This window comes from Eublepharis macularius, chromosome 4 (assembly GCF_028583425.1).
Source record: "Eublepharis macularius isolate TG4126 chromosome 4, MPM_Emac_v1.0, whole genome shotgun sequence".
In the NCBI taxonomy this organism is placed as follows: Eukaryota; Metazoa; Chordata; class Lepidosauria; order Squamata; family Eublepharidae; genus Eublepharis; species Eublepharis macularius.
The window spans coordinates 178,437,660-178,506,956 of NC_072793.1; the positions used below are offsets into that span (position 1 = coordinate 178,437,660).

General features: G+C 42.9%; 1 protein-coding gene and 1 pseudogene across 1 annotated transcript; both read right to left on the minus strand.

Annotated features, from left to right (window-relative positions):
• Nucleotides 1–21,288: 21,288 nt before the first annotated feature.
• On the minus strand, nt 21,289–27,965 carry LOC129327948 (vomeronasal type-2 receptor 26-like; annotated as a pseudogene).
• A 25,445-nt stretch (nt 27,966–53,410) lies between these two features.
• On the minus strand, nt 53,411–60,368 carry LOC129327949 (vomeronasal type-2 receptor 26-like). The gene is made up of 4 exons (XM_054976696.1): nt 59,535–60,368; nt 57,130–57,357; nt 54,901–55,027; nt 53,411–54,309 (listed from the first exon to the last, which is right to left on the minus strand). The coding sequence occupies exons 1-4, from the start codon at nt 60,366–60,368 to the stop codon at nt 53,411–53,413; spliced, it is 2,088 nt and encodes a 695-aa protein (XP_054832671.1).
• Between the last annotated feature and the right edge of the window lie 8,929 nt (nt 60,369–69,297).

Consider the following 69,297-nt stretch of genomic DNA (forward strand, 5'->3'; position numbering starts at 1 on the left):
TCCGTGCTGGCCAACTAGAGGAGAATGTGCCCCCCTACAGGAAGCATCAACTGCCCAGCCTTGTTAAGTATTTTTGGAGATGGTTGGGCAGTGGCTTTTGGAGAAGTCTGCTGCTGTATGTTTTTTAAAATATTTATATGGTTTTATTGCTTTTAAAGCTATTTGTATTTTAAAGTATTATACCGGTTGTAATCTGCCCTGAGCCTGCTGATGCGGGGAGGGTGGAAGATTGATTGATTGATTGATTGATTGATTGATTGATTGATTGATTGATTGATTGATTGATTGATTGATTGATTGAGTGAGTGAGTGAGTGAGTGAGTGAGTGAGTGAGTGAGTGAGTGAGTGAGTGAGTGAGCGATTAAACAAACAAACCAACAAATACCTTTCCAGAATTTGTTGACATAGAACCACATGTTCTTCAACATCAACTTTCAATTATATGAATTAGCCTGATTTTTTAAATTCAACCAATACCCTAAACTTAAAAATAAAGATAATTTTTGAGAGAAAAAATGAATACCATTATAGGTAAACGTTGCATAAAATTTCTACGTCATAGACCTAACATCCAAATACAGAATCAGGTTCCACAATTTGACTTCCTGAACATGAATTTCCACCAGAATCATAGCCAAAAGATTCATCTGATGAAAACAGTATTCAGCTTGCTCTCTCATGCTCTTCATGCTTGACTGGAGCCCTCTTGGAGATAACCCCTCCATGTAAAAGCAAATCCAAGATATTCCTATGTTTGCCTTTTTTTCTCTCACACATCATTGTATCCACCTTTGCTTCTGCTCTGCACATGGAAAAACTTTCTAATAGAGTCTGAATCTCCAAAAGGGCATTTGAGTTCTTGCACACAAAGACATTCATAATGGATGGACAGTGACAAAAAGAACTGTGACTGACCTGCCACGGCTGAGCATAGAGAAGACCTCCTTCCCGCATCACTCTCTGCTGAGTTCTCGATGAATGCATGGCATGGAGTGCATGTGCCACAGCATGGACAGCATTGTAGATGCCATAGCTGTGACCAGACATTCCCATTTCAAACACAGTTTGTGGGATGCTGTTCAGCTTCTCTTCCCCAGTGCAGATTTTGTATTTTGTCGCATAAACATTATAGCGTGATAGTGAACAGTGAAATACTCTGAACCAGAACTGCCGGATTAAGTAAATCTTAGATTGATATGGATTTATGGTATCAATGAAGTCTTGAAATCCTGGCACCTTATTACTGTGCAGTACAAAGGACAAACTGCCATTGAGGGATTTTGCTGTGAATTTAGCCCGAGGGAAAATAGATGTGACATCCCACTGAGAAGTTATAATCCAAACTCGCTCTACTGGCAGTCCATATCTAAATTCATAAAATTCAAGAATTGTTCGTAAACTGTCCAGAGACTGTTCATCGCCGTAGACAAGAATGACATTGGGTTTGCTAAACCGGATCTTTAGTCCTATCCTATACAGGATTTTATAAACATTGTCAACATAATTTCTTTGTGTTGGAAGCATTTCTTTCAAAGCAATGCAAATATTACTCTGGAACAACCTTGGTATCAAATTTTGAAGGAATGTTTCTCCACTGTCATCTTCTGATGTGAGAAGTCCTATCCAATTCCATCCAAAATGCTTAAGGAGATGAACAATCCCAACACACTCAGGTGTTTCATTTGGAACCATCCGGAATAAATGAGGGAACTGAGTTTTATCATTCATTGCAGTATCAAAGGAATGATAACTGACCTAAGATGAAAAATCATGACTTAATGATACATGACAAAAATATTTATTTATTTTTGAAAATATGCTTCCTCCTCCAAATACATATTAATATCAATAAGTAAATTTCTTCCATTTGCTTTGCTAAGAAATGTTATACTGTGTAATGATCCTTATTATCTAAAAGTTCTAATTAGAGATGGACAAGAACTGGGAAAATTCCAAACCATGCGGTTCATGGTTCATCGTGTTTCATGAACCATGAACTTTCATGAATTTGCCCCGGTTGGCAAACCATTTATTCAGTTCATGAAAATGTCACTGCTGGGTCAGCAGAATGTCTGCGGAGAGCTCATCCCCCCCATTGTCTAGGAAAATGATTGATCACCACCAGACTGTCTGCAGTGACAAACCAAAATTGGAACCAAAAGAACCGGGCTAAAATTCATTGTGGTTCATGAGAAATGAGCTTCCAGTCTTTGGTTTGTAATACGGTTCATTCCCACCTCTAGTTCTAATCATGCTGCCAAGGCAGGGCAATGAAATACCCAAATTGTTCATGGCTCCTTCAGGCCTAGGGCAATGAATGGCTCTGGATAATATGAAGAAAGGGGAAAATATTGGCTTATCATTCCTGCATTCATGAGTTGGTCACAGGATCCAATACAGTGGCCTAAAACATGTATTCTAATCTTAGAGATCTAAGAGAAACAGCTTAATGGAGAGGATTTCTTTCCTATGTCCATATTTCTGCATGTCAATGAACAAACATACCTGGGGAATCTTGTATGTAGTTAAAATGGTGGCCATCTGGATGGAGGTTTGGGAGCTGAAGCCACCAATGATTGCCATTAGTTTCTTCTTCCTATCACATTCGTAATTGACATGTGTTGGCTGTTCTCTGAAGAGTAGATCCAGAATGCCTTGAGAGCTCCGCAGTGAATTGAAAGCATTTTCATAGATCTTTGATCCCAGTGTTGTGTTGGGTAAAAGTTTGGAATTCTTCTTGATTTCATTCAAGGCAAAAACAAAGGCTAGGATATGCTGGTATTGTTTAGTCATTAACCTGCAATCAGAGTTTTGTGTAGTATCATAAGAAAAAATTGGCTTCTTTCTTAAAATACTTGGTGCAGCAACAGCATGCTGTTCAAATACTTTTAGAGCTGCAATGCTTCCCCCCCCATCACCACCACCAAAGGAGAAATGTAACTTGTGCTACTCTCCCTAGCACAGGAATTGTGGGCCAAGCTACACATGACGAATGACACTTGAACGGCAAGTGGATTGAGTGAAGGGCAAGTGAACAGGGAGAAATACACTTGCTGTTCAAGTGTCATTCGTCATGTGTAGCTTGGCCCTCAGTCACTGAATGTAATTTTAGGTGGGTAGCCATGTTGGTCTGTTGTAGAACAGCAGGATTCCAATCCAGTTGCACTATAGGGACCAGCAAGGTTTTCAGATTGTACTTTTTGAGAGTCAGAGCTCACTTCTTTAAACACTGAATGAAAACTCTGTCTACAATAAATTTGACTTTTAGCAGTTGAGATACTACCTCAATCCCAGCAACATCTCTTCTTGACTCTCAGTACTCTGAATTTGATGACTAACTATTAATGGGAATGTGGATGAATCAATAAAAATAAGAAAATTTATTGATGCCAATTGAAGAAGAGGTATTAGTGAAGATCTTCTTCAAAGCGGTTTGCTATCTCATACAACTTCAAGCAGTCTGCTCCCACAGGCAAGAAAATGGGAGCCTTGTATGGTGGCATATGAAGAATTCTGCTTGATATGCATTCCCTGGCCTAATAAGCACATAAGCCTCACTGCAGTAGCTCTCCCAAATGGTGGGATATTGTCAGGTGATTGATTAGAAAGAGCCTCTAAGGGTTCTGCCACTTCCTTTCTGCACACAGGTTTCTGGCATCATGAGTTTAGCAGAGGCACTCTCCTCCACACACAGAAAAGCACAGCACTGGGACCCTGAAAACTGGGAATAATTGCATTTTCCACTGTACTCCAGTTTGTGATGTGCCAAGAAATTTCAGAGAGACTGTTGTTTCTTGAACTGAATTTTATGTGGAAAAACATCCACCCTAAACTAGGCAGTGGGTTGCGCTTATTACTTATGAGCTAGGGGTATTTATGATATTTTATCCATAAACTGTCCTCTTAGCATGAGGAAGGGGGCTGACTGCGAACGCTAAGAAACTTACTATTAGCGATGTGACTTCCGGTTTGGGATCCATGGAGGTCTAACGCAGCTCTAAGTGCTGAGCTGACCGGGCAGCCGTTTTAACGGCCGGCGAGGCAAATCAAGCTTGCGGCCAACTGTTCTCAGGCGGAGAACAGGCATAGAACGCTCAAGAACCTCAGGGCGCATTGATCTCGGGTGAGGGGGGGGTCCTGCGCAATGGACTCTCTCCCGTTCCTTGAGGTCCCACCCGAAGACAGGTCAGCTAAAATCTCTGCGGCAGTCCTGGAGCCAATGCGGTTGGCATAAGATCCCCATGCCCAAGCTTCAACAGGGGCAAGAAGAACTGATGGGATTTTGAGATTGAAACAGCGATTACAACCCGCGAAAAGTGCTGGGGAAGGTAAAGATCACTATCTCTTGAAACAGGACAAATTACTTAAAACAAGGAAGCATTAAAGTAGACTTTTAAACTGCAACAGACTGATTATAAGGAGGGGAGGATCCGGCAAGAACTATATTAGAAAAAGGACTAAATTAAAAGGAGATATAGAAGAAAATGGACTATTGTTTTGCATACCTGTGGTTGCAAGGAGATATCAGGCTATGAGAAAGCTTTAACATCGCGAGAACTGTTGGGGGAAGTCAGGAAACAGGAAGTTCGTAACAGTGATAGAGTTGCTGGAGAGAAGCAGCCCTTACCGGAAGACAGGAAGAAGGGAATCACCATCTTTGAAAGGGGAAGAGCTGCGGCTTCAGCGGAAGAGGAAGTAAGCCATATTGGATTACAAAAACCATAGAGGAACCATAGAGAAAAGACGCCCGACATTTTGGACTCTTTAAACGCTTTTTTCTGCAAAAAGACCGGGACATTTAAAATAAAAGGACACTAAGCCAAGCGCCACGGAGTTAAGGAAGCGGGGGGAATTCGTGGGAGCAAGGTAAAGCGAGCCCCACGATGTCGAAAAAAGAGTGGAAATCGGCCATAGAGAACTTGGATAAAAAGCTCTTAGAAGTGATTAAAGAACTCAGGGATATGAAACCTGAGCTGGTGAAAGAGGTTAAAGAGGTTAAAGAGACAGTAAAGAATGAACTGGCAGAAGTGAAGAAGGGAATGGAAACAATACAAAATGATATGCAGGCAGCGCAACAAAAAAATGTCGTGGAGAAGGCGGTGGAGAATCTTACAGAGACGCAACGAATGGATATGAGAGCGATGAGAGGAAGGATGGCAGTCGCGGAGAGCAAGTATATGGAGAAGCAGCTGAGGTTTCATGGTTTGCCGGAAGTGGAAGGAAAGACGGCCCAAGAACAGATTACCGAGGTGTTAGCTGAATACCTGGGAAAGGAGGAGGAGGAAACTGTGGCTATCCTAGATGTGGTGTATCGAATAAATTCAAGATTTGCGACCCAGAGGAAATTACCAAGAGATGTGATTGTGCAATTTACGACTAGAAACATAAGAGAAATGATTGTGAGTAAGCAATTTCAAGAACCATTGGAGGTTGATGGCAAGACGGGTATTATCATGAAGGAGGTACCCAGATCGGTGTTGCTAGATCGGAAAAAATACAAAGCTTTAATCCAGATCCTGAAGGACATGAAAATAAGGTATAGATGGGAACTACCGGAAGGAATATCCTTTGAATTTGGAGGAGTGAAAAAGCGCATCAGATCTGAATTAGAAATGGAAAAGTATTTGAAGGACAATGAAAAGGACTTACCAGCAACAAGGTTATGAATATGGAGTGTAAAGTTTTATCTTGGAATGTAAATGGACTTAATTCACCGAATAAGAGAAAAAGTATTTTCCACTGGCTATTAAAACAGAAATGTGATATTGTGTGTTTGCAAGAGACTCATATTAGAAACCAGGATGTAAAATATCTTAAATTGAATAAATTGGGCAATGACTATGTAGCGGCCTCAAAGAAGAAAAAAAGGGGAGTGGCATTGTATATAAAAGAGGAGCTACAGCCAAAATTAGTGATGAGAGATGCGGAAGCCAGATTTTTAGCAGTGGAATGTACATGGAATTTAAAGAGAGTGTTGGTGATTGGAATTTATGCACCTAATGGAGCAAAAGAAAGCTTCTTTGAGGACTTGAGGAAGCAATTAGATGAACTTTCTTATGACCAGATAATTCTTGCAGGAGACTTCAATGGAGTTACAAATGTGGAACTGGATAAAAAATCAGCAACTGCACAAAAGAAAAGAGGACTACTACCAAAGACTTTTTTCGCACTAATGCAACAGGAAACCTTGGAAGATGTATGGAGAAGACAGAATCCAAAGGGTAGACAATATACGTTTTTCTCCGTGAGACATTCTACGCTATCACGAATCGATATGATCTGGGCCTCAAAAGACTTAGCGCTTTGGACTAAGGATGTGGAAATAATGCCCATGGTAGGCTCAGATCATAACCCGATCATGTGGAAGTTTGGAAAAAGAACTAAAAGGAAAGGATGGAGAATAAATGAGGACTTGTTACAAGAGGGAGAAAATATGGAGAGGTTGAGAAAGGAAACTACGTTCTTCATACAACACAACATGAATAGAGAAGTACCAACCAATAAGGTTTGGGATACCTACAAAGCTGTAATTAGAGGCATATTAATGGACTTAAACGGAAGAGCCAGGAAAAAAAGAGAGGAGAAGAGACAGGAGATTATGGAGAAAATAAAAGCCAAAGAAATACAATTAAAGAAAAGACCAGGGAAAAAGAAAATATATCAGGATATTAAAATCCTTCAAGAACAGCTGACGGCAATGAATAATAAAGAACTGGAATGGAATCTTAAGAGAATGAACCAAAAGTCGTTTGAAGGTGCAAATAAACCTGGGAGATATTTGGCGTGGCAACTGAAGAAGAGAAAGGAGAAGAAGACAATAAATAAAATATGTGAAGACAACAAAGTACATCTGGAACAGACGGCTATTAGTAGAGCCTTTTATAAATTTTATGCTAAATTGTATAACAAAAAAGAAGTGAACAAAGACTTAATAGCGACATATCTGGGGAAAATGAAGCTCCCAATAATTTCGGAAGGATGGAGAGATAAACTGAATAGTGAAGTAACGGAGGAAGAGATAAAGAAAGCAATACAGTCAACAAATTTGGGAAAGGCGCCAGGACCTGATGGAATTACAGCCAAATTTTATAAGGTACTGGCCAATGAACTGGTGCCATTTTTAAAAGAAGTGATCAATGGTGTTTTGAATGATCAAAGGATTCCAGAGACTTGGAGTGAAGCCAATATATCATTGATCCCTAAAGAAGGACAGGATTTGACCAATGATAAAAACTACAGACCTATTTCGTTACTTAATAATGATTACAAAATCTTTGCGAAGATATTGGCGGAAAGAGTAAAGGGATGGCTTTCCGAAGTTATTGAGGAGGAACAAGCTGGTTTTTTACCAAATAGACAAATCAGAGATAATTTAAGGACAGTTATAAATGCTATTGAATATTATGACAAGCGTTGCGACAAGGAGGTTGGTTTCTTCTTTGTGGACGCTGAAAAGGCATTTGACAATTTGAACTGGGACATTATGTTTGCCACCATGGAACAGCTACAAATGGGGGAAAGATTCATAAGAGCAGTGAAAGAAATTTATAGAGACCAGAGTGCAGCAATTGTGGTGAATGACGAGGTGACTAAGAAATTGAATATAGGTAAAGGTACAAGACAAGGTTGCCCGTTGTCTCCACTGTTGTTTATTTTGGTTTTGGAAATATTGATGATACAGATTCGAGAAGACAATGCAATCCGTGGAATAAAAATAAAAGATTTTTCCTATAAGGTTAGAGCATTTGCGGATGACATAATGTTAATTGTGGAAGATCCAATTGAGAATATGCCAAAGGTAATAGAGAAAATTAAGGAATTTGGAGATTTGGCAGGATTCTACGTAAACAAGAAGAAGTCAAAGATATTATGTAAGAATATGACCAAACAAAAACAACAGTTATTAATGGAAATAACAGACTGTGAAGTAACAAGTAAGGTGAAATATCTGGGAATTGAACTGACTGCAAAGAATATAGATCTATTCAAGAATAACTATGAAAAACTGTGGACTCAGATAGAGCAAGACTTGATTAAATGGAATAGATTGAATTTGTCATGGTTGGGAAGAATTGCAGTAGTGAAGATGAATGTGTTGCCAAGAGTGATGTTTCTGTTACAAACAATACCAATTATCCGGGACTCTAAGCAGTTTGAAAAATGGCAGAGGAAAATATCGGACTTTGTCTGGGCAGGCAAGAAGCCTCGAGTAAAAATGAAAGTATTACAGGATGCAAAAGAGAGAGGTGGAATGCAACTGCCCAATCTAAGACTCTACTATGATGCAATCTGTTTGGTGTGGTTGAAAGACTGGATGACGCTGAAAAATCGCAAATTACTAGCCTTAGAAGGATATAAAAAAATATTTGGATGGCATGCATATCTGTGGTACGACAAAGTAAAAGCAGACTCTATGTTTTTACACCATTATATTCGGAGAAGCCTCTTCACAATTTGGAAGAAGTATAGAGATTACCTACAGGAAGGAATTCCCTCCTGGGTGGTTCCTTACGAAGTAATAGATCCGAGAACTGTCAATAATGAACAACAACGTTTAACGTACAAGGAGATAATACGAATAGAACTTTCTAAAGTAAGAATAAAGACGCAAGATGAGCTGTCTCCAAGTTACGATTGGTTTCAGTATAGACAGATCAGAGATCTTTACAATTCGGACTGTGCGAAGGGAGGGGTAAGAATGGAGAATTCGGAATTAGAGGAGGTAATTCTACAAGAGGACAAAAAGGAAATTTCTAAGATTTATAAAGTGCTGTTAAAATGGTACACAGAAGATGAGATAGTCAAAGTGCAAATGGTGAAGTGGGCTATAAATTTTAATAAAGAAATAACAATTGAGGCATGGGAATACTTGTGGAAAAACACATTGAAGATTATGACATGTACTAATATTAAAGAGAATGTCTACAAAATGATGTACCGTTGGTACTTGACAGCAAAGAAAATTGCGTTAGGGAATTTGAACATGTCTAATAAATGCTGGAAATGTAAAAAGCATGAAGGATCGTTGTATCACATGTGGTGGACTTGTGAGGTAGCTAGGCAGTACTGGGGGGAAATAATAAGAGTGATAAGTGAGATTTTACAATTTCAAGTTAATAAGAACCCAGAACTCCTGCTACTGAACTTGGGAATGGAGAATATTCCGGCACAATACAGGACATTGTTATTTTATATGACAGCAGCGGCCAGACTTTTGTATGCGCAAAAGTGGAAAGTACAAGAAGTGCCAATTATCGAGGACTGGATTTACAAATTGCTGTACATGGCGGAAATGGACAAAATGACAAGGAAACTGAGAGACCTTGATCCAGGACAGTTCAACATGGATTGGGAGAAGCTGAAACAATATTTGGTGAAAAAATGGGAGGTGGGAGGAGAACTGTGGCAGTTTGAAAATTACTGAAATATAACAAAAGAAGGGGGAAGTGACTTTACCGGGGGGAGGAAAGTTAAAGGAGAAATTCTAAGCAATTATATTATCTGACTATTAAATATAGTATTAAGCAACAGAGGTGTTATTATAATAATTATAAAGAATTATAAGGATAGAAATTAATTAGTTCTATTTCTGGCAGATAACTCTTTAATGGAGAAATTATATAATTAAACAGAATGAATATAAGAAAGGTGGAAAGAAATATACATTAAAACATACAGAATATGAGTTAAATTGTTTAACCTGTGCCGAATGTACATTGTGTTCATAGAGGTACTCAGAAATATGCAGTGTATGGGTCAAATTGATTGATTAAAATATAATGAACATAAGATAGGTAGAAGGAAGTAAAGAGTAACATATAGAGTATAGGTTAGATTGATTGACTTATGCTGAATGTATATTATGTTTATAGAAGTACTTAAAGTTATGTAGAATGGGAGACGAATTGTTTGTCCCATATTGATGAGACTAGAATGTATGAGATAAAATATAGAGTACAAAAAACAGATAAATGATTATTATTATTAAAGGGTATATGCCAGGAATGTAATGTTTAGCTGATAAGTTAAGTGGGATAGGGAACAGAGATAGCACGGTTTTATAATAGACAAGCTTAGAAGAGAGTGAAAGTATATGATTATTAGAATAAAATAAGTATGAAATGAGTAGGGGGAAAATGGATAAGGGGTTGGAAAACTGTTGGAAGTCAACAAAAGGGGGGGAAAGGGAGGGGGTTAGAACTTGAATATTTAAAGGAAATGGATTGTAATGAATATAATATTGATTGATTTCTAATCCAATAAAAATTTTTCAAAAAAAAAAAGAAAAAGAAACTTACTATTAGCATCTCTGACAAATATTCATCCAGCCTCTTCTTGAAAACTGCCCGGGAAGGGGTGCTCACCACCACCCTACACAGCTGATTCCACCGCTGAACTACTCTCACTGCGAACAAGTTTTTCCTAATATCCAGCCGGTACCTTTCTGTGTGTAATTTAAGCCCATTGCTTCGGGTCCTATTCTCTGCTGCCAACTGGAACAGCTCCTTGCCTTCCTCCAAATGATAGTCTTTCAAATATTTAAAGAGAGCAATCATGTCCCCCCCCCTCAATCTCCTCTTCTCCAAACTAAACATTCCCAAGGCCCTCAGCCTTTCCTCGTAGGGCTCAGTCTCCAGACCCCTGATCATCCTCGTCGCTCTCCTCTGCACCCTCTCAATTTTGTCCACATCCTTTTTGAGGTGAGGCCTCCAGAACTGCATGCAGTACTCCAGGTGCAGCCTGACCAAGGCAGTATAGAGAGGGACTATGACCTCCTGCGATTTGGATGCAATGGCCCTTTTGATACAACCTGTCAGGATGTCTGTTTGCCTGTCAGTCTCTAGCCTGAGTTACGCCATGTTTACTGACTGTAACTGCTTGAGTGTAGTCTTCTCTCCTTCCCAGGGCCAGATGTAGTTGTGGCTGCCTGTTTCCATGGGAGACATTTCATTCCGTCCAAGGACCTTGACGTTCAAATCTTCCCAGGCCCAGGTCCTCTCAGCAGACAGGACTGGGGGGGGGGGGTGTTTGATGTATTGCTACTTTCACTTTAGGTACCACTCTCAACAATTTTAGATGCTTTTCTATTTGATAATTGTATTGCATTACTCATTACTCAATATTTCTATTGAACGGTTTGCTAGTCTTAGACCATAACAATAAATCTATTATTGTGGTTGGTTTTCGGAAGACTTAGGCCTGCCACAGACATATGGAAGTAAATATGAATGGGTGGCCATACAGATTGATGGGTGGATGGTTCTTTATGTTACTACAGGTGACTGTTCATGGAATTTGTAAAGAGACCCCATGGAAAATAAAAGAAAATTGTCGGAGACAATAGTTCTAATTGTGGTGTTAGATATATGATGTTCCTTTCACAGCTGGAAATCATCATTTTCTGAACATGAATGTTTGAAACAGCCCTTCACAGTCTCAGTCTCCTCTGCTCTGCATTGTCATATTTTAATTACAGCAGAATGGCTTTAAAATGTAGATCTCATTAACATTAAAGAACTACTTACCATCCTCTTGAGTCAATCTTTGGACGTACTGTAAAGCTGAGTAAAACCATTTTAAGGTGTATAGTGGATACAAATTCTCCAAAGATAATTTCCTCTCCTAAGCTCTGCAAATGCTGTGGATCTCCTGGCTGCCAACTGCTTGTGGATTCTGAACTGTTGCTGAAAGTAGAAGGCAGCAGCGGCAGGAGGAATAACAGTACAAACATAGATCTGAGTGCCAGCCAAATATTGGTCCACTTCCACCTGTAGACCTTCATATTCTCAGAAACAGCTACTGGCAGGTCTGAAAAAAGAACGATCCAGCTCTCTGCCTTGTAACTTTTATTCTCTGTTCCTGAGCCGATTTTGCTTCTCCAGTTCAATTTATAGTTTTGTTTTGAAAACACAGGCTGTACACTTTCAATACAACATATACTGTTTTTATAGGTTATGGTTTCTGGCTTGAATGTGCTAACTATACAATGTGATTTATATATACTCTAAATCCCCACGTATAACGTTTATAGGTAGGAAGAAACGAAAGCTTATGCTACAATAAAACTGGTTAGTCTTAAAGGTGCTACTGGACTCTTTTTGATTTTTCTACCACAGACTAACACAGCTAACTCCTCTGCATCTACGAAATTAAAGAATCAGAAGTTTCATTCACACAAAGTAAGACAAAAATTGTAAATGTTTTTAAAAGCAGCAACGAGAAGGAATTGAAAAAGAAAATCAGTAGGCAGCCAACAGCCCAATACCAGCAGACAACCGTCAGCTCAGAGAGAGAAAGTTTTTGCCCCATGTCATTTCCGAGCCAGACAAAAAGGGTAAAGTAGGAGAGGCACATCAAGACGCAGAGTTAAGAAAAGATGGTGGCGGAGATGTAGCGTTCCTCAGTGGCTCTCCTACGTTCTCTCAAACTCTGCTTTTTATCAAAGCGGCAGAGATTGTTTTTGGATCTTTTTTCTTCTTCCCCTCTGGAGCTGACAGGAGTTTTATCTATTACCTCGAACGATAACAGGAACTCTTTTTCCCCACTGCTACTCCCCTCAGCTGCTGAAGACAGAGCCAGCTGTAAATACTGCTCATCACCTTCCCTCCCTGCAAAGGAAGAGACTACCCGGTAAGCTGTGGCAAATTTTGCAACGGGGAAAGGCAAAGGGCAAATGAGGAAAGGTAAAAGGGAGCGCGAGGTAGAAGATGGCACCCTATCACCAGCTGGAGCAAGCTGGATGATTTCTTTATCCCCAAAGACAATATTCTGTCTGAGATTCCAACCTCATCCCGATTTGCCCTATTGGCTGAGCAGGTGCTAGAAGAAAATATTGTTGAACAACACAGAGAAGAGGTAAAGTAGGAAAGCTTCCTATGACAGATCCTGCCTGATGCTTGTTCATCTCCCAGATCTCTGAGCTACAGATTGCTTTTATCGACTGAATGGAGCAAAGCCCAAGCTCTTGAGCTCAATTTGCCTCTTGATTTTCAAAGTCATCGTTCACTCACTGTGCGCCCCCCCCCCCCAAAAGGGAGTTTAATTATAGTCTTTTTATTAATTACAGGGCAAAGTTCCTTCTTTCCCAAAGCCTCAAGGTATCCCATGCCACCGTGTCCTTTATCTTTCTCAAAAATTGTTAATGATGTTTATGAGACTGCAACTTAGCCACTGCTTTCTTTCAGGCCTCTGATGTAGCTCAGTTAGCCGTGTGGATTTCAGAATGCATTCAATTGCATAACCTCAATTTTAATTAAAATTTAATTTAAATTATCACATTTCTAAACCACCCTCCCTACAAATGGGCTAAGGGTGGGTAATAACATTATTAGACTACAATAACAATAAATACACTGTAAAATTAATAATACAATAAAATTACTAACAAAGTTTTAAACCAAAATACCATATCCAATAGTAGCAAAAATACTAAAACTATATACCTCTGCAGCAATTGGAGGGTTAGGGCAAGCAGGTCATAGATGTTTCAGACAAACAGCAGACCAAGGCCACAGCAGAGAAGCAGACCTGGTAGCCCACCCAGACTGCAACCACTGACACAGGCCTAGCAAAACACGTCTTGCTGACAGGCCCAGCAGAACTGTAACAAGTCCCACAGGGCCCCGGCCTCGACGGAGGGAGAGTTCCACCAGGCTGTTACCGGGGCCAAAAAGGTCCTGGCCCTAGTTGACATCAGGCCAACGTCCTTGGGGCCAGGGACCACCAGAAGCTGAACAAACAGCCCTCCAGGGAACATATGGAGAGAGGCAGTCCCAGTCAGTTTAGGGCTTTGAACAGCATAGTCAATACTTTGGTCTTGACCCGGAACTCAAATGGAAGCCAGTGCAGCTGGCACAAGATAGGTCTAATGCGTATCCTAACTGGAGTCCCAGTGAGGATATGCGCTGCTGCATTCTGGACCAGCCTCTAGGGCAGCCCTGCATAGAGCGAGTTACAGTAGTCCAGTTTGGATCACTGTTGCCAGGTCACTAGTCGAGAGGTAAGGAATAAGCTGCCTGATCTGACCGAGGTAATAAAATGCAAATCTGGCAACCGACGTGACCTGGGCCTCCATCGACAGAGAAGCATCCAGGACCACACCCAGGCTCCTCACTGTCAGCATAGGTGTCAACAGTGCCCCGTCTGGGGCTGTGAGCCCCATTCCTAAATCTGTCAACTCGTGATCCAGATACAGCACCCCCATTGTCAGTTTATGGAATTCAAGTTACTCTGATTTCATCTCCCACCCCTTGCTGCAAGAAATCCAAGGTCTTGAGTAAAGAGGGTCTTTATTGAAAGATTATATTCAAAGTACAGGTGTCCATAATTAATCCAAAGGCATAAAAGCTTCCGGCTGACCATGAAGCTTTGTTGAGAATGATGTGTTAGTTACAAACAGCAATATATCAAAACCTCCCTCTAACTTCCCCCCATTGCCTGGCTACAGTTGCAACCTGTGAAGGAGAGAGCTGATCCTCCAAGGTCAATGTCTAGTCTAGTCGCAGTAAATAAAGCTTTCCTGTCGTCCTGGGGAAGCAGCTGTGAACCTGTGAACAAAAACACTGGAAAGCTACTGCATGAGAAAAGCATTTCAAAAACAACATGGGCCGATTCCATACGGCCCTCCCCGTCCTGAAACGTCATGCGTCGTTGCGTGGAAAATGTGAAATACCGCATTTTCTCGCGCGAGTTTTGCGCGACGTCGTACAAAACTTGCACGAGAAAATGCGATATTTCGCGTTTTCTGCGCAACAACGGGCGACGTTTCGGGATGGGGAGGGCCGTCTGGAATCAGCCATGGAGTCACTGTGGATAGGAGGCCTGACACCCATTTTCACAGGATTCAACTTTAGTCAACTCTGCTTCAACCACCCAATCACAGCTTCTAAATTCCCAGCCAGGTTATCTGGCATGGAGTCCGGTCAACCATCTAACAGTAGATATAATTGGGTGTCATCTACATATTGATGATATCCTAAATGAAAACTGTGAGCCAGCTGGGTAAAGGGATGCATATAAATGTTAAAGAACATTAGGGAGAGTATTGCTCGCATGGTGACTAGGCCTGCATTTTATTCCCCTATCCTTTGATATCAAGTACACCTGGGTCAAGATGATATAAAAATCTTGGGACAGGATGGAACAAGTGGCAGTGATGGAGCGATGCTCATATCGGTATGCATATGTTTCCCCCCATATGAGAGCCAGTTTGGTGTAGTGGTTAAGAGCACAGGACTCTAATCTGGAGAGCCGGGTTTGATTCCCCACTCCTCCACAAAGCCATCTGGGTGACCTTGGGTGAGTCACAGTTCTCTGGAGCTCTCTCTGCCCCACCCACCTCACAGGGTGATTGTTGTGGGGTAATAATAACACTTTGTAAACCGCTCTGAGTGGGCATTAAGTTGTCCTGAAGGACGGTATATAAATCGAATGTTATTAATGTTATTATAGACAAAGAACAGTTCCATCTGGTCATTTTAGGTGGGGAAATGGTGAGAGGCTAGATTGAATCTTCCTTCTGCTTCTGTCATTGCCCTGATCTGAACTGGACCCCTGAGCCAATTCCGTCCCTTCCTTAACCTTTCTCTCTCGCTCTCTTTTTGACACTGGAATTTATCCAAATTTATCCAAAGCTTCTTAGCTTTCTTGCAAGTCCACCATGAATAATCAAATGTCCCCTCCTGTTCTTCACATTTCCAGCCTCTATTCGAACATTCTAACACATTTTGCTAATTTCTTTGAATGTGAGATGTGCCTATGTCCTGAAAATGCCTCATGAGCTGCTGATGTTCATTTGCATGTGTTCTTCCCTCAAACAGAAAATAAAAATTGTAAAGACAGTGGACCACCCAAGATGTGCCTGACCTCTCTTTGACTGCCCAGTCAGGGCAAATACTCAATTGCTCAGAAGAGGTACTCAGTATTGAACACCCCATCATTAAGACTCTGTCCACATAACAGAAAGTGGACTTAATGGCACACTTGCCCAATAAGCAGGGCCGGATCTAGAGGGGGGGCAGGGGGGTAGTCTGCCCCCAGCGCTGCCAGGGAGGGGGCGCCGGAAGCAGCTCCCAGAGCATGCAGGCGGCAACATGGGCAGCCGCGCTGCCTTTTGCTTGCCCCACAGGACAGGGGGCGGCTGGCTTGCCGCGCACCCCCTGTCCGGCAGGGCAGGAAAAGGGCAGCGCGGCCGCCCATACCATTCACTTGCCCTGCAGGAGTGGGGGCAGCTGGCCGCCCCCTGTCCCACGGGGCAGGTGCATGGCGCAGGCAGCCTCACAGGCTCCCATGCTGCCTTTTGCTTGCCCCACAGGACAGGGGGTGGCTGGCTTGCAGTGCACCCCCTGTCCTGCAGGGCAGGCAAAGGGCAGCGTGGCCGCCCATGCCACTAGCTTGCCCCGCAGGTGAGGGGGCACCCGGCCGCCCCCTGTCCCACGGGGCAGGCACTTGGCACGGGCAGCCTCACAGCCCCCCGCACTGCCTTTTGCTTGCTCCACAGGACAGAGGGCGCACGGCAAGCTGGTCACCCCCTGTCCCATGGGGCAGGAGAAAGACAGCATGGGGGGGATGCAAAGCCAACCATGCCATTCGCTTCTGAAGCGAATGGCACAGGCAGCTTCTCAGCCCCCCGCGCTGCCTCTGGCGTGCAGCGTGATGACGTAGAATCATAGAATCATAGAATCATAGAGTTGGAAGGGGCCATACAGACCATCTAGTCCAACCCCCTGCCCAGTGCAGGATCAGCCTAAAGCATCTCTGACAAGTATTCATCCAGCCTCTTCTTGAAAACTGCCAGTGAGGGGAAGCTCACCACCTCCCTAGGCAGCTGATTCCACTTTTGAACTACTCTGACGGTGAAAAAGTTTTTCCTAATAGCCAGTCGGTACCTTTGTGCATGTAGTTTTAGACCATTGCTTCGCATCCTACCCTCTGCTGCCAACTGGAACAGCTCTTTGCCCTCCTCCAAATGACAGCCTTTCAAATATTTAAAGAGAGCAATCATGTCCCCCCTCAACCTCCTCTTCTCCAAACTAAACATTCCCAAGGCACTCAGTCTTTTCTCGTAGGGCTCAGTCTCCAGACCCCTGATCATCCTCATCGCTCTCCTCTGCACCCTCTCGATTTTGTCCACATCCTTTTTGAAGTGAGGCCTCCAGAACTGCACACAATACTCCAGGTATGGCCTGACCAAGGCAGTATAGAGAGGGGCTATGACCTCTTGCATTTTCAATGCTATGGCCCCTTTGATACAACCCAGGATTGAATTGATGTCATCAAAATGACGTCATCACACCGCGTCAGGAGCGTGCGCACGCTCTGCGCATGCGCGAGGGCTGGCAAGCATTACCCAGGGTGCCGGGAGTGCTAGATCCGGCCCTGCCAATAAGGCCCACTAGCCACAGTCCTGCAGCATCTTAATTACTCTGTGAAAGAAGCATACTCTCTGTCCTTGGCAGGTAGATCCCCAAGTCCATCAGATCAAGCACTCATGTGCATTGGTTGAAGTAACTTTTATTAGAGAGCCATAGAGTCCAAGGTATCCATACAAAGGTTATTGGCAGAAGTGGCTATTCAAAAATGAGCAGTGCTAATTATAGAGGAATTTCCTGCCCTTAGTAATCAACATTCTGGCACGAAAACCCCAAAGAATTCCATGGGAACTGATTAATTTAGACTAGACATAGTACAGAATGAAATCATTCTAGTCTCTGAGATAAGATACATTGCGCAGCTTGCAGTCAAGTAAAAACCTTCAGCAGATAGCAGTAGTTGAAGCTTTCATTAATTGGTTAAACAACCTAGATCCCAATATCAAGTTCACTGTGCAGGGCAATGAGAGTAGTGTTCCATTCTTAGATGTTATTGTGTATAAGACAGCAGCAAATGAGTTGAATGTTATGCCCTACCGTAAGCCCATGGATCGGTCGGCATATTTGAACTATAGTTCATATCATAGAACGCAGTTAAAGCGTGCCATTCCCTATGGCCAATTACTGCTCCTTAAGCGCAATTCTTCCCAACTTTGAGAGGGAAGCAGATAGGTTGAGTGCAGCATTCCTCGCTCGGGGTTATCCGAGCTGCGTTGTTGGGAATGCCAGGAGCAGAGCCAATGGGGTTCCCCGGGAGTCACTTTTGAAATTGACTACGGAAAGGGACACTAATGAATCGGGAATTACGTGGGCTCTCGACTACTCGCAACATTCAGGAAAGATAGTGAATATTATTTAAAAAAACTGGCACCTTTTGAGAGAGGTACCAGGCTGTGATAGACCCTTAAAAATAGGTTATAGACATACAAGCAATTTTACAGAAGAAAGAAAACGCAGCAATGTTTACCGAAAGGACACTTTGCTTGCGGTCACTGCAGCATTTGTGACGTGTGTGTGCCTATAACATCATTCGTCCACCCTGTAACCAAACGACCTCTGTATCCGGGCAATTATTCCACATGCTCATCTGCAAATGTGGTCTATATTATAAGATGTACTTGTGCCTTAAACTATGTAGGGAGCACCTCTTGGCCAATTCGTAAACGTATACAAGAACATCTTTCAAAAATCCAGACTAGAAGTATGACAGCTCCATTGGCCGAGCATTTTCATAACGCCCACGCAAGTGAACGTGAGTTAAGTTATTCTGTCTTCGAAGTTATGAAATCGCACAACAGCAACAAAGTGGACTTGTTAAGGGCTGAGGCTAGGTGGATATACAGGATGGATAGCCTATCTCTGAATGGTCTCAATAGTGAAATTAATTGGGCAGCGTTCCTTTAAGGCTCAAACATAGTTAACCTCGTTAAACTAACGCCTGCAGTATTTAATCTATATGGCTCCAACAGTGAGTACCCTTGCTAAACAGCAATAGCACTTGCAATGGGCAGGTGCTAGCTTGGACATGGATCAGTAAAAGTGAGTAGATATATTGTATGAAAGTGGTTTTGCATTGTAATATGAAACGTGAATGTACAGTGGCTTTTCGGATTTGTATTTAATGCAGTGAATATTTTGGCTGGACTAAATACAGGCTGTGAAGAAGAGGTGCCGAAACGAGCATATTAAGAAGCTGCCAGGCTCGTTGCCAATCTCCCAGCCAACCTGTTGGCCGATTGCGGGGTGAGTTTCAGCCGGAGGCATCACTGCGCATTGGATTAACACGCAGTCAGGAGGAAGCAACACATTGGCCTTCTGTTTGAGTGCCACAGTAGCCATTGAGCCTTAAAATTTTTTGTTGACGGCTTGAATATAGTTCTCACAGGTTACTGGACCGTGTAGGAATGGGACTGTATAAACCAATGGACTGAAGATATAAATGGACTGACAATTTACATTGTTGATGAAATATATTTATTGCATGTATTGTACACATTTATTGAATGGAATATAGAGATACTATTTTGTACACCTTGTAGTGTGTTTTGTTCGGGTTCTGGGATTTCTCTCGTTTGGGTTGGCTTGGATTGAACCCCTCCGCTCCGCTGTTGTTTGAAATATTTGACACATACCCAACTTAGGCCAGTTCTTCAGGGATACCATCACTGATCGCTCCATCCCTCAGAAACGATAAGCCTGGAGCCTTAGTGTTGTAGACAGAAATGATGTATTAAAGTCACTGAAGACACCTCCCCCTCCCCCATGATTCAGCCCAGGCCCACCACTGGTTGCAAGGCTCATCCTGATAAGCCTAGTTAACCCCCTATCCCCAGTAGCAGGATGGAACCCAGTAGCTGCAAACATGTGAAATGTGACTCATGAGAAGAAGGAAAGGAAGGAGAACTGCAACCTCACTGGTGTGAGTCGTGAGACCATGAGCAGTAGACCAATTAGTCAAAGAGAGGAGATAATGAATGTGGTGAGGAACTAGTTAGCACAGGAAAGATCAAAGACCCCTAAAGTGTTCTCTTTCTCTCTCTCTCTCTCACACACACGCGCGTGCGCGTGCACACGCGCGCACGCGTGCATGCACATACACACACACCACTTGTCTGTCTGCCCATCTGCCCACCTGCCCACCTTTCTGGCTATCTAATTTCTCAACTTCCCATTTGCGAACATGCTACTAGGTATCGCCTGTAGAGAGACTCAATGGGAGGTGGGCCTGGCTGGGAGAGTTTGGCTAGCCCAAAGTCAACCACCAACTTAACGTAGGATCGTGGGGACAGCACTATGGATCTCAATGATTCGAGTCTGTCATTCTAACCACTATATCAGACAGGCTTAATATGAGTGTAACATAGATTTTATACTACTGTTTTTCAGCATTTATCTCAATGGGGTTGGTAACTAGTTCTCTTTAAGCTAGAGGCCTCTGCTAGTGCAGACATGTAATCTTGTGGTAGCTATGTGACTAGTAGCAGAAAGAAAGCATCTCAAAAGTGTTGCTGATGTCAATTAAAGGGTTTATTGGAAGGCAGCAAACATAAAATCCCATAAAAGCAAGATGACTAAAATCAGGTACATGATACAATAATATATGGCTTAAGGAGTGGATATAATACATAAGAAGAAGTTGTACATAGCTAGAGAAAATAACATGGAATAAATATGCATTGCGTATTTCACTAAAGCAAATAATTTGGAATACATAGGAAGTAAATAAGCAAAAAACCACAGGGATTTGCAGGATCTTTCTCTACAAGTCCTCAGTAGGGGACAAACTGGGTAATGGAGAGCTAAATCACAGACGACTAAGCTGTATGAATATATCTGGAAAAGGTTACCAGAAGATGAGAGCAAGCACTGTGCACGCTGGCCATTCTCAAGACTTATAAATATTACCATTTCCTTCCCTTCCCTACCTGCCTCCTGTCCTTCTGCTACCCATTCAAGGATCCAGGAAGATCTCAAAGACTGGTCCTGTATACATTTGGGAGCCTGTCAGTCTCTTTATGACTTACAATGGCTCAAGTGAAAGCAAGAGAGCATCCTCAAGGCAGGTGGAGCCCAAACAGAAGGCGGGTTTCCCAGTGTTCCCGCCTCCTGAACTTTCCTGCATTTTCCCTCCAAGGGTCCAAAACTAGGCTTGCATTACACTGATCAAAGGCAAGAGCAGAAGTGAGAACACAACTCCCCCTCATTGCTGTTTGCTTTGCCACGCTGGAGCAAAAGCCTATACCCATAAATTCTTCCACTATACCCCAAAATATGCAACCTAAAACTTCTGGGGTGGGGGGATATTATGATAGTTGAAGGTACATTGTTTAATGACCAAATTTTGGTTCCCAACTCATTAAGAAGGAGATAGAATAAAGAGAAGGAATTGACTAAACACATCTTAAGAATTAAGTACCACTCATTTTTTCCTTCCTAGCTGCTCTCTGGTGTTCAGGCAAGACCTGAATATAATAATGTAGCATTTGGGCAAGAAGATACAAGCCAATAAGCCTCCACTAGAGGCCAAGATGGAGAAGATCTCCACAGCCACCATGTCTTTCCCTTTGGTGCTCAGATAGTGGGGACAAAGGAGATCCAAACACTGCAGAAGACCAGCATGCTGAAGGTGATCAGCTTGGCTTCATTGAAAGAATCAGGCAATGTCCTTGCTAGGAAGGCCACCATGAAACTGATGGTGGCCAGAAGACCCATGTAACCCAGTACAATGTAGAACATGATGTCTGAGCCTTCATTGCATTGTATGATGATAAGACCCATTTGGGAGTGCGTGTCAAACTCTGGGAAGGGAGGCGAAGTTGCCAACCACAGCACACAGGTGCAAGTTTGAATTAAAGAACAGGGAATGATGACTGACATGGCCAGTCTCTTCCCCACCCACTTCCTCATCCTGTTCCCTGGCTTGGTGGCCATGAAAGCAACCACCACAGTGACAGTTTTGGCCAATATGCAAGACACAGCAACGGAGAAGATGATGCCGAACAGTGTTTGCCGGAGAAGGCAGGTCACCATCCCAGGCCGGCCAATGAATAGAAAGGCACACGGAAAGCCAAGCAGCAGAGAGGTGAGCAGGACACAGGTGATGCTTTGATTGTTGGCTTTGACAATGGGTGTGTTCCAGTGTGCGCCGAAGATCCCCATCACTATAACTGTGGCCACAAAACATAAAGCAGCAATAGAAGCCAAGCCTGTTCCCATAGGGTCCTCGTAGGATAAGTAGGTTTTGAGTTTGGGAATACACTGGTCCCTCTTCTGGTTTGGATATTCCTCTTCTGGGCATTTCTCACATTCGTCTGCATCTGAAATTCATAATTGTTCATTATAGTAGTTGCCTGTTTTAATCATTCCTAATTGTGCCAGTTGCTCCTCAGAAGGGTTCTTATGAGAAATTCTCTTCATTAGTCCTTAAGGGCAGAGACCCTCACATTGCAATCCTATGCAGAGTTACACCAGTTTACGCCCATTGAAGCCAATGGCCTTAGACTGGAGTAACTCTCCATAGGACTGCACTGTCTGTCTTGCCTCAGGGCATGTTTCACAGTGTATCTCACTGCCCTGCAATGTGTTCGTGTATATATGTGTGTGTTCCGGACCTTCCATACAACCTCTGACAGCATGTTTGAGCCCTTTCTCCCTCTCCTTGCCGTGAACTAAAGCTGCTCTCCCGCGGACGCCCTCTATTCCCATTCTGGAATTGGTAACTATAAGCTCCGCTCTGCAACTCTCCCCAGTTTTCCTCCCTGTTTTTCTGGTTAGCTCTGCATTTTGTCATATTTTAAATAAAAAATCCTTTTTGCTTGAACATTTGCTTGCTTATTGCTGTGGAGGAAGCAATCTTCATACACGGGAGATCCCACTTACCCCCACCCCCCACTCCCTTCTCCTTACTGCTAATTCCCCCCAACTGTAGCACTTAGGACTCAGACAAAAAAAGAGACATTTTAAAATTGGCAAAGTGCTTCAGGTAATCACAAAGCCAGACCTAAAGGGGTTTGGTCCACAGGATCCATAGAGAACCCAACCCCTCCTTTTTGATGTGGAAGCGACAGTTTTCTATGGCATGCATAATGCACTTAAAATGAATGCTAGGATCCTGACAATAGGCCACTGGCTTCTGTATACCGAGGAGAGGGGCAGTCATGGAAGGAATGGCTTTAGATTTATACTGTTGGCTTTAGATTTTCTCTTTTAACTTGATATCCTCTTACTTACCCATCTGGACTGCAACTTTCCCTTCTGGGCATTGAACACAATCGTAGCAACAAACTTGCTTCCCCTCTTGAACAATCCTGCTGTGTCCAGTGGGACAACTCTCAACACATCTGCTGTGCGGGACACTCTAAAGATAACCACAAGGAAGGGGTAAGAGACGGACATATGATCCTTACAAAAATCTTTATTCCTGCTCTGAGGAAATACCACTTAGGAATATTTCCTCTTTCTAGAGACAAAAATGTCTGCAAGCAAGAAAAATAGCAGATCAGGAAGAAAGTTGTTGCATAACCTTCTCCATACTGTGCTGGATTTTTGTTGTTGTTTTTTAATTTTAGAGAATTTTCATCTAGGCTAACATTTGAGATTGTCAAAAAGAGTCCAGTAGCACCTTTAAGACTAACCAACTTGATTGTAGCAAAATGCTACAATCAAGTTGGTTAGTCTTAAAGGTGCTACTGGACTCTTTTTGATTTTGCTACTACAGGCTAACACAGCTAACTCCTCTGCATCATTTGAGAATGTGAATCTCCGTCTGTACTGGTAAAGTGCAATCATTCCCACCTGATTCCAATCTCTTTTTGATGGCTTGTATAGCCCAGTACCCCGCCCCGCCCCACCCCACCCCAAAAAGAATAATGTGGTCTTGGGATTCTTGCAACAATGGATTCACCTCTATTCTAAGTAGTATTTAAAATTATTATCCATACCTGCTGAAATTTGGGATTCCATATCAGCAAATTTCTATTAATTGTGAACTCTTCTTCACCTGCAGTTACCATAAATTTCATTCGACCAACTTCGACTTTTCGGAAAGAATGATTTGGGAATGTGACCAAGTTCACGATATCATAGCCAGCTGCCAGGTCCCCATTTTCATCAAAAAAGATTTCATCTCCAGCACTATTGTTAAAGCGAACATTTCTCAGAAATGGCCAAAGCTAGGTGGGAGGAGAAACAGTTTCCATATGAAAAACTGTAATGGGAAATAAATAAATAGACCTCGCACCTGACTGTACACCAAAGCCTCCCCATGGGAGAAAAACCATAACAAGCAATGTACAGAGGCAAGATGGCAGCAAAGACTACAGTGGCTTGTCTCCTTTCTCCATGATCAGGAACAGAGGGTGGCGCTAGGGGAGAACTTTTCATCCCGCTTCCACTAGTGTGTGGAGTGCCACAGGGGGCAATACTCTCCCGTTATTGTTTAACATCTACATGCACGCCCTCGCCCAGCTGGTGCGAAGTTTCAGGCTTGGGTGTCATCCGTACGCTAATGACATTGAGCTATATCTGTTGATGGGCACCTGGCCTAGATCGACCCCGGATGTCCTGAAGCATATTTTTGAAGCCATGGCCAGATGGTTGAGGCAGAGTCAGCTGAAGTGAACCCCTCGAAGACAAAAATCCTGAACTGAAATGGCAGCGCCTCACCTTCCAACACTCAATGGGGCAGTGCTTACACTGACTCTGGAGGTTAGGAGCCTAGGGGTGATCATGGATGCCTCCTTGAAAATGGAGACCCAAGTCACGGCAGTTGCCAGGTCATCATTCTTCCATCTCTGACAGACCAGACAGCTCACCCTTGATCATTCGACCCATGACTTAATTACAGTGGTCCAGGCAATGGTCACCTCTAGGCTAGGCTACTGTAACGTGCTCTATGCAGGATTCCCCTTGAACTTGATCCACCAGTCTCAACTGGCCCAAAATGTGGCAGCGTGTGTCATCACCAGAGTGCTTTCTAATACACACATAACACTGGTACTGCACCAGCTGCGCTGGTTACTGGTGGAGTATCAGATCAGGTTCAAGGTCTTGGTACTAACCTACAAAGCCCTGTGCATACCGGGACCAGCCTCTGGCCCCAAGGAGGCCCACCTAGCATCCACCAGAGCCATAGGCTTTTCTGTCCCAGCTCCAACCCAGTGGAACACTCTGTCTAAAGAGACCAGGACACAGCCTGATTTGCTATCCTTCCGCGAGGCCTACAAGACAGAGCTGTTCTGGCAGTCATAAGGTTGACGCTGGCTGGGCCTCCGTGCTGGCCAACTAGAGGAGAATGTGCCCCCCTACAGGAAGCATCAACTGCCCAGCCTTGTTAAGTATTTTTGGAGATGGTTGGGCAGTGGCTTTTGGAGAAGTCTGCTGCTGTATGTTTTTTAAAATATTTATATGGTTTTATTGCTTTTAAAGCTATTTGTATTTTAAAGTATTATACCGGTTGTAATCTGCCCTGAGCCTGCTGATGCGGGGAGGGTGGAAGATTGATTGATTGATTGATTGATTGATTGATTGATTGATTGATTGATTGATTGATTGATTGATTGATTGATTGATTGATTGATTGAGTGAGTGAGTGAGTGAGTGAGTGAGTGAGCGATTAAACAAACAAACCAACAAATACCTTTCCGGAATTTGTTGACATAGAACCACATGTTCTTCAACATCGACTTTCAATTATATGAATTAGCCTGATTTTTTAAATTCAATCAATACCCTAAACTTAAAAACAAAGATAATTTTTGAGAGAAAAAAGTGAATACCTTTACAGTAAGCATTGCACAGAATTTTTAGAACGAGCCCCCTCATAGGCCTCACACTCAAATACAGAATCGGGATCCACAATTTGACTCCCTGAACATGAATTTCCACCAGAATCATAGCCAAAGGATTCATCTGATGAAAAGGAGCATTCAGGTTGCTCTCTCATGCTCTTCATGCATGACTGGAGCCCTCTTGGAGATAAGCCCTCCTTATAAAAGTAAATCCGAGATATTCCCATGTTTGCCTTTTTTTCTCTCACACATCATTGTATCCACCTTTGCTTCCGCTCTGCACATGGAAAAACTTTCTAATAGAGTCTGAATCTCCAAAATGGCATTTGAGTTCTTGCACACAAAGACATTCATAATGGATGGACTGTGACAAAAAGAACTGTGACTGACCTGCCATGGCTGAGCATTGAGAAGACCCCCATCTCCCATCACTCTCTGTTGAGTTCTTGATGAATGCATGGCATGGAGAGCATGTGCCACAGCATGGACAGCATTGTAGATGCCGTAGCTCTGACCAGACATTCCTGTTTCAAACATAGTGCCAGGGACGCTGTCCAACTTCTCTTCCCCTGTGCAGATTTTGTGTTTTGACACGTGAACTTTATAGAATGGTAGAGAACAGAAAAATAGACTGAACCAGAACTGCCGGATTAAGTAAATCTTAGATTGATATGGATTTATGGTATCAATGAAGTCTTGAAATCTTGGCACCTTATTAGTGTGCAGTGCAAAGGACAAGCTGCCATTGAGGGATTTGGGTGTGAATTTATTCCCAGGGAAAATAGATGTGACATCCCATTGAGAAGTTATAATCCAAATTCGCTCTATTGGAAGTCCATACCTAAATTCATAAAATTCAAGAATGGTTCGTAAACTGTCCATAGACTGTTCATCACCGTACACAAGAATGACATTGGGTTTGCTAAACCGGATCTTTAGACCTATCCTATACAGGATTTTATAAACATTGTCAACGTAATTTTTTTGTGTTGGAAGCATTTCTTTCAACGCAATGCAAATATTACTCTGGAACAACCTTGGTATCAAATTTTGAAGGAATGTTTCTGCACTGTCATCTTCTGATATGAGGAGGTCAATCCAATTCCATCCAAAATGCTTAAGGAGATGAACAATCCCAACACACTCAGGTGTTTCATTTGGAACCATCCGGAATAAATGAGGGAACTGAGTTTTATCATTCATTGCAGTATCAAAGGAATGATAACTGACCTAAGATGAAAGATCATGACTTAATGATATATGACAAAAATATTTATTTATTTTTAAAAATATGCTTCCTACTCCAAATACATATTAATATCAATAAGTAAATTTCTTCCATTTGCTTTGCTAAGAAATATACTGTGTAATGAGCCGTATTATCTAAAAGTTCTAATTAGAGATGGACACGAACCAGGAAAATTCCAAACCATGCGGTTCATGGTTCATTGTGTTTCATGAACCATGAACTTTCATGAACTTGCCCCGGTTGGCAAACCGTTTATTCAGTTCATGAAAATGTCACTTCTGGGTCAGCAGAATGTCTGCGGAGAACTCATCCCCCCATTGTCTAGGAAACTGATTGATCACCACCAGACTGTCTGCAGTGACAAACCAAAATTGGAGCCAAAAGAACCGGGCTAAACTTTATTGTGTTTCATGAGAAATGAGCTTCCACAAACTGCCAGTTCGTGAACCACGAACTGGCCTGGTTCGTGACAATCTTTAGTTTGTAAGTTGACTCATTCCCACCTCTAGTTCTAATCATGCTGCCATGGCAGGGCAACAAAATACCCAAATTGTTCATGGCTCCTTCAGGCATAGGGCAAAGAATGGCTCTGAATAATATGAAGAAAGGGAAACATATTGGCTTATCATTCCTGCATTCATGAGTTGATCACAGGATCCAATGCAGTGGCCTAAAACATGTCTTCTAATCTTAAAGATCTAAGAGAAACAGCTTAATGGAGACAATATCTTTCCTATTTCTATATTTCTGCATGTCAATGAACTAACATACCTGGGGAATCTTGTATGTAGTTAAAATGGTGGCCATCTGGATGGAGGTTTGGGAGCTGAAGCCACCAATGATTGCCATTAGTTTCTTCTTCCTATCACATTCATAATTGACATGTGTTGGCTGTTCTCTGAAGAGTAGATCCAGAATGCCTTGAGAGCTTCGCAGTGAATTGAAAGCGTTGTCATAGATCTTTGATCCCAGTGTTGTGTTGGGTAAAAGTTTGGAATTCTTCTTGATTTCATTCAAGGCAAAAACAAAGGCTAAGATATGCTGGTATTGTTTAGTCATTATCCTGCAAACAGTGTTTTATGTAGTATCATAAGAAAAAAAATGGCTTATTTCTTAAAATACTTGGTCTAGCAACAGCATGCTGTTCAAATACTTTTAGAGTTGCAATGCTTCCCCCCCCCCCCCATCACCACCACCAAAGGAGAAAGGTAACTGGTGCTACTCTCTCTAGCACAGGAATTCAGTCACTGAATGTAATTTTAGGTGGGTAGCCCTGTTGGTCTGTTGTAGAACAGCAGGATTCCAATCCAGTGGCACTATAGGGAACAGCAAGATTTTCAGAGTATACTTTTTTGAGAGTCAGAGCTCACTTCTTTAAACACTGAAGTGACTTTTAGCAGTTGAGATACTACCTCAATCCCAGCAACATCTCTTCCTGACTCTCAGTACTCTGAATTTGATGACTAACTATTAATGGGAATGTGGATGAATCAATAAAAATAAGAAAATATATTGATTGTTGTTGTGGATTTTCCACACTGCATTGCCATGGTCTTGGCATTGTAGTTCCTGACTTTTCGCCAGCAGCTGTGACTGGCATCTTCAGAGGTGTAGCTCCGAAAGACAGGGATCTCTCAATGTCTAACTGTTTGACACTGAGAGATCCCTGTCTTTTGGTGCTACACCTCTGAAGATGCCAGTCACAGCTGCTGGCAAAAAGTCGGGAACTACAATGCCAAGACCACGGCAATAGAGCCTGGAAAATCCACAACAACCATCATTCTCCAGCTGTGAAAGCCTTCGACAATATAAGAAAATATATCGATGCCCATTGAAGAAGAGGTATTAGTGAAGATCTTCTTCAAAGTGGTTTGGTATCTCATACCTGCTCCCCCAGGCAAGAAAATGGGAGCCTTGTATGGTGGCATATGAAGGATTCTGCTTGATATGCATTCCCTGGCCTAATAAGCACAGAAGCCTCACTGCAGTAGCTCTCCCAAATGGTGGGATGTTGACAGGTGATTGATTAGAAAGAACCTCTAAGGGTTCTGCCACTTCCTTTCTTCACACAGGTTTCTGGCTTCATGAGTTTAGCAGAGGCACTCTCCTCCACACAGAGACAAGCACAGTATTGGGACCCTGAAAACTGGGAATAGTTGCATTTTCCACTGTACTCCAGTTTGTGATGTGCCAAGAAATTTCAGAGAGACTGTTGTTTCTTGAACTGAATTTTATGTGGAAAAACATCCACCCTAAACTAGGCAGTGGGTTGCGCTTATTACTTATGAGCTAGGGGTATTTATGATATTTTATCCATAAACTGTCCTCTTAGCATGAGGAAGGGGACTGACTGCAAACACTAAAACTTATTATTAGCATCTCTGACAAATATTCAACCAGCCTCTTCTTGAAAACTGCCCAGTGTCAGGGCATTTCACTGCTGCTGCTGGGCAGGGCCCTGGCTGGGCCGGCCCTGATGTCAGAGGGGCGCCAGGGATGCTGCAGGACCCTGTTCTGTGGAAGGAGGGGCGGTATACATCACCCAGACTCCCTCTCAATCCACTCACTGGTCTGCTCAACCTGGCATGCTCACCCCTGCATCCTCCATCATCTCCTCCTCCCAGAACTCTCCTCCAAGCCTCCACTCTCACACTGCTCTGCTTCCACACCATCACTCCTTACTCACACCCACCACCTCAGAGATCTCCCCCCAGCCAGCCTTTATAGGGCCTTCTCTCACTGCCCCACCCTCCTTGCAGGTCCTGCCTGCCAGGCCACACCCCTCCTTGGCCTCCCAGCATTGACCTGGGCTGTCTGAAGCTGCTGCAGTTGGGGTAGCTGGTTGATCTGCCTGGATCAGCAACAGCTGTGTTATGTTGGCTGGCTGCCAGGCCTCTCTGGCTGAGCTGGTTACTGAAGGTAGGCCCAGCTGTGGCCCCTTGGCTGACTTCCCAGTTCTTCCCACACGATGCCTTCAGCAGCTTCACCTGGAGGGGCTTGGTTCTGAGCATCTCCTGAGCGAGGTTGCAGTCTTCAGGCTGAGGTGGAGGCTGGGGCGTGGCTCTGAGCTGCTGTGGTTGCTTCTCCTCTCTGCCAGGTAAGAGCTCTGTTTGGGCAGCTGCTGGGTCCCTATTCCCCCTGCTTTTGCCCTCTTCCTCTGCTCTGCTGAGCCCCCTATTGCCCCCCTGGAGAGTGGGTCTAGCTGGTGCATCTCTGCCTCCTCTAGCCCTCTGAGGCCCTGGCCCTTTGCCCCTTTCCCAGGGTGTAGGTGGGTTCTGACCTGGTTGCTGGCTGGGGCGGCAGGGCTGCTGTCTCCCAGTTGCCTCCCTCCCAGCAAGTTCAGGAGCTGAGGCCCAGACCCCGGACACCTGGCAGCTGATTCCCCCACTGAACTACTCTCACTGTGAACAAGTTTTTCCTAATATCCAGCTGGTACCTTTCTGTGTGTATTTTAAGCCCATTGCTTCAGGTCCTATTCTCTGCTGCCGACTGGAACAGCTCCTTGCCCTCCTTCAAATGACAGTCTTTCATATATTCAAATATCCCCCCTCAATCTCCAAACTTTCCCAAGGCCCTCAGCCTTTCCTCGTAGGGCTCAGTCTCCAGTCCAGACCCCTGATCATTCTCATTGCTCTCTTCTGCACCCTCTCAATTTTGTCCAAATCCTTTTTGAAGTGAGGCCTCTAGAACTGCACACAGTACTCCAGGTGTGGCCTGACCAAGGCTGTATAGAGAGGGACTATGACCTCCTGCGATTTGGATGCAATGGCCCTTTTGATACAACCCAAGACAGAGTTTGCCTTTTTTGCCACCACATCACAGTGACTGCTCATATCTACTTTACGGTCCACTCTTACCCCAAGATCTCTTTCACATTCACTACTTCCCGTAAGTATATCCCCCATCCTATACTTGTGCTTCACGATTTTGTGGCCCAGCTGTAATACTGTACACTTATCTATATTGAATTGCATCCTGTTCAGAACTGCCCACTTCTCCAGAGTATTCAGGTCTTGTTGAATTTTAACTCTATCTGCTTGGGTGTTTGCCACTCTTCCCAATTTGGTATCTTCAGCAAACTTAATGAGTAGCCCACTTACCCCTTCATTCAGATCATTGATAAAAATATTTAAAAGTATCAGGCCCAAAATGAGCCTTGTGGCACCCTACTGGACAACTGTGGCACCCCATATTTGATGGGATGTTCAAAATGCTTGTTTTGAAATGCTTCTAAGAACCAGATAATTTTCTTGCTGTTTAACATGTTACAGTGAAGTTTCTTCTCTAGAACTCTGCAGAATTACTGTTGGTTCGCACATAAAATAGCTATGCATAATAATAAAGGGATCCATCCGTCGGTACATCCATCTGTCTGAGGCACAGATACTCATCAGAAAATGGAATTGGGAGTCACAAAATTGGCTTCTACCCTCAGAATGGCTGTGGCAGTTGCTGTGCCAAACACAGAGGGAATCATAACATCATGGAACAGTGATACCTAACGCTTTGCATTTTCAATTGAAGTCATGGTTTTCTCTGGCTGGTGTAACTCATCTGAAAATAATGGGAAGAGCCTCAAAATGGGCCATTAACTTCAGAATAAAGATGAGCGTTACAGTGCCCAACCAAAAGCAATAGAAATGTTGCAGCCCTCTGACAGAAGCTCCACATGGTATTTGCAATGGAAGTAGAAGTTGACTTTGGCAAGCATAATATCCACACCTATAGCCAGGAGATTCAAAACTGGCCCCTGGTATCAGGATGGTCATGGGAATCTGTGCCAGATAAGAAGAGAATAGAAATTTCACATCCAAAATCAGATTGCTAGAACGTGCCCTCCTCAGTGGAAGCACAAGTGCTTTAGAGCAGGCATAACTCTCAGCCATCATGTCCAGGATAGTGACAGGAGCTGCAATGAAGGGAACTGGGATATCCCAGCCCAGATTATCTCCAATACGGCTTGATGCTCTAGGCAATGAATGTGACATTACCTTTAGTGTAGGTATCTCAAATAAAGCTAGGGACTATCAAATTTGCCACTAGATTCAGAGTGCTGGTGGGAGTTGCAGGGCCAAAAGTGAAGGGAACCAGAACACCTTTCCCCAAGTTATTGCAATAACCTTAATCCCTTGCTATTTCCCATTGAAACTATACTTTACTTGTGAAAGGCATAACACATCAGAACAGAAGGTTCAAGACTAGTCACCAGCTTCAAGGTGATCAAAGAGCTTTACATTCCAGAAATAAAGGAATTGCACTGTCCTCCTTCTATCCATTTTATCCTCATAGCAACCCTGCGAAGTAGAACTGGCTGGAAGTATGTGACTGGGCCCAAATCAGGCTGCAACCTCTGCAACAGAAGCAAGATTCAAACTTGGATTTCCTCGTTCCTAGTCCTAGATTCTAACCACTATACAACACAGGCTCTGACAGGCCATTGAAGTTATTTAGCCCCCGTGTTTCTTTGACAAAAGGGGCATTTTTAACCCTCCCGATCTGTGCTGCCATCACTTTCCTGGGTACTTGTGATTACAGCTTTCCTTCCGTTGCAAATAGCGGAAGGAGGCTGTGGAGTTAATGTAGGCCAGAATGGTCCCATTGCCTTCCTTTCTGGCACTGCAGGTCCTACCTTCCTCCTAAAGTAGATGCCACATTTTTGGACTCCCCAGGCTAAGAAAGCTCACAGAGCCAAAATCAGAGGGGCGGGGGTGGTCACGGGGATGCACGGCTCAGCATGGTCCAGTTCCTTTCATGTTTAGCCCTCAGATACCCATGACTGTCCTGAAGCTACCACCCACTTTTAGATGTCCAGGGTTCCGGTTCTTACTTCTTTATTTACAACTATAGATAGAACAGGTAGAATTTGGGGGTGGCAATAATTGTGCCTATTTACAAGAATGGTAACAGGGAGGATCCCGCCAATTACAGGCCAAAGTCTTTTAAATATAATATGTAACCTCTATTCAAAACATCTACAATGGAAGTTAAGAGACTGGATGGGCCAGGAAGGTTTTTTGGGGACAGGAGCAAGCAGGTTTCAGAGAAGGATGATTGTGTTTAGATCAATGTGTCATTCTGGACCATTTAATCTCAAAATACTCCTCGAACTCCCTATAGATTTTATATCTGGGTTTGACTCTATTTTGAGAACTATTCTATGAGATACTTTGAAATCTACTTCAATAGATAGGTGTTTTTTCTTATTGAGATCTCTGCATAAAAATACTTCTATAAGGGTACAATGTAATCCAAACAGTTACCTAACAACAATGGTTAGAACAGATGGAGAATTAAGTGGATTTTGGCACCACCTTTAATTAATATTTATATTAATGATATGGCCCAGTGTTTGTATAATATTGATTTTCACCCCCAAAGCGTGCTGATAGACGTATTCCACTATTACTTTATGCAAATGATGCAGGTTTGCTTTCTAGAGCCTCCAACAGCCTCAAGAGAGCAGGTGATAATCAAAAGCTGACTAGGATGGTCGCCAAATTTGGTTGGTTGGCTTACTGAATTAGGGAAGTGACAAAGAAGCAAAGATAGGGACATTTGACATTTGATCTTAATATTAACTTTTAGATCTTAGAATTTTAAACTCTTATATACAATTTTAGACGGTTTTCTATTTTATAACTGTATTGCATTTTACTCGTTATTCATTACTTCTATTGAACTGTTTGCTAGTCTTAGACCATAACAATAAATCTATTATTGTGGTTGGTTTTCGGAAGACTTAGGTCTGCCACAGACATATGGAAGTAAATATGAATGAGTGGCCATACAGATTGACGGGAGGATGGTTCTTTATTTTGCTACAGGTGACTGTTCATGGAAATTGTAAAGAGACCTCATGGAAAATAAAAGAAAATTGTCTGAGACAATAGTTCTAATTGTGGTGTTAGATATATGATGTTCCTTTCACAGCTGGAAATCATCATTTTCTGAACATGAATGTTTGAAATAGCCCTTCGCAGTCTCAGAGCAGAACCACAAGTGACAAAAGGCACAGATTGGACACTTGTCTGCTTCCCTCAAGTTTTGATGGGAAATGTAGGCAGCTTGGCGGAATGTTGGACAAGTGACAGTTGAAAAGTCCATTGGACAGCAGTCAGAGAGCCAAGCTGCGAGACCAGGATGCCTACATTTCCCATCAAAACTTGAGGGAAGCAGACAAGTGTCCAACCTGTGCCTTTTGTCACTTGTGGTTCTGCTCTCAGTCTCCTCCACTCTGCATTTTCATATTTCAGTTACAGCAGAATGGCTTTAAATGGTAGATCTCTTTAACATTAAAGAGCTACTTACCATCCAATTGAAGAAATCTCTGGACGTAATGTAAAGTTGAGGAAGAACATTTTAAGATGTACAGTGGACACACATTCTCCAATGATAATTGCTTCTCTAACGCTCTGCAGATGCTGGGTATCTCGTGGCTGCCAAGTGCTGATAGATTCTGACCTGCTGCTGGAAGTAGAAGGCAGCAATGGCAGGAAGAATAAAAGTACAAACATACATCTGAATGCCAACAAAATATTGGTCCACTTCCGCCTAGAGACCTTCATATTCTCAGAAACATCTACTAGCCTGTCTGAAAAAAAAAGATGAGCCAGTTCTCTGCCTTGTAACTTTTATTCTTTGTTCCTGAGCCGATTTTGCTTCTCCAATTCAATTTATAGTTTTGTTTTGAAAACACAGGCTGTACACTTTCAATACAACATATACTGTTTTTATAGGTTATGGTTTCTAGCTTGAATGTGCAAACTATACAATATGATTTATATATACTCAAAATCCCCACTTGTAACATTTATAGGTAGGAAGAAATGATACGAAATTAAAGAATCAGAAGTTTCATTCACACAAAGTAAGACAAAAATTGTAAATGTTTTTAAAAGCAGCAAAGAGAAGGAATTGAAAAAGAAAACCAGTAGGCAGTCAACTGCCCAATACCAGCAGACAACTGTCAGCTCAGATAGAAGTTTTCGCCCTATGTCATATCTGAGCCAGACAAAAAGGGTAAAGTAGGAGAGACACATCAAGACTCGGAGTTAAGAAAAGAGGGCAGTGGAGATGTGGCGTTCCTCGGTGGCTCTACTACGTTCTCTCAAACTCTGCTTTTTATCAAAGCGGCAGAGATCAGGTCTTTTTGGATCTTTTTTCTTCTTCCCCTCTGGAGCTGACAGGAGTTTTATCTATTACCTCAAATGATAACAGGAGCTCCCTTTTTTCCCACTGCTACTCGCCTCAGCTGCTGAAGACAGAGCCAGCTGTAAATACTGCTCATCACCTTCCTTCTCTGCAAAGGACGAGACTACCCGGTAAGCTGTGGCAAATTTTGCAATAGGGAAAGGCAAAGGGCAAATGAGGAAAGGTAAAAGGGAGCGTGAGGTAGAAGATGGCACCCTATCACCAGCTTGTAAACAGACCAAGATGGATGTTTTCTTTATCTCCAACGACAATATTCTGTCTGACATTCCAATCTCAAACTGATTTGCCCTATTGGCTGAGCAGGTGCTAGAAGAAAATATTGTTGAACAACACAGAGAAGAGGTAAAGTAGGAAAGCTTCCTATGACAGATCCTGCCTGATGCTTGTTCATCTCCCAGATCTCTGAGCTACAGATTGCTTTTATCGACTGAATGCAGCAAAGCCCAAGCTCTTGAGCTCAATTTGCCTCTTGATTTTCAAAGTCATCGTTCACTCACTGTGCGCCCCCCCCCCAAAAAGGGAGTTTAATTATAGTCTTTTTATTAATTACAGGGCAAAGTTCCTTCTTTCCCAAAGCCTCAAGGTATCCCATGCCACCGTGTCCTTTATCTTTCTCAAAAATTGTTAATGATGTTTATAAGACTTCAACATAGACACTGATTTCTTTCGGGTCTCTGATGTAGCTCAGTTAGCTATGTGGATTTCAGAATGCATTCAATTGCATAACCTCAATTTTAATTAAAATTTAATTTAAATTATTACATTTCTAAACCACCCTCCCTACAAATGGGCTAAGGGCAGGTAACATTATTAGACTACAATAAAAATAAATACTCTATAAAATTAATAATACAACAAATTTACAAAGTTTTAAACCATAAAACCATATCCAACAGTAGCAAAAATACTAAAACTATATACCTCTGCAGCAATCGGAGGGATAGGGCAAGCAGTTCATACATATTTCAGACAAACAGCAGACCAAGGCCACAGCAGAGAAACAGACCCGGTAGCCTACCCAGACTTCAACCACTGACACAGGCCTAGCAAAACATGTCTTTCTGACAGGCCCAGCAGAACTGTAATAAGTCCCACAGGGCCCCGGCCTCGATGGAGGGAGAGTTCCACCAGGCTGTTACCGGGGCCAAAAAGGCCCTGGCCCTAGTTGACATTAGGCCAACATCCTTGGGGCCAAGGACCACCAGAAGCTGAACAAACTGCCCTCCCGGGAACATATGGAGAGAGGCAGTCCCACAGGTATGAAAGTCCCAGTCAGTTTAGGGCTTTGAAAATCATAGTCAATACTTTGGTCTTGACCTGGAACTCACTTGGAAGCCAGTGCAGCTGGCACAAGATAGGTCTAATGCGTATCCTAATTGGAGTCCCAGTGGGGATATGCGCTGCTGCATTCTGGACCAGCCTCTAGGGCAGCCCTGCATAGAGCAAGTTACTGTAGTCCAGTTTGGATCACTGTTGCCAGGTCACTAGTCGAGAGGTAAGGAATAAGCTGCCTGATCTGACCGAGGTAATAAAATGCAGACCTGGCAACTGACGTGACCTGGGCCTCCATCGACAGAGAAGCATCCAGGACCACACCCAGGCTCCTCACCGTCAGCATAGGTGCCAACAGTGCCCCGTCCAGGGCTGAGAGCCCCATTCCTAAATCTGTCAACTCGTGATCCAGATACAGGACATCTATCTTCATAGGATTCAACTTCAGTCCACTCTGCTTCAACCACCCAATCACAGCTTCTAAATTCCCAGCCAGGTTATCTGGCGTGGAGTCCAGTCAACCATCTGTAATTGGGTGTCATCTACATATTGATGATATCCTAAATGAAAACTGTGAGCCAGCTGGGTAAAGGGATGCATATAAATGTTAAAGAACATCTGGGAGAGTATTGCCCGCCTGGTGACTATCTTGCATTTTATTCCCCTCTCCTTTGATATCAAGTACACCTGGGTCAAGATGATATAAAAATCTTGGGGCAGGATGGAACAAGTGGCAGTGATTAAGCGATACTCATATTGATATGCATATGTTTCCCCCCATAGACAAAGAACAGTTCCATCTGGTCATTTTAGGTGGGGAAATGGTGAGAGGCTAGATTGAATCTTCCTTCTGCTTCTGTCATTGCCCTGATCTGAACTGGACCCCTGAGCCAATTCAGTCCCTTCCTTAACCTCTCTCTCTCTCTCTCTCTCTCTCTCTCTCTCTCTCTCTCTCTCTCTCTCTCTCTCTCTCTCTTTGACACTGGAATTTTATTGAAATTTTAAAATTAGTTAGAAGAAACATACAAAAGAAAAAAGTTGTAAGTCAAAAAAATAAAAAGATAAGAAAATGAACAAAGAGAAAAAATACATGTATAAAATGAATACATACCAATTTTCTCATTGAAAATGTATTCAAATATTACATATTATGCACTAATTCTAAAATTACTTCTCCTTTCCATCTAAAAAATCTTTCCCTCTCCCTAATCTTCAAAAGCACACATCTTCTTCTCCAGTTCTTCTTCTACTGTAGGTGATATTGTAGCTTTCCGATTTTGAGCATATAATAGTCTTGCTGCTGTTGTCATATACAAAAAAGTGTACCCTGTGTAGCTCCTGTTTATCCATTAGATCCAACAAAAAGCCTCTGATTTCATTTGTAAATTAGTCTTTAAAATCTTCTGTATAATCGAATGTCTTTATATCCAAAGCTTCTTAGCTTTGTTGCAAGTCCACCATGAATAATAAAATATCCCCTCCTGTTCTTCACATTTCCAGTATCTATTCAAATATTCTTACACATTTTGCTAATTTCTTTGAATTTGAGATTTTATTTCCCCCTCCTCCTGTTTACAAATGAATTATAATATGCATGAGTCCTATCAAATGATTTCTGAAAAAAACATTAATTATAACTTTTAAACTACCAGATTTGCGTAATATTGCAGTTGTCCAGGAAGAGAAAAAGAAGCAAGGGGAAATGGGAGAATTATTTCATTTTATAGTTATAAATCCAAATGCATTTTGCTTGTAGCTTTAGCAGGGCATCTGGGAATTTGGAGAGATGGCTAGCTTATGGCTTCCCCGACTAACATTGCAATCCTAACCCCCCCAGGCTGCGCCGTCACTCGTGCGCCGGTATAAATGGCACCCTAATGACTTTTGCAGGATAGTTCCACCAGCGCCCAAGCGTGGCAGGGCGAAATGCAGTGGCCACTGGGAGGTCCCACCCACTGTTCCCCTGACAACCCCACTCAGCCAGTGGCCACACCCCACCCCTCACATCCAGGCAAGAGAACAGCAGCAGAGCAGCCAATGCAGAGGCTGCAATCCCCACCACTGCCACCGCCACTGCCACCGCCAATAGGCCCCCATCAGAGTGCAGGCATCCCTGCCAGGGAGGGGGCAGAGGTGACAGTGAAGGTCCAGATCGAACACCTCCCCCTTGCCCATCCAGCCCCCATTTCTGATGAGGACCAGGCCGGTAGCCGCAGCTCAGTGTGCCTGCACATACCCACTTCCACTGCCATGACCCAAAGAAAAGGAGCGAGGGAGCACTGACAGGTAAGGAGAAGATGGGGCAACGGTGAACCCATCCTGCTGATTAGTGCTAACCGCCCCATCACCTGAACCCACCTGATGACTTGCCTCTTCAGGTGAGGCTCGGCAGGGGAGGGGGCAATGGTGGCCGTCCTTGCCCGCCCCAGAGGCAGTTGCCCAGAAAACTACTCTTGACCAGGTGTTAGTTAGCCAGACCAAAAGAAAAAGGTGCCCCCCCCTGAAAAGTAGGGCCAGACAGTAGGGAACTGATCTCTGTTGCCTAGAGAGCAGTTGTGCTTCTGGAAGATCTCCAGTTACCACCTGGAGACCGGCAACCCTAATCAGTCCCCAAGTTCCGGAGAAGCAGGTGGAGGGAGGCGGGGCCTCCAATGAGTGACAGGAACTCCCATTGGGAACCACATGGGAGGATGGGAGGCCATTTGGAAATGGGTGGGTTCAGGTGGGTTCAGGTGATGTGGTGGTTAGCACTAATCAGCGGGATGGGTTTGCCATCGCCCCATCTCCTCCTTACCTGTCAGAGCTCCCTTGCTTCTTACTGAGCTGGAACTTCAGAGTCAGAACACCTGCAAGGAAACAGGAGTGGCTGTTGCTAGTTAGCCAGACATTCTGGACTTTGCCCTTCTTCCCTTCAGCGAGTGCAAAGTTCTCCCACTTTTCTCACGAAGTCCCCAAAGTGCACTCAGTGCCTGCCACCGTGAGCACCCTCTCCCCCCCCTCATGTTCAAAGTGGCCACGGCACAGAGCAAACGGGCAGAGCTTCCCGCCATGTGCTCACTCACCTGGGGCACGGGCAGCGCTGGCTGGATGTTTTATAGGGTGCTTTGCGGGTGAATGAGTGCAGGGAGGAGGGCTCATCCATGCTGGGATCAGTGCTTGCTGATTGGTCCCCAGGATATTTCCCATCCTATGCTCCTTTGGGCCATGGGGGTGGGGCAGGATGCTCAGAGAGGGGGCCAAGTTTTTGCCATTCAATGGGCGCCTATGGGCTACACCTTGTTCTTTCATGGCGTAGCTCTTTTGCACCGCTGTGGGCGTTCCTGCTTCTGGAAGGGCTTAGGGAGCAAACTAGCTCCAGCCCCACCCTCCTCCCCGCCCCCTCCTGTGCTGACGCGGGGCTCTACAACACTTCTCCACCTCCGCCTGGCCGTCTCTTGCTTGCAGCGGCAGTGGCCCAGTGGCAGCCATGCGCCTCATAGCACTGCTGACAGAAGATCATTTACACCCACATAAGGGCCAGATGAGCTGTCACAAGCCACAGTTCGGTTCCTATTCACTTTCCCCACCCTCCTTAGGATTGTACTGCCCGTGAACTGCATTGGGATCTGTAATTAAAATTAAACAATTCTTCCATTGCACCTTGCTTCTTCTTTTTTTTAATTTTTATTGAGTTTTTATAGTAAACAGGGAGGGGTTACAACAAGGCATAAGCATTTATGATGGGGGGCAGGGAGTGGACGTGAGATTTATGCACATGTTTTTCTTTGTCTAAGAGAGTACATCAAGAAAAAATATACTATATTTTTCAGCAGGCCAAGATTACAAGTTTTTAAAATTCTTATTTTTCAGGGGTAGATCAGGAAAGCAGCTAAGGCAATGCACCTATGCCCACTCCCTAGTAGATGGGGAGGGGGGAAGGACATCGAGATTCATGCACAATGTTTTCTTTTTCCAAGAGAGTGCATCAAGAGTGCAATCCTAGCAGGCCAGGATTACAGCAAAGTTTTAAAAATTATTATTTCTGGTCCAATATCTTTAATCGCTCTGCGTAATTGTCATACAATTGCAGAGACTCCAACCTCTATTCAGACAAAACATATGTTATTCAGGAATGCCAGTGAGAAGGCATCACTTGAGTTGCAGAACCTTGTAACTACCAAAGAAGACTGTAATTAAGTCTTCCATTTTATCCCCTGGGGAGAGCTAGTGGATGATAAAATAAATAGCAAAGTGGGTGAAAGTAGAAATATATCCTCATCCAATTCAAGACATGGTGGAGTTCAGGAACTGATGGGGGCTCAATTAGACTCCATTAGTACTTCTGAAAAGTGTTCAGGACAGAAGGTTGTAATCATAGACTTACATGACATCCCTCTTCTGTGGGAATGCATGCCCTCAGGATGTTGATCTTGGTGGTATTGCTTCTGCTGCTTCTCTCTCCACTAATATGTAAAGCTCATGCTGGTAAATGCAAGATCAGGCACCCCAAAGACGTTCTTCACAAGTATCTTCATCCAGGAGATTTCATCATGGGTGGTCTTGTTTGGCACTTCTTTTTGTTCTCCCGTCCCAAAAACTTCACCAAAGAACCAACAGGGCAACTTGAACTTTTGGCGTAAGAAATAAGTCGTTTTCCGGTGCTATATTTCTATCTAGGTTGTATTCCCTAGCGGTATCCTATTCATAAGTTTCAGAGGGAACTTAAACAGTCCTAAAAGCTGAACTCTTAGAATGCCCCTCCCTTGTTTTCTGCAAGCATTATTCTATCTTCAGATAAGGTCTCTATCATTCTACCAACAGAAAGAATACACTGAGGCTTTGGAAATACTTTGGATTTATTTACTTTTCAAAATTTCCATGCAATTCCATCCAGCTCCAACTATGCACACAATACCATGCATATCTATAGTATTCTTAACTGTTTTATCTCACTTTATGACATGCTCTCTAAGGCACAATTTAAACAGTGCTCTTTTCTGTGGATTTGGGGGCTTATATTTTCCCACCCTGGATAACCAGGATGCTTACTGCTCCTTCAAAGCAACCAAATGCCCCTAATTTTAGGGAATAGCTGGAAGTACCACCAAAATAATTTTTGGTCCATGGATCACACCATGGCCATTTCCTTTTTTTTTTAAAAAAATAGCTTTTATTGGATGAGGCAATATACAATAATTGATTAATACATTAAACTTATCCAAATTAACTCTTCTACTTAGATATATACCCCACCCCCTGCCCTCCCCCTTTTCTTTGTTGACTTCCAACAACACTCGAACCCCCCGTTTATTCATAGATATTATTATTACACTATATTGCTATTACTTTTACTTTGAAATCTTTTTATATAAAATTTAAAATTTCATATAAAATTTTATATAAAATTTAAAATTTATTTTATATAAAATTTAAAATTTAAAAATTTTAAAATTATATAAAATTTAAATTTTTATATAAAATTTAAAGACCACAATTGTCCTTTAACATCGCATTTCTTTTCCAAATATTTCTTAAGTTTCTTCCAGTCCTCCAAAAAAGTTTCTGGATCTTGCTCATTCAAATTTCTAGTTATTTTATCCATTTTGGCCACGTACAACAGCTTCCTTGTCCATTCTTCCACATTCGGTATTTCTTCTTTTTTCCAATATTGAGCATATAAAATTCTTGCTGCTACTAACATATAATATAACAATGTCTTATCCTTTCTATTAACCTCTTCTAAGTGTAAAGATAATAATAACATTTCAGGATTTGTAGCAGCATTATATTGTAATATCAAAGACATTTCAACACATATTTTAGATCAGAAGTCTCTAGCCTTTTGGCAAGTCCACCACATATGAAACAAAGAACCTTCATGCTCTTTACATTTCCAACATTTGTTTGATAACTGCTTATTAGCAATGGCTAATTTTTTCGGTGTTAAGTACCATCTATACAACATTTTATATCCATTCTCTTTGATACTGGTACAAGTTGATATTTTTAAGGTATTTTTCCATAATTGTTCCCATGCTTCCATGGCTATTTCCTTGTTGCAATTTATAGCCCGCTTTACCATTTGAACATTTACTGTTTCATCTTCTGTGAACCACTTCAATGACAACTTATACATTTTGGATATTACCTTAGTATTGTCTCCCAGTAATATCTCTTCCAAGTCTGAGTTTTTGGTTCTAAAACATATTCCTTTGATCTGAGTCAAATAAGTCTTTAATTTGCCTGTATTGTAACCAACCATATTTGAATGGCAAATCCTCATTTCACTTAAGTTTCAACTCATCATTTTCTAATATTGTTAATTCTTTGAGGGTAAGCCATTCTTTTCCCTGGTATTCCAAATTTGGATTGACTACTTCCGCTAGTATAATCCAAAATGGTTTCTTTTCTTCTATAAATTTCTTATACTTGAGCCAGGTTGACAAATTTCTTCTTAGATAGTGGTGCTGAAACATTGCATCCATTTTATACTTTTCATACCACATATACGCATGCCATCCAAATATTTTGTTATGTCCTTCCAATATTAGTAACTTATGATTGGTCAAAGTCACCCATTCTTTAATCCACACCAAACATATCGCTTCATGATAAAGTCTTAGATCAGGTAACTGCATTCCTCCTCTTTCTTTAGCATCACAAAGAACTAAACCATGGCCATTTCCACACGGCTTACCTGCAGCCGGGCCATGCCACAACGTCGTGGATTGTGCCGGGGAAAACGCGAAATATCAAGTGTTTTCTCGCACGAGTTTTGTGCAACGTCACGTGAGAAAACGCAATATTTCACGTTTTCCTTGGCATGATCCGTGACGTTGCAGCATGGCCTGGCTGCAGGTAAGCTGTGTGGAAATGGCCCATGATCATAAGCATATACTAAGAATTAATTTACCAATAAGTCTGTATGTGGGTTTGCGCTTGCATGTGTATTTTGAAAGCACTTCTGGGGATAGGAGGTGAGGTGTCTTTTCTTTGTGAGTGTTTTTGATGTTTATCGTTCTCATCGCATGTAGTTATGGCACCCTATTATGCAGACAGACCTCACTTATGTAGTTTCTGGTCTGCTGTGAAAGATCAAGATGTGAAAGCAGTGGCACCTTAAAGACTGACAAGATTTTCAGGGTATAACCTTTGGGGAATCAAATGTCCCTTTGTCATACAGGAATCTTTGACTCTTGAAAGTTTATATCCTGAAAACCTTGTTAGTCTTTAAGGTCTTCCTGGACGCAAAACGTGCTAATTCATATAGCTCCGCAGTCGTTACCTTCAGAAGAGTAATATTGCCTAGAGAATTGTGTTGCAAAATTGGAATAAAATATTTTAAAAAATGAAAAAGTTGCACAAAATTAGGTTTCCAAAAATGCCCAATATGCTGTTGAGGAAATGCTTCAAATCTCTTTGTAGTGCAATGACTCAGAACTACCAGCACGTCCTGGCCATGGTGTTTGCCATAAAGGAGATCAATGAAAATTCCCAGCTTTTGCCCAATGTCACCTTGGGGTTCCGCATCTATGACATCTATTTGAATGCAAGGTGGGCGTATCATGCCACACTGCGACTTCTTTCCCCCTGGAACAGTTTTGCCCCTAACTACATGTGTGCCATTCAGGACTACCTATTTTCAGTAATCAAGGGACTTGTCTCTGCGACCTCCTACCTGATACCAAATGTTTTGGGCATGTACAAGATTCCTCAGGTAGGATATATGTGTGGAACATGAAAATATATACTGACTTACATATTATAGCTGTCAAGTTTCCTCAAGTATGGTATGTGTGCCGAACATGCAACTATAAAGTTGCATGTTGCCCTGCGAAAGCGGGGAGTTGCCCTGAGCCTGCGAAAGCGGGGAGGGTGGAATATAAATATAATAAATTAAATTAAAGTGATGATGAACGAGTTCTTTGCCTTTTTTGAAAGGTGTCTCTGTTGTTGAGACAGGAATTGGTTCATTTCATGTAATAAGACAGAAGTTACCCTTACTGGGAGTAGAAAATCCAAGCAGCAGAGAAACAATGTTCATACCTGGTAAAAATATTTCTTGGCTGTGGAAGGAGAATATAACTGTAGTGGATCCAACCCAGATAACACTCTGTTAAAATGTGTCTGAAAGACTTGATTCAGTTCTTCAGTGGGTTTAATTTTCTTTGTTGTAACTAGGTACAATTCCAGTATCAATGGAAAAGAATGACGACACTTCTGCGTATAATCATTATAACATACATGTATTATCATCTATTCTACATTTATGTACATAAACTAGATATATACATTTTAATATGAATCTAAACTAACATCATTCAAATCATTAAAACCATTCAATTAATATAATTCACATATTTATATAGACTTGCTTTACATATTCCTGATTTTCCATTGTTATTTCAGTATTTCTGTTCTATCTTTACCATCTGTCTTCTTTCCCAGTAACAATTTTGTTATAAATGTATTAGAAACATGTATTGCCTCTCTCTTCACCTATTCTAATTTAAAATTTAAAGTTCTTACTCATTCTTGATTTTTAACTAACTAGACAAAAATACTTTCCATTGTGCCGTCATTGCATATTCATGTAATTTATTCTTCCATTCCTTCACGTTTAGATAATTTCCTTCCTTTATGCTGCAAAAAGTTGTACCATCTACTTGAATAATTCACTATGCATTTTTGTAATATTGCTTAGTATAACATTTAATAACGTATTTTGGAGGTTCATCAAACATTTAAATTTTAATATCTTTTGCATTTCTTCATGTATTTCTATCCAATATTTCCTTGCTGCTTTACACATCCATCATATATGATAAGAAGTTGCATCCATATTCTGACATTTCCAACATTTTCCATTATAGCCTTTATTAGTTTTTGCAAAGTGTTTGGGAAGAATATACCTTCTAAAAACATTTTATACCTTCTTTCTTAGAACTTGACATTCAGAAAATTTGTTTTTTTAATTCCATAGATTTTCCCACTGGCTCATGGATATATTTTCTCCGAAATTTTGCATCCATTGTATCATACAATTTTATGTGTTCTTTTCCTGCATCATATTGCAATAATACTTTCTATATTTTTCCTAACAGATGCTTTGAATCTTCAGTAATTAATTGTTCAAAAACCATTTCTCTCTAAGCTGACCTCCTTCTTTAGCTATTTGCTCTTTAGACACCATTTGATAATCCAGCAGCCATTGAATGTTTTTTCCTTTATCTTGGATTTCCCGCCATGGTTTTATTTATCCTTGTTTATCCATCATATATTCTTAATTTTATAGTCAATTTTATTTCTTGTAACGTTGCAGTAGACTTGTATTGGAGATACATGTTACAAATCACAATCCAGGTAGCACCTATTACTTATCCACCAAAAGGACTCAAAACAGTGTGCAGGCTTTTAAGTTCTCTCTGATTCTTCGTCTGGCTGGATCTTAGAAAAAAATTTCTTGCCAGTGTCTCTGCTCCATTCTGGAGCGCAAGTAAATATACATTGGTGCCTTTAGTGTCAAGCTGCACCATAGCTCTTCTAAGAAAGCTAAAAATGGTATTTGCTGACTTAGCCGGAAAAAGAGACAGACACAGGCTTGGAGATAAATTGCCGTTTATTAATATACAACAATATAACTGCATAACTACGGCAAGGGCCAACTATGCGGTACAGGTCAAGCCACGGGGTCACACCTGACCACCGCCTTGGCCTGTCTGGGCGAGCCCCAAAGCCCCGGGTATAGGCCATCCATTGAATAGCTGCAACCCGGCCAGCCAGGCTAACGGATCCCCCCACCAAGCTCCTAACGCCCCAGCCGTACAGCATGAGGGAAGGACTTGTACCTGGGGATCCCCGCAGGCATCTGCCTGTGCTGTGATAGCTGTCACAAGCATACCGCACTGATGGCAGACCCTGTTCCCCCACATCTGGGGGAAATGCCAGTGGGTGCTCACTGGCCCACTCCCTATTCCCCAAAAATCTCCTGCCAAGGGGACCTAGATGGCGCCACCCAGGCCAAAACCCTCAACCTCTGCCACAGTGCAAGGTAGGCAAAAAAAACCCCCAATCCAACAGCCAATCAGGAACAGGGGCAAAAAAATCCTACCTGGCTCTGAAAACAGCAGCCGGCTAATCCTGCACTATGACAGGGCGGGTGGGTGGGCTGAGTACAAAGGCAGACTGAGTGGCAGGGAGAGCAGAGCAGCCTACTAAGGCTCAAGCTCCGCCCCCCAAGCCAAATGCCCGTATGCCCGGGAAGGGGTCTGTCTCCCTTCCGGGCAAGCCAGCAACACATGGCCCCCGGCTTATGCAGCGTTGCTGCAGCCGGGTGTGCCAATTTTTCCACTGGAATTGGAAAGGGCAGCTTTCCAAACAAGATTCACCAAACTCTTGTAGGACATCAGGAAAGGAATTACTTGATAGTCCTCATATTAACAATTTTGTGGAAGGTGATGCAGCAGGTGTAAAAGCAAATAAATCCAAACTGGGTGGTCGTACTTTGTGTTATGGGTAAAGTCCCAGATGCAGCAAGATTTGAATCCAGTGGTACCTTAGAGACCAACAAGATATTCAGAGTATAAGCTTTTGAGAATCAAAGATTTCTTCTTCAAAGCTGCCTTCTTCAGATAACCATATACACTGTCTCTTGATATTTTGTTCTCTTCCATCTCACATATGCCTTTCAGCTGAAGTCAGGTATTTCCAAAGTAGACAAAAGTTGTACACAGCCATGCTGTGCTATACACAACTTCAATGAACAATATTTTAAAAGTAACAATGAGCAAAATTAAATATTTGAAACCGAACAAAATGGCCTATTTGCTGTAGGAATATAGGACTTAATTACCATAGCAGAATCTCAAGAAATCTTTTGGTTAATGCCTGGAAGCAATAATTACTTGTTTCCTTTATGTGTGCACATGCCACATACTACATTCTGAAAGTATTCCTTTTCTCGCTCTTCAATTTCTTGTTAGCTCTCATACGGCTCTGCTCCCCTGATGACGGAAGTGACCCAAGGACTTTCATTGTACCAAATGGTCCCAAATGAAGCTCTCCAGTTAAAGGGGATTCTGCATTTACTTCTCCATTTCAACTGGACGTGGGTTGGATTCTTCGGAGGATACGGAGTGAATTCAGAGTGGTTCTTGAAGACCATGGTTTCTGAATTCTCAAAGCATAGCATCTGTTTTAGCTTCTTAAAAACAATCCACAAGTTTGGTAAGGTTAATCAGTTTGAAGATATCGTGAAATGGTCAGAGACGGTATATGATAAAATCATGAACAGCAGGGTCAATGCTATAATTTTATATGGAGATGCTTGGTTCATGCTTATTTTCAGATTATTAATAGGTCAACCAATATTTAAGGATAAGCTACAAAAGCCAAAAGGAGAAGTCTGGATTCTTACACCTCATATGGAAATAAAATCCTACCCCATTCCTAGGCACTGGAATGCACAGCTCTTCCATGGAGCTTTATCACTTGCCGTTCACTCTAATGAAATCCAAGGTTTCCAAGAATTTCTTCGGAGCCGAACCCCTGACAATCAAGAAGATGGTTTTATCAAGGACTTCTGGGCACTCTCATTTAGCTGTCTCTTCCCAAATTCTTTTCTGACAAACTCCAGGCTATTTTTCTACACGACTAACTGCACTGGGGAGGAGAAGCTGGAAAATGCTCCACAGTCTTATGTGGAGATGCGCATGACAGGACACAGCTACAGCATCTACAATGCTGTCTATGCAGTGGATCATGCTTTGCACGCAATGTATTTGTCCAAGCCCAGCAGAGTGAGGACGGAAGGAAAGAGAAAAGAGATTCAGGACTTTCAGCCATGGCAGGTAATGACCTTCCCATGTGAATTTCCTAATATTTTTAAATAGTTTTAAAAGCCCTGTTGCTCCTAGGCTCTTTAGGGAGGCTGAGAGGTGTTCTCTAATACTCCCATGCCTTCTGGTTTGTGGACTGATGCAATAATGATGAGGCCATCCCTTGGAGACGGTCCTTTAACTCTTGGTCCTGTTGACTTTGCTCTTCTCACTGCAGCCGTGGGGCAGTTGGTTGGCGGGAAACCATCCATCTTTTTTCTTGGTGTTTGTGGGTGCTTCGTTTGTACAAGTATGCGTGTTTGTGATAATGTCTGTGCATCCAAAATAAAAAGGCATATGTCAAATATCATATTTGATGATAAAGCTTCTAGATCTTAAAGTAGTTTCGTATTTTATATAAACCTTCGTGCAGCCGTGCTTTAAACCAAAAATCGTTGAACTACTGCTGGTCAAATCTTTAGCGTCCCATTTGTTGCAGTCATTTTACAAGGCCTAGACCGACAGGTGTGGCAGTGCATGGATAATCCTACCCTGGTACCAAGCACAAAACAATAGTCAAGCTCCTTATCCATACCTCCAAGATGTGATGATATATGAGTCCCATCAAGGCCATTCCCCTGTGCTATACAGAGTGAAGGACCAGGAGAATTCCTTGCCCTGGCACTTTTATTGAACTACCTGAAGGGCTGAGTTTGGTCCCCTCTTCCTATCTCAAGGTGCCTCAGGGCGCTCTCCATTTAAACTCATTTAACCACCACCCTTACCAGTCTACCACTGCCAACTCTGGGTTGGGAAATTCCTGGAGATTTGGTGGAGATCCTGGGGAAGCCAGGGTTTGGAGAGGGACCTCAGCAAGGGATAATGCCATAGAGTACAATCTCCAAAGCAGCCATTTTCCCCAAGGGAAATGATTTCTGAAGTTTGGTGATCTTTGTAATTCCAGGATTTATCGCCTATCTAAAGGCTTTACCACCTTCCCTCATTCAGGACCTCCCTTTGGCATGGCTTCCTGCAGATTTTATTATACTCTCTCTTTATTTGTATTGTTTGTATTGTGACACTGTGGCAGCAGTCTGCTGCCATTGCCTCTTCTCTTTTTGCCCAATCACCTTCTGGTCAGCTCATTGCCAGTGCTATGGGGGCTACGGAGTCTCCCCACCTGAGCACATCTCAGCTGGTTAATCCAGAATGAAGGTAGTCCCTCCAGTGGCTAAGGCTGGCATCTGGGAGTCCCAAGACAGAAAATGTAACTCTCAGTCAAAGATGCACCTCCTGCCAGAGTGTACTTGGCGGGGGGGGCATCCTAAGGAATCTCAGCCACTTAGCATAGCAACGCTGGAAGACCTGCCCCTTGAGAGAGATCCTCAGGAATTAAAAGACTGTCTAGAAGACCCAAAGGGAGATGCAAACATCACCTGCAGATCAACAATGATTTTGTGAGTGTCCCTCACAACAGTTGCCCACCAAAAATTCTACAGGTTGTTTGTACCAGAAGCCAAAAAAAAAAAAAAACTTTGGATGGGCTCCATACAATGCCTCTGAAATCAAGCACACTTAAGGGTATTTCACTTGAAATCAATATTAATACAACCCCATCTATCAGCATTGGACGGGGTTTGGAATGGAAGAAGCAAGGGTGGACACCAAACACTGAGGGACACACATACTTTTAAAAATGATTCCCCCCCCTTAATTAGAAGTTCTGTTTTTTTAAAATCTCAGACCTAGGGTGTTACAGGGAAGCAATGGGATTTTTTTACAAAATTTTCTTTTTTCTTTTTTTAAATTAATTTATTTAGTTTTTTAAACAATACAATACAAGTAACACATAAGCATACAAAGAAACTAGTCAACATCCATCCAGATATTAATAAAATTAGTACTTTCAAAAGCATAGTACAGTTATTTTGGAGGCAGATAGATAGTAAGATTACAAATTGAGCAGCACATCAAAATAATCTTTAGGTTTGACAAGTTGTTTAATATATTCATCTGTTGTCAAAAATTCCAAAACCGGATACCAAAGTTCAGTAAATTGTGATTTATATTCTGGGTTCACCGACTGTTTAACGTAATCTGTTAGCTTTGCTAATGTAAAATGGCCCCAATTCCTTAATAGCCAATTTGAGATAGTTGGGTTTTTTTTTTTTCGATATAGCCATTGGTTCATCTTATTCTCCTTTCCTCTTCTGAAAGAGGAAATCTCTTTGGTTTCGCATTAATTTTTCTTTGAGCTTTTTTCCACCAAATGATAGTGCAGACTTCCACACCTGTGGATTTCTATCTGTTGTTGTGCCAATGTAATATTACACAAAGGGTAAAGCCAGTTTGATACAGCAAGGATATGTTCAGACAAATCCTTCCATATGTTTAATTGTTAGTTTAATGGCTCACCTTAATTTTTCAAGTATGTTCTTAACAGATCAAATTCAAGATAATGTAAACTATGGTATTCCCCATTACTATGTGTGATGTGAAAGTTGGACAAAGAAGAAAGCTGACAGGAGGAAAATTGATTCATTTGAAATGTAGTGCTGGAGGAGAGTTTTGCAGGTACCATGGGCAAATAAGTGGGCACTAGATAAAATCAAGCCTGAATTCTCCCTACAAGATAAAATGACGAAACTGAAGCTATTGTATGGTTGTTGTGGGTTTTCCGGGCTGTATTGCCGTGGTCTTGGCATTGTAGTTCCTGACGTTTCGCCAGCAGCTGTGGCTGGCATCTTCAGAGGTGTAGCACCAAACGACAGAGATCTCTCAGTGTCTGCTACACCTCTGAAGATGCCAGCCACAGCTGCTGGCGAAACGTCAGGAACTACAATGCCAAGACCACGGCAATAGAGCCCGGAAAACCCACAACAACCATCGTTCTCCGGCCGTGAAAGCCTTCGACAATACATTGAAGCTATTGTAGTTTGGTCACATTGTGAAAAGACAAGACTCACTGGACAAGTTAATAATGCAAGGAAAAGTTGAAGGAAGTAAGAAAAGAAGACCCAAAATAAGATGGCTGGAATCAATAAACGAAGCCACAGCCTTCAGATTGCAAGATCTGAGTGAGTCTGTTAATGATAGGATGTTTGGGAGGTCTTTCATTCATAGGGTTGCCGTAAGTAGGAGGTGACTTGACAGTACATCACACATACACACACCCATATGAATGAATCAGTTCTTAGAGATCTAAATCAAATCTTCATCAAAACTGACTCATATACCTAAAAAGGGGAATAGAAAATGATTCCTTCTATTGTTGCAGAGTTTTGCCCTTTAGAGTTTCGGCTAAGTCAGGACAGGTGACTCCACAGACAGCCTGAAGTAAGCTAGGCTGGAACACTCTAAAGTAGACATGGGCATGAACAGCAATATGAACAAACCCCCCCCCCCCATGAACAGGCCGTTCGTCTGTTTGCGAATGGGTCATTCATGAGTCCCCATTCCAAACAAACAAGTGGTTGTTGCAAAGCCTCGTTTGTCGCATTCGGCAGCTGTTCATCAAGCCAGACAGTCAGGTGCCTTTCAGTCAATGCCCCTGGCAACAGCAGGGACTGAACTCTGTCTGAACTCCTTCTGGCTTTCCTTCGGGCTTTAACCCTTCAGCTTCCAGCAGACAGTCTAGTTTTTGCCACTCAGAAAAGAAATAGACAGGAAAAGGGGGCATGGATCATACCTTTTCCAGGGTACAATCCCTCTGAAAGTTGGGGGTCTTTAGAGGAAAGTGAGGACTATGTCCCCTGCAAATTTGGTGGGTATTGGACATTGGGAAGGTCAGTTTTGTAACTCCTCAAAGTAGCTTCCAACAGGCAGTACAGTTTTTGCCACTGTGAAGAGAAAATGACAGCAAAGGGGGTGGTGCCGGCTCTCCTAGTGCGAGAGGGACAGAGAGATTCTATCCATCCCACTGGGACCGGGAAGGAGCAGCCCCACAATGCTGACTCTCCCCGCTGTCAGAGGGACAAGGAGATTCTCCTTGTCTCTCTGACAGTGGGCAGAAGGAGCCCCATGGCACCGGCTCTGCCCACTGTCAGAGAGACAAGGGGAGTCTCTCCTCGTCCCTCTGACAGTGAACAGAAGCAGTCCCGCAGTAGCACTGGCTCTGCCCACTGTCAGAGGGATGAGAAGATTCTCCTCATCTCTCTGACAGTGGGCAGAAGCAGCCCCACGATGGGGCACCAGCTCTGCCCACTATCAGAGGGACTAGGGGAGTCACTCCTCGCCCATCTGACAGCGGGCAAAAGCGGCCCCACAGCGCTGGCTCTGCCCACCATCAGAGGGATGGAGAGAATCTCTCCGTCCCTCTTGCACCCGGCAGCAGCAACCTGACAGTGCAGGGGTGGGGCAAGGGGGTGTGGCTGGAGGGTGTTTAAAGGGCCCTGGCCCTTCCATGTGGCAGGAAAGTGCCCTTTAAACTATCAGCTGGCAGGTGGCAAGGAGGAATCCCCCCCTGCCAGCTGATAGTTTAAAGGGATGTTTAAAGGGCCACAAACACTAAATATGTTCATTAAGGGGACATGTTCACTTCTGTTCATTGTGTTTTGTTCGTGGATGGCAATGGACAATGAACAGGGTGTTCATGGTTTTTTTCCCCATTCATGCCCATGTCTACTCTAAAGTATGCACAGAAAAGAAGAGGCTTCTATTGTTTCACAATATAATTTTATTTCTTAAACAATTCTTATTCTACACATTCTTGGAGATATTGCCTTAAAGAAAATATTAAGAAAATGTTAGGATAGTCAATGGTTGGCATGTCCTAAAAGAGAGTGTGATGGAAGCAAAGATCCCCAAGAAAGGAAAATGTAACCATTAGTCTAAGAGGACTTGCCCTCACTGGAAGAACTGTTTCAACAGGACACAGACTGCCCTTTGGGGAAGGGTTCTGAAGAATTTCAGACACTTGCACCCAGCAGGGGATGTAAGCATCATTCAATCACAGATTTCCCAAGACACTCCACTTCTAGTAGCTGTCCACCATAAAGCACAAATGCAAAAGTAGTTTTTGAAGGTTGGCCCAATATATCTGAACTGAAATAGCTTTGGGTACGCTCAGCTTGTTGCCTCTGAAATGGATTCATCATCTCAGGTTCATTCCAGTTCATGTAGCCACAGACTCCTTCAACTATAAATGTTGAAGTCAAAAAGATTTTTGAAGAGAAGTAGTATTGCAAGACGCTTGCAATATTTAGAATTAGAAGATGCTTAACTTCTTCAGTGTGTTTTTATTAGGTGTTCCTTCTTGTTCAGATCAGGCCTCATCAGAATAATGTAACATTTGGGGGCAAAGATGCAACCCAGCAGTCCAGAACTGGAGGCTAAGATAGAGAAGATCTCCACGACTACTATGTTTTTCCCTTTACTGCTCAGATACGTTGGGAAAAAAGTTATCCAAACACTGCAAAAGACCAACATGCTGAAAGTGATAAATTTTGCTTCATTAAAACTATCCGGTAACTTCCTGGCAAGAAAAGCTACAATGAAGCTGGGAATGACCAGGCATCCGATGTAGCCCAAGACACAGTAAAACATAGCAACGGACCCTTCGTTACATTCTAGTACAATTTCTTTGGTCTCTGAATGCATGTTAACATCTGGGAATGGGGGAGAAGTTGCCAGCCACACAGCACAAATCCCTGCTTGGATAAGAGAACAGGAAAGAACAATTAAATTAGTAAATGTTTTCCTCACCAACTTCCTCAATCTGCTTCCTGGTCTGGTGGCCATGAATGCCAGAACCACAGTGAGGGATTTTGCCAAAACACAAGAAACAGCCATGGAGAAGACAATTCCAAAAGCTGTTTGTCGGAGGAAACATGTCACTCTCTGAGGCTGCCCAATGAACAAAAATGCACAAGGGAAGCAAAACAGGAGGCATATCAGAAGAGTGAAAGTGAGGGTCCTGTTGTTCGCTTTGACCAGGGGAGTGTGATGGTGCGTTATAAATATTCCTAACACCAGAGCTGTGATAAAAGTAAAGAAAAGTGCCAGCAGGGTTAAACCAATCCCTAAAGGCTCTTCATAGGTCAGGAAATTTACCACTTTGGGAATGCAGAAATTCTGATCCATGTTTGGAAAATGGCCGTCTGCGCACTGAAAACAGTTAGCCATATCTGGAAAAAAAAGATATGATATTAATCTCACAAACTTGTCATAATGCAAGACTTTTTGAGAACTTGGAATAATTTTCCCAGCAAAAGGCTATACATACATTTTACATATTCTGTGCTGTCCGGTTGGACCTTCAGTAGTGGACCAGTGAAGGTTTATTTAAGACACGTTAGAAAGTGTTGCGTTCGAAAGAAGAAGGAGCTGCCTCAACCAAAGTTTTTGCAAGTATTCCCCTTGCCTTTCTAGAACTTCTGTTACAACTTCAGGCAACAGCACAAAATATATTCTTATGCTGTCACATGTGGCAGGTAATGATGTGTTGCGGAGGGTGACGAATTACACATTGTAATAACTTCAGGACATGTCAGAAGCTGAACTAGATTTTACGGAGTATGAAGGGGTCCTTAATGTAGGAGTGCAATGTTTGGTGTGCTCTTGTGTTCTTATTAAGTACCGACTCTCAAAAAAATATTGATGAAATACATTACTGGAGAAATGTCGCAATATAATTCACATGTGTGACATCCCTGTGTGTGCATTTTCCTGTGGATTGCAAGAGATCTTGTGGTAACTGTATACATGACAACCCTCACCATATTTGTCAGATATTTTCCCTTCTGGACACAGAATGCAATCGTAACAGCAAGATGGCTTCCCCTCCTTCTTTTTCTTCCTATGCCCAGGATAACAGATGTCATTGCACACAGAAACAGGGAGAACCTAGTCCATAAATCAAAGAGAACAGTATTTGTTTTGGAAACTTGTAAACCATACAGTTTAGGACAGGACACAGTATTCAATAGATAGTTTCTAATTTTCTATCAATGATGGGCCACATCACAGATTCTTGGACATATGTAACAATCATTTGAAGAAAAGCTGCCAGGTGTCATATATATTGATTGACTCAACTGAGTAAATGTTCATATCCTATACAGATACTGAAGTGTGCACTCTATGGATATAAGACTCCAGGTGACCTAGAGGCTAAATTTCAAGAAAGAGCCATGTTCTTGCTGTTCAAAACTTGAGGCTAAAATTCATCATGTCTCCATTCATACAGTCACAAACAAAAAAATACCCCCTTATTCAACAGGTCAACTAGATACGCATGTATGAGGAAGGATAAATATTTGACAAGCAGTCAACCTAGAACAAGAAGAGCTGGTGCTGTCTGCAGCTTCTGAAGTGGACTGGAACTAGAGAGGTCCACTAAGGCAGGCAGCCTGGATAGCAAAAAATCTCAGAAGGAATCCGGAGAACTGAAAACCCAGCAGAGGCTGTCAGGACTACACATGGAAATGAACAGAAAAAAACCCAACAAACACAGTGGTCGTTGTTCATTGCCATCCATGAACAATGAACACTGATGAACATGAACTGTTCACGAAAATGTTAGTTGCTCGTTGTTCATGGGGGCCAGCAGGCTCTCCTCCAGCCAGCAAGATTCCTACCACACCACTCCCAAAACCCCTACCTGAGTAGGCAGCAGGAAATGTACCAATAATAAATAATAGCTTGGCCCAGAGCCTGGCAGCAGCCCTGGAACTTGAAGAGGTAGATCCCTATCCCATCACACACAAAGAAAATTCAAGCTCCAATGCACTCTCCCTGTCTCTCTCTCAAAATGCCAACAGCAACTGTCTCTCCCTCATTGTCTGCAAGACCAGAGCTGGGAGCCCCCCTGCTCTTTGCTTCCTTGTAACAAATTTGGAGCTCCACACTTGAAAGGAAGACCTGCCTATCAAGGTAAATTGGGCTTAGATTGAGGTTTCCAGGGCAAAAGCAGGAGTTCAAACAGAGTTCAGACAATCCCTGCCTGAGTTGCCAAGGGAATTGATTGCAGGTGCCAGACTGTCTGGCTTGATGAACAGCAATGAACAGCAATGAACGAGGCTTGCAACAACCACCTGTTCATTTAGAATGGGGCCTCATGAACAGCTTGTTCGTGAACAGCTGATTGGGCTGTTCATGGCTTTTTAAAGTTCATATTGCTGTTCATGCCCATCTCTAGTCAGGACTGGTGTAGAATCTACTGTGACAGAAGCACTGAAACAGAGGAGGTTAGGTCTCCACTGATGAGTTATACAGCTCCACTGTTAACTTTGCCATAGTAGGAACCTGGATTCTATCAAGATTGAGAGTAAAAGTGGCTTGAAATATTCCTCAGAGAGCCAGGAGAGTAATTCTCTGCCTGGTTTGGGCTTCTGCTCAGGCCTGTCGCTTCCTTTGCACTTGGGATCTCGGCAGACATTGTGCGCATTCTGGAGGTAGATTCTATAAATCTTCATTGAACTTCATCACCAGTTATTCAACTAGAGCCTGCTGTTGTACAGGGTATATAGCCTCCCTCTGGAAACCCCAAAATGTTTGGAGTCTCTAATGTAGTGCAGAGAAGAGGGGGGGCTCTCTCAGAGGTATTTTTGCTTCCCTGTCAGGCTGTAGTGTTAACTGCATAGTTAGGTTCTCTAAAGTGTTCCATGGGAGAGTATGGAAAACATATTTTTATTTGTGGTTCAGAAGTTATTCATGTATCATGTCACAGGAGAAAGGATTCCTGAAATCATAGGACTTCATTCAAAATCAGTACATTTCTTAATGTATCTACATAGTGGTTATGTGTTTGGGCTGTGAATCAGCATCAGCACTCTGCTAATTTAAATCCCATTACTGCCAGAAGCTCAGCAGGTGACCTTGAGTAAGCCACTCCCCTCAGCCCCAACTCCTCAGCTATATATGATAAGCAGATTTTGTTCATTCCTCGGAGTGGGGCACTAATCTGTCTAGAAGAGTGGTATAGAAGCAAGCACTGTTGTTATTACCTGATTAAAGCTGCTGTGCCATACAATAGCTTCCTTATTAATGGTCAGCGCTTCCTCTAGGGGCGCCTGGAGATCCATCCTTCCGACTTTCACCTTAATAAAAGATTGGTTTGGGAATATGATCCAGTTTTCAACGTCAAATCCAGCCACTAACATGCCATTTTGGTCAAAGGAAATTTTATCTCCAGCACTGTTGTTAAATGAGACATGTCTCAGAAAATGGTGGAGCTACATTGAAAAGGAAACTAGAAATTAACAAGAAAAAAATTAAATTGGACTACAGGTATCTGATCTTTGACATATTGATGTTGGCGATTGATGCATACCATGATCATTTTACCCTGGAAATAGCTGTCCTTTCTGTGTCACAGCCCAGGCCAAACATGACTATTGAGTTCATTTCCACTTCATTGGCAGCCTCAGCTCAGTTCGTGATGGCTTCTTTGAAGAGTCTATTGATCGTGCGCATGTGTGCATACACATACATGCAGCAACTTTAGAGATCACAGACATTCTGTGTTAGAGGGTGCTGATGGAATTTATTTATATTTCAAATGAATTGTTAATTCTCATCCCAACATACACGTATTAAAATGTCACACGAAGTTATTCTTTGGACCATTTAAGGCTCTTGTTTATGGTAATATTTATTACAGCAGGTTTCTACCTAGTAAGCAAATGGTCTGATTTCCCAGTGCCTTAACAAACTTTTATGAACTGGGAACATTGTAAACTGGGAACATACACCAGTTTGGTTAAGAGTGGTGGGAATCTAATCTAGAGAATGGTGAGAATCTAATCTGGAGAGCTGGGTTTGATTCCCCACTCCTCCACTTGAAGCCAGCTTGGGTGACCTTGGGTCAGTCACAGCTTTCTCAGAGCTCTCTTAGCCCCACCCACCTCACAGGGTGATTGTTATGGGGATAATAATAACATATTTGGTAAACTGCTCTGAGTGGGCGTTAAGTTGCCCTGATTCCCTAATGCTCTCTATCTGTAATTTAGAAGGAAGACCCTAGAAAGGAGGGTTGCAGAATGGATAGATTCCATCTGTATAAATGGTGGAGAAGTTACAAGTCACTCTTGGACTGGGGGCGTTGGTTTGTTTTGCAGGCCAGTGCTGAATGGGGGAGGAGAGTGAGGGGCAGGTGACAAAATACAACCAACAACAGTGCTGCAGTTGAAAGAGGCCTCGACTTTATTGATATCATAGCTCACGGAGCATTGGCACTGCATAGGGCACCGATCCGAGCATTGGCTGACCTGCCGGCCAGCCGATGACGCCCACACCCCCTCACACTGGGAGAACCATGGGATGATAATCAGTGGGATGCCATGTGGGTGTACACCCCTGTGTGCATTATCCCCTTCCACCTAGGAATGAGATGGATCTGACAGCCCCTGAGCTGGGCATGCACCTGCCATGCCTTACTCCCCAGACCCCTTAAGGGGATCCCCATAATAGGGAAACTGAGCTTGCAGGCCCTGTTCCCCCCTCCCCCCAAATGGATCAGTGTCTATCAATTCCCAACCTACCTGCTCGTTCCAAAGTTGTAACAAAAGGAGGCTGGGTGCGATGCCAGCCAAAAGCCATGTGCTGAGGTGTGGGGGCCAGCTCTGCTGAATGGGGCCTCCAGATGTGTGTGGCTGTGCTTCCCAGGCCCTTCAAGCCTCCCTGCCCCCTGTGCAACATGGCAGCTGCCATGTCCACCCTGCCCACCTCCTCCACATGGCCCACAACCTGGGCCCCAAGGTAAGTCTGTGGGGGGCAGAGTTTCTACATAAATGGAAACCTTTCTTCTTTGACAACAGTGCTTGTACTCTTGTGGAGCTCTTATTTCCATAGCAACAGCACAGGGAGAGTAGCACAAGAGTAGAAATCACTATATTTTCCACATTGCCTACAGAGTAAAGTTGCTTCAAGCACTATGGGCAGTTCTGAACTCTCAAGAGTGCGTCCAGGGCTTTTTTCAATGGGAATGCGGTGGAATGGAGTTCCGGCACCTCTTGAAAACAGCCATATGGCTGATGGCTTCGCCCCCTGATCTCCAGACACAAGGGAGTTTAGATTGCCCTCTGTGCCCCTGAGCAGCACAGAAGGCAATCTAAACTCCCCTCTGTCTGGAGATCAGGGGGCAGGGCCACCAGCCATGTGACCATTGTCACTGAGGGCAATTTAAACTTTAAAAACTCCCCCTTGTTCCAGTTGACCCCAAGTGACATCATTGTGCAGTCCTGGGAGCATGCGCACACTTTGTGCACATGCATGTGGTACCAGGGGCACCACCTCCCACCAGGAATTGCCCCCTGTGCTGGCAACCCACTGAGTCCCACCACCTCTTTCCCCAGAAAAGAAGCCCTGGCTACAACTGAATCACCCCAAAGTTGGAGACTTGAGATGTTACCTGCCATGGCTGCTGATTCTGAAGCTGCTTTCTGTCCTCCTCCATCATCGTTTTAATTTTGGATTTGGATGAGTACATGGCATGGAGTGCATGTGCCACAGCGTAAATAGCATTGTAGATGCTGTAGCTACGGCCAGTCATGTTTTTTTCCAAAATATGTTCAGGGAGGTTCTCCAATCTCTCTTCTCCAGTGCAGTTATCCCCATTTCTATAGTCCAGAACAGAAACTAGCATAGCACAGTCAAACGCATATGCCCAGAAGTCCCTAATGAAGCCATCTTCTTTAGTGCCAGAAGGCGTTCTGCTCTTAAGAAATTGCTGGAATCCAAGAAGTTCATTGGAATGTGTTGCAACTGAAATGGCACCATGGAAGGTTTGCATATCCCAGCCTCTTTGATTAGCAAAGAATTTTAACTCTATCGGGGCTGTAAAAATCCACACGTGACCTTTCGGCTTTTGATCTGTGTCTTTAATTTCTAGTAGAGTGACGAGTTTTCTCAATATTATCATGTAACGGTTATCTCCATTGAAAATTAATACATTGGCATTGCTGTGCACGATTTTAGTATAAAGTTTGACCCACCATTTCATGAGGTCTCCATTGGCAAAATCATAACCTAAATTGGAAAATGATTTGATGAAAGCAAAGCAGATTCCCTGCTGGGAAAAGACTGGAAGCATATTTTGTACGAACCATTCCAAATTCACACCTACGGCAGCAAAGAATCCAATCCAAGTCCAATTGAAATGAAGTAGCAACAGGAGAATTCCCGTGTACTGTTGGGTGTCATTTGGGACCATCTGGTAGAAGGAAGGGACTTGTGCATAATCCATTATCACAGGAGCAGATCCATACAAAAGCTAGAGAGATTTTAATTTTAGGTTGAATAAGGAGTCTGTGTGTGTGCGTGTGTTCATGTGTGCATGCAGGCGCATGCACTGCACTGCATGCGCACACACACATATGTGTGCATACAGAAGCTGATTTTAGTGACAAGTTATGTATACTGGTTAGTAGAACAACAATTTCACATTTAAGTTCTTTCTAAACCCATAGACTTCTGGGTTTTTAATTTGCCCACTTAGTCCATAGGCCAAGAGCCAAAAATTGACATATTGGTATCAGATAAGGTGGCAAAACTTCTTTATGTTTTTTTTTTCTGAAAGGAAAAGAGTAAGTTACAATTGTCTAATATACTTTAGGTGAATATATGGATTATGTTACATACACTGGGAACTGTATAAAAATGTAAGGAAACTGACCTTTTCTTTGATATATGGCTTATATCACAAAAACTGTAATGGATAGAAGCATTATTAATATTAGTTATTTTATTAACTCAAGCAGTGCTTTAAGATTTGAAATTGGTCTCTTGGTTTGTGAATTATACATCAAATTAGAAAAGGCAGGAAAATTTCACTTTGGCCATCCTAATGACTTCATAAAAAGCTTAAGGCACCAACTAGAAGGTTATCACCTCAAAACCTAGTACACAGACGTACAACTTACAGAAAAATATAAAGAAGTTTTGCCACCTTACCTGACATCTGGTCTGGTCCACGGACAAAGTACTTCACAAACTTCATTTCCTATCACCTCAGTCTGATTGTTCTTTAGATGCCCATACCCCCCCCCAAAAAATAGTTCTGGTCTGGGTACACACACCATTCTAATGATATGTTGGAACAGGTATTCTGGGTTGAATCCACTGGAAAATATTTGCTGACCAAAGGAGGAGAGACATTTGCTGATTCCACTTGCCTCCGCAGACCGCTGCCCAGATAAGAACGGCCCATCAGGGTGATGGAAATCCCTTCTATTAGCAGCGACTTTCCATGGAGTCCAGGCCTCTGTCTTTCCAGAATCTTCTGTCCATGAATTTTATATGGATGCTCTCTAGTTTTATAAACTTTCTCCACAGCACGCACATTTTTTTAAAAGTCTAATGCGTGCCCCTCCAGTCATGTATATTATAGACCCATAGTGTGTACAGTATGTAAATCAACTAGTATGACCAACTTTAAGCATATTTTTTTTAAAAGAATAACCTTACCATGTTTTATTGCCTAAGCGACTACCAATATGTGAGAAGCTGGATGGATTCAACCTATGATGCTTTCTTTATTCAATGCATACCAATAAATACCAATACAGTTCCTGAACAGGGCAGGAGGTTGGACTAGATGGTCTGTAAGACATCTTACAACTCTAGGATACTATGATTCTATGAAAGTTACAACCAGAAATTTTTTTTTCCCTCTTCAGGTATGAGAAAAAAACATAACTGCTATTTTCTCTGCTTTGGGTTGGCTGTTCACAGAAATAAACTTAGGTTTGCTCAACTTTATGAAGCGCACGTGTTTCTTTGATCACCGCACAACACAAAGTAACATCTGGAAAGAAAGAAAAAATACACAATGATTTGCAAAGTTCCACATTTCGAAGCTAGCTTACCTGCGGAATCTTGTAGATGCCCAGGACCTGTGGTATCTGGAGGGAGATGTCTGAATAAAGATCCTCAAGGAAAGCAATTAGATTTTTCTGGATGTCACAGTTGTAGTTCGGGACAAATCTGTTTCTTGGGGAAACAAGCTGCAGAGCAGCACGATATGTCATCTTGGCATCCATATAGCCATCGAGGATGTGAAATCCAAGGGTGGTATTGGGCAAGATCTGGGGGTTTTCATTGATCTCCTTTATAGCATATACCAAGGCCAGAATGTGCTGGTAATTCTGAGGCATTATCATACTATGAAAAAGATTTTAATTTTGAGTCATCCACGTATTACTCCAATGCTCTGCTCCTGTTTTATATGATGATTATTCATTATAACATTTACATATTGCATTTTATGAAGCAACCCTCAATCCAGGAAAGTTTACATATTAACAAAAGAAGTTAACCATACCAAGGTACAGAGCTGTTCCTTCTTCAGAATATGCCACGTAATACAGTGTTTTCCTAAGCTTAATGTTTGGAGACTGGTGCCCCCAAATTCACTGCCAAATTGCATACTAGCACATCAAATGGAGAAGCTCTAAAATATCTAAGCTTTATCTCTACTCTCAATCCAAACAACACATTACAAAGTGCAAACATATTGTGTTACATATAAGAGCGTACTGGTGAAGTTATTCTTCTTAAACACCAGTGGTATTGAAACTGTTGTCTATTAAAATATTGGATGAAAATGCTAAAAGTCTATAGATTGCACAAGAAGTCTATAGGTCTATAGATTGCAGTGATTGTCCTAGAGCTTATGGTATTGGCAACATACCTTCCATTTTAGATTTAAACACTCGTATTGCAAAGCGCTTTCCCATAACCCATGTCCTCATTTGGGTAGGCTCAAGATGTTATCAAACATGGTGAGAAACATACTAGAGACCCTATTTGCATGCTCAGAATTTTTGTCTATTACCAAAGCTATTTCTGGTCTGTCACCTCACTGGTCTCAGCAACTACACAACTGTGTCCTCAGCGCTGTTCCATCTGAGAAGCTGGGTTACTATTTCAAGAGGAGGAGTTGGTTTAGAATTGCAAATAGTCCAGCTACTAGAAGCAGATTGACAATGGGCTAAAAGGGAATGAGAGAAGATGTGCTAGAAGAATGCACAAAAATAGGAAGATAAAGGAAATGTAAATAAATCAGAAATGCGATGTCAAAGGACAATTGTGGTCTTTGGAGGGATTTTAAATTCTATATAAAAAGACCTTATTGAAAGAAAAATATATTAAGATCTTTACCATGGTAAAAGTAATAGCAAAATAGTGTAATAATAATATCTATGAATAAACGGTGGGTTCGAGTGTTGTTGGAAGTCAACAAAGAAAAGGGGGAGGGGAGGGGGTGGGGTTTATATCTAAGTAGAAGGGTTAATTTGGATAAGTTTAATGTATTAATCAATTAATGTATATTGCCTCATCCAATAAAATTATTTTTTAAAAAAAGGAAATGTAAATAAATCAAAGTCTCAATGTGCTCTAAGAAACATAGAAACATAGAGCTGGAAGGGACTCAAGGGTCATCTTGTCCAACACCCTACACAATGCAGGAAATTCACAGATATCTCCCCCCTCACCCCCCCCCCCCCAGTGACTCCTGCTGTATACCCAGAGGAATACTGCTAAAATGAGGGAAGCTGCAGAGTACCAAACCAGGAGGATAAAGACACAAAACTCCTGCGGTAAGAATTTAAGGTATTTAAAGTACACCGTGCAAATTAGCAATTTCAACATATGATACGAACTCTACTTATAATTCAGTCTAGTACGAGGTAAACAATGCAATAAATCTTACATAAAGTGCAAATGCAAGATGCACGAACAATTCTTACAAGGTGCAACCATACAATGAATAGTTCCTTCCACACTATTGCAATTCCAAAATATATCATATGTGAGGTACACTTAAGAGAAGAGAGCAGGGAGTGTCCTTCCACTACGCTACTAAGGTGTGGCACAGTCCTCAAGACTTCTGCAGGATGGTTTTAAATACTCTGTTCTTCTCCTTGAAAATTAATGAGGCAACGCTATACCTAATGCTACACGTAATGCTACACCAATGTTAGGTGTAGACAGGGTCCAAAAGCTGCTGAGAACCACTCAACAGGCACTAGCAATTCTCCTGTTTCGCAGGGCTTTATCAAGAGGGTCCAGATTCAGCCAATTTGCCCTAAAATATACAATCCTCATAAGTGTTATGATTATAATTCTGCCAATGGATGCTCTGATATTAAATACTCACACATCTGGTCTTCCAGTGTACTCATTTCTCCACAATCAACATCCACAATGGGTTCCCAGATACAAAATCGGTAGTGAGGGAGGACACTCCATTATCTTTTATAATAAGCCCTGCCGATGACCTCATTTAACAAAATGCCTTTTAAGGATACATTGCTGGGGGTGAACATCCGTCATAGATAACAAGAGAGATTTAATGCTTGATTTAAGCCTCTGGGGGTAACCACCTCCCTCACTACCAATTTTGTACAGTGGAAGACCAGATGCGTGAGTATGTGTGAGATGTGTGGCCATCCTCTACAGCATTGCCTTGTTAATTTTCAATTAGAAGAACAGAATATTTAAAACCATCTTGCAGAAGTCTTGAGGACTGTGCCACACCTTACTAGGTTATAGATGGACACTCCCTACTCTTTTCTCTTAAGTGTACCTTACATTTGATATATTTTGGAATTGCAATAGTGTGGAAGGAAATATTCATTGTATGGTTGCACCTTATAAGAATTGTTCGTGCATCTTGCATTTGCACTTTATGTAAGATTCATTGCATTGTTTACCTCATACTAGATTGAATTGTAAGTAGAGTTTATATCATACGTTGAAATTGCTAATTTGCATGGTGTACTTTAAATACTTTAAATTCTTACCGCAGGAGTTTTGTATACCCAGAGGAAGGCCAAAAACCCTCCAGGCAGAAGAACTTCATTCTTGAAATTGCTTTATCCCTTTTAATGTTACCTCTAGTACAGTTTCATCCAGGGGCACCACCTCCTACACCTTGTGCTTCTGGACACATGGAAATAAGTGCTTTCTGTATGTCTCCCCATCACATAACAATTTTCACCTAAAGTTCTACTATAGTCAGCACGCACTTAGATGAGAATCGGATGAAGAGAACAAAGTTGCATCTAGTTTCCTTGGAAACCCTTCTGTAAGAAGGAAATGCAGGTTTAGGATCAGTTTTACACTGTAGCAAGGAGAACTAAAGCTTGAGCCTGCCATAACTTTAGTTAAATAGAGAATATAATCTGAACACATGTATGCTCAAGGAGGGGAAAAGCAAGGTCTGAATCCGGGAGCACCATAAAGACCAACAGGATTTCCCAGGTATAAGTTTTCAAGAAAAATAAAGAAAAGAAATCCTTACATGTAGCTGTCCGACAGTATCCCCGGAGGTTTTCTCCTAAAGTCTCTTAACTTTCTACCAAAGGATGTCTGAGAAACAAGGCCACCAAAGAGGAGTTCTCCTGGCTGATGATACGTGTGAAGAACAGGATCTGGATGTGAGACCACACATTGAACCGCCTGAGCAACACCCACCACGTGTGTCAAAAGCAACAGCACCACCAACATTAAAATCACAATATTCCCTCTGAATTCAGAGTCCCAAATTGGCATCTACAGTGTTACAATGAATAATCACCCAAGTAGCTTTCATGCATTCAAGGCACTTCGCTTAAGTGATCTTGTTGTAATCTTTTGAGTCTCGGTGACTGCAATGTCCCATTCGCTGCCAGGCACAACGCATCAGATGTAGAGTGCTTTCCTTACGGAGTGTTTTTCTGTCATAGATATAAGTCTGATTCTTTATAGTACAGGGGGGATATTTATGCTGTCTTTCACAGACTTTGTCATTCATTCTACATTTAGTCACCGAAAGTTCCTGGGTGGTTTAGCAGGCAGCAAAATTAATTACAGTCTTCAGGGCAATTAAAGGGGACTGAACTTAAAGCTGGGCATTCTCCATGGAAATGCTGAAGAACATGTATTTGTTAGGTCTGGAAAGAAACATTTCCCTCCCCTTAGTTGGAGAGTAATGGCTAACAGCCTGACTAGCAATCAAAAATTAGAGTCTGTATCCAAAGATGCATCCGAAGGTCCCAATTCTGCAACTTGGAGCATGAACTTCAGGAAATTGTAAGCTCATCCTTAATGGTAGGAGAGCAATTCAGATCTCCCTTCTCCCCGTTCTTTCCTCTCCCCAGACTTCTTGTAGCTCCTGCTCTCATAGATGCAGGTGGCAGTGAAAGATAGCAGGCCAACCAGTTGTTCAGTCACCCAGAAAGATGGAGATCTTCTCCATCACCTTTGGGGAAAAGGAAGAGAACAGGAGAGAGAGGAGGAAGGGGGATGGAGGCAGTGAAATTTTTTATTCTCCTGGGTGGCCAACCAGACATTTTTGTCATCTGCCTGTAGTATCAGGTAAGCAGCACTGAGGGTGGAGGGCCTCAGAAACGCAGAAGAGCATCCAATTATTAGAAATGAATTCTAATTCTAGCAAGCCGAGAAGGGGTGATCACCCCCCCCCACCACCACCACCTCTGCCACCACCAATTTGTATTGCGGTTTTGCTTTGAGCTTCAGGTACCAAGAAGAGACAGGACTTCTGTGTGCTTCGAAAACAAGGCTGTAATTTTATGGTTACAAAATAGGCCCTACGTCGAGCAGGCACCACACTCACATCCAAGCATTGAAGTACGCTCATGCTCAAGTACCCATTCTCCCAAATGGCTGGCTAGGCCGCTTGGGGCTGACTGATCCAGAGAGAGCTTCAAAGGAGGATCTCTGCCTCACTTGAGGCGTCTCTAGATTTTATACTCCTTTCCTCTTTCTTTCCACCTCTGCTTTCCTGTCAGGGAGTCTGGCCGGGTATGGCCACATCAGCACCGAGGGTGCTTCTGCCCTAGATAGACATCACCTCACCCACTGACTCAGGGCCAAGCTACACATGACGAATGACACTTGAACGGCAAGTGGATTGAGTGGAGGGCAAGTGAACAGGGAGAAATACACTTGCCATTCAAGTGTCATTTGTCATGTGTAGCTTGGCCCTCAGACCTGTGCTTTGCTGGGGAGATCACAGAGGAAAGTCGTCCCCCATGCAGCTCATGACTGAAGCTTGCTCTGGAGAAGGCAGCATGAGGGGTGGCTTTCCAGGCTCCAACTTCCATGCCTCCAGGCACAACTCCCTACCTGGACAGGGGCAGTGGGGCACGCTTTTCCCTTTTGGTTGTTCAATAAAGTCTGTGTCAAACAACATACTCCCCGTCTGTTTGCTTGCCTGCGCATGACAGTGCCGCCCCACTTCCCATCGGTCTGCTCTACACCCATTCCAGTGAATGGTCTCTGGTCCTGGGCCAGTATACAGCTTCCCTCCCCTCTTTCCCCCTTTGACTCCAGTACAGGCAACAGGGGCAGACTTAGAGTGTTGCCTGTGTGTGGAGATGCCATGGAGGACTTGCATTCTTTGTAAGCGCTGCTGGCATTTCATACGGACCGCTGCATGTGGGAGGCAAAATTGCTGCCAGGAGTGTGTGTGTGACCAAAGATGGGATGCTAGCTCCTAAGCAGTTTCTCTGGCCCGCAGACCACCATTCCACACTAGAGGCCATCATCCTGGCTCTGGAGCATGGCTCTGGATGTCTGCCATGCATTCTTTACCTCCTCCTCACAACTTCTGTTTGATGCGGTGATGTGTTTCAAAGAAGCTGGTGCTGGTTGATGGGCAATTGTTGCTCCTATCACTTCCAGCCTCTCCTGAGGTTTCCAATAGGCATTCCCTAATTTATTTTAGAACCTTGCTCACCTTTCAGGAGCTGTCCTGGGAGGGGCTGCTCCTAAGTGCCAAGGACTCCACGTATAACCCTTGCTGGGCCCAACTGCCTTTCTGGTCTTACTGTTCAAGGAGAGGGGACATGTTTCTGGGGTAGGGAAGAGGTTTGCAAGAGAGCAGTATTTAAGCCACCAGCCTGGCTCTTGTCAGAAATCGGGGTTGACAAGTGGGTGGGAGGGTGTCCTATCTGTACTGTCAGTGTCTCTCCCTCCCCCCCCCCACAACAGGTTTGGGCTCCTCTCAAGACAGGCACCTTTGCTGGGGCATGGCAAACGTGATCGTGGGGAGCTCCCTGCCCTGTTCATCTGCTCTTGGCAGGGCAGTGGAGTAGCCCTGGCAGTTTTCAAGGGGAGATGCAGCCCAGCCTGTGGACAGGCTATGCCTTCCCCACCACTCTCTGTGCTATCAACTGCACCCCCCTCCAATTGCTGGGTTCCCAAAGCAATTAGGGAGCATTCTTTCCTGGCTGTGCCTTGCTGGGCCCAGCCAGCTGGTGAGGCTCTCTAAGGGAAGTCCTTAGGGAATGGATGAGTCGCACCACCTGCCACTAACTGGACACTGTCCACCAGCCAGGCACCCTGGTGTGGGTGCCGCGGCTGCAGCAGGATGTGGCCCTCAGCAGCCTGCTCCCAGGCAGAGGGGACTGGTGTTACCAGGCAGCAGAGTTCACAGCCCACCCACTGACTACATTGTTCCTAAACAACAGCAACATTTAATTTATATACCACCCGTCAGGACAACTTAATGCCCACTCAGAGCGGTTTACAAAGTGTGTTATTTTTATCCCCACAACAATAACCCATTGAGGTGGGTGAGGCTGAGAGAGCTCCGAGAGGGATGTGACTGGCCCAAGGTCACCCAGCAGGCTTCAAGTAGAGGAGTGGGGAATCAAACCCGGTTCTCCAGATTAGAGTCCTATGCTCTTAACCACTACACCAAACTTGCCCCTTGTGTGCCGATCAGGAAGGCGGCGCAGCCATTGGTGGGTGCTGGTGGAAGTATCAAGGGAACAGTGGTGTGGGTTTTCTCAGTGGTGGCCTTGCTGTGCCTTGCCAGGCTTGGCCACTGGCATTATTGCTCTTGACCGAGTTGTTACGGAGCCAATGAGCAGCGCACAGGCACAGGGCTGGCCCTTTGGATTGGGTTGCCCATTTCTTTGAACTTTACTTTAATGATACTTCTCATCTGACAAATAGGCATTGAGCAATGTAATTTCTCTGAACAAGACTGTGTCTGCAGGATACCTTTCATAATCTCACTCCTACAAAAACATAAGACTGGATTTTACCAGCTTTCCTGCTCACTCTTGCCCAGCATCTGTCCTATATAGCCTGTGTTTACATGTGTCCCACAATATCTTGAATATTCAATTCTCACAAGCAAGAAATCATATGTCTGATGT

Excerpts from the sequence above, each read along its gene's own strand:
- LOC129327949 (XM_054976696.1), bottom strand. The coding sequence starts at position 60,368 with ATGGATTATGCACAAGTCCCTTCCTTCTACCAGATGGTCCCAAATGAC. Across the intron at positions 57,358-59,534 it reads AGAATCAGCAGCCATGGCAG|CTCCACCATTTTCTGAGACA; the intron begins GTAACATCTCAA and ends TTTTCAATGTAG. Across the intron at positions 55,028-57,129 it reads GGCACAGCAGCTTTAATCAG|GTTCTCCCTGTTTCTGTGTG; the intron begins GTAATAACAACA and ends TTTATGGACTAG.